Source organism: Sus scrofa, chromosome 6, assembly GCF_000003025.6.
Source record: "Sus scrofa isolate TJ Tabasco breed Duroc chromosome 6, Sscrofa11.1, whole genome shotgun sequence".
Lineage (NCBI taxonomy): Eukaryota > Metazoa > Chordata > Mammalia > Artiodactyla > Suidae > Sus > Sus scrofa.
The window spans coordinates 83,821,184-83,892,456 of NC_010448.4; the positions used below are offsets into that span (position 1 = coordinate 83,821,184).

Here is a 71,273-nt window from a genome sequence, read left to right on the forward strand (position 1 = left end):
TTATTGGTACTGAAACTGTCATCTTGGTCGATATTGAGGGTGCTTTGTGCATTATTTCCACCTTCTTGGATTGGGACTCAGAAGTCACAAGAACAACCATTAAGTTTGCTGTTCAGCCATTTTGTTAGGAGTGAATCTTGAAAGTTCAGTCTTTTTAGCACCTTATTACCATGGATTTTTGTTTCTAGTTAAGGCCTCTTGTCCTTTCCTTGGAAGCTGCCACATTCAAGAGGGGATTAAGGGCTTGGCATGCATAAGAATGGGTTTGCCTGTGCCACTGGCTGGGATGAAAGGATGGGGCCATGGCTTGGGGCATGAGACTCTAATAATACTTTGTCCCTTGCTCCTCAAAGCCCTTTACAAATCTTAATTAATTAACCCCCTGCAGCAACTCGAGGAGGGAAATATGTGGATCTGGGGAAATTGAGGCCAGAGGAGATACACTGACTAGCTATAAACACACATTCACATTTTGGTTTTAGCCTAATGAACATTGTATTTTTAAATACCTAGCTCCCTTTAAGTGAAGGAGGGTCTAAAAAAGACTTGGAGACAAACCAACTATTACAAAGTGCAAGAAAACATTAACAGAATTTTCATACATCACACTAGGGACTTATTACCAAAAGTCAAAGCTGACCACAGATGTTAAAAGTAGCACCTATTTTGTTTAAGTAAATGGTTTTCCTGCAAAATTGAAGTAATTGGCTAGGCAGAAACTAACCTGGATGCAAAGCAGGATGGGTGGAAAAGCTTAATAGACATTCATGGGTGAGTTACTCATTTTAGAGTACTTTAATCATTTCACTCTGTTGAAAGCAACTCATCAGAAAAAATAGGAGACACAGGTAGTGAGCTGGGGGTTGCCACTGCAATATCGTCCTTGCCTTGTTTCCTTGATAAAACTAATCCCAAGTAAAACTACAAGAAGGTTCTTAGGTAAAGTTTGTTTTTTTCCCCCTAATATATATATATTTTTTCCCATATATATATATATTTTTTTTCCCATATATATATATATATATATATATTTTTTTTTTTTTTTTTCTTTTTAGGGCTGCACCAGGGCATATGGAAGTTCACAGGCTAGGGGTCTAATCGGAGCTGCAGCTGCCAGCCTACACCACAGCTACAGCAATATCAGATCCAAGCCGCATCTCCGGCCTATGCATCGGACTGCTGCAACACCAAATCTCTAACCCACTGAGTGAGGCCAGGGATCAAACCAAACTCTTCTTGGATTCTAGTCAGGATGCTTACTGCTGAGCCACACAGGACTCTCCTATAATTCTGAGGAAACCAAACTCCCAATTTCTTTTGTAAGTTAGTACCTCAAACTTCTGCAACCCTTTTCCTTAAAGATTTGGTACAGAATGAATGCCCTTGATTTTTCTGTCAGGGTTAGTCGATGGTCTCTTAGATTTCAGAAGCCATCCTTCCGGCTTTAACCTCTTTTTTTTTTTTTTTTTTTTTTTTTTTTTTGAGTTCTTTGGGGTAGGGCCTGAGAATGCAAATCCAAAAATCTTGAATGCCTTATGTCAGCACAAAATGGATTGGTATTAAATGCCTCTGTGAGACTGGCTAGGGCTAGGAACTTCGCAAATGATTAAATCCACTCAAAAACCGTATAAAACCAGGATTTTTAAGACTTATACCAGAGTTCTAAAGCCAGTTCTGAGAACTTCTGGCTGGCAGGACGCTGCCTTAGCCCTTTTAAATCCAAAACTGCCATCAGTGGCGGAGAAGTCGCTGCCTTTCAGAAACTAGCCCTGTAACCTAACCGGCCGGAAGGTCTACAGACTTCTGGGCTCTCTCAGGTGGTCCGAACCCTGCCTTCCTCAGCCCTGTTCTCAGCACGCGGCCCATAGGAGTGCCCTCCCAGTTCCGTCACGCGAGCGCAACTTTTCCCCTTTGCCCCGCCCCTCCCCGGGAATGTGAACTGCCAGGAACTCTCGCGCCTCTCCTCCTCCGAACGCGCAGGCGCAGGCCAGGGCCCCGCCCGTTAGGTGACCGGAGGGGCGTGTCCCAGCGCCCGTCGATGACGTGTTCTTCCAGCGCCACATCGTGAGAAAGTGTCCGTCCACTAGAGCGATTGGAAGGCGCCGGCGGAACCTGTCAAGGTGCTGTGTTCAAGGGGTGGGCTAGAGGAGAGAGATGACTGGACTGGAGGCAGCTGTGGTAGGGACAAAGAAGGCAGTGGAAGAGACAAGTGAGGGAGTAAGGGAGTAAATAATTGGGAAACCTCTCAGGTAAGAGGGGTAACGGGTGCTACAGCTGAAGGGGTTAGTGACCTGGAGCGCCGAGAGTAGGAAACGGCCTGGGGAGAAGATGAAGAAGGAAGAAGGGGAAAGGATCAGGGTATAGACAACACAATGTGGATGTGGCAGGAAGCAGGCTTACATGTTCACAAAAAGGCAATGCAGACACAGAAAAAAAGGGGATGGGAGCAAAGTCCACCAAGCTCAGAGACACAAGGAAAGGCCTCTGTCCCAAAAGTCCCATTGGCTTATAAACTCTGGGTGGTGAAAGACTAGAGGTTTAGACCAGCATTTTTGGATTCTAATGCTGGCCACTCTATACTGTTCTGGTGAATCTCTGCAAGTCAGCCATGGTTGTTTGCAAGCCATGGAGACGTCTGATTCTCTTTCTTGTTTATACAAGGTGACCTGGTTGGTGTCTAATTGTTCTTTGCTTCTCCAGCTGGCGCAAGAACTATGTCATGGATCAAGGAAGGAGAGCTGTCATTTTGGGAGCGGTTCTGTGCAAATATTATAAAGGTGAGCAATGGCCCACAGCACCATTTGGCTTTCTGGTCAATTGTGTAATCTTATATCAAAACCTGTTGTTAAAATTGAGTAATCCATGATGTTTATGGATTTGTGATAAAATTTAGTAATGGTGTCAAAGTCAGAATTGCAGGTAAGTTCCAGGTCTACCTTTCCGGAAGATCATTGCCCTAGTTCTCACATTTTCAGGAAGGCCGGGACCTCCCAATATCGATGGGTAGCATAGACCTTAACTTGAAATTTGTTTCCTTAGAAATTTGATCTGTTATTCCTAGTAGTATCCTCTGGGTCTAGATAAAATAGTTTTTCCCTGATGTGGCAATAGAGTGTAATGGTTAAGACTTGGGGCTCTGTAGGCAGAGAATGAATGGAAGTCCTGTTCTTTTTTTTTTTTTTTTTTTTTTGTCTTTTGTCCTTTTAGGGCCACACCCGCGGTATATGGAGTTTCCCAGGCAAGGGGTCTAATCGGAGCTACAGCTGCCAGCCTACACCACAGCCGCAGCAATGCTAGATCCGAGCCGCAAAATCATGGTTCCTGGTTGTATTCGTTTCCGCTGTGCCATGACGGGAACTCCCTGTTCTATCATTTATTAACCATGTGGCTTTCTATGGTCGTTTTGAGTTTTAAGGAAACTAATAAAATCAGCACAAGTTCTTAATTATTATTACGGCTGTCTTTCAACCATTTGAAGACTACAGACACTCTGTTTCCTACACTCCCCTGGGTTTTCTAGATCTTCCGTCTGCTTTTTCTCTAGGAATCACAACTGTGTTATATCCTCCGTATATGAAAAGTTTGAAATTGGAGCCAGTCAGCTTGGTTTTATTTTTCAGCCTCAGGCTCTCAAGCAGCAGTAGCAATGAATTTATGAGTCATTAAGCTTTGTATCCACACACATACTTCCACACAAATGCCAAGTGATGTCAGGCAGGCCAGCAAATGAAGAGCAACTTCTCAGGGAACCTCTGTGGTCATGTGTTGGAAAGAAGAAGCTGCATGACTTGACTGGAATTTTTTTTTTTTTCTTTTTACAGCCACACCCACAGCATATGGAAGTTCCTAGGCTAGGGTTGATTCAGAACTGCAGCTGCCAGTCTGTGCCACAGCCATAGCCACACCAGATCTGAGCCACAAATGCAACTTACCTTGCAGCTTGCAGCAATGTTGGATCCTTAACCCCCTGATTAAGGTCAGGGATCCAACCTGCATCCTCATGGATGCTAGCTGGGTACTTAAGTCACTGAGCCACAAGGACTCCTGGATTTTTTTTTTTTAACAGCTATATGTGGGGAACAGAAGTAAGAAATGTTAGAGAGGTGCAGACTATGAAGAACCCCTCCAGTGAGGGAAATAGCTCAAAGAGTGAATTTTTGTTATGACAGACAACAAAAGGCTGCCATAGCGAGATAAGTTTTATTTACCTCTAGAATGTCTTCTTTGTTTTGAAATGGCTCCTGCATGTAAATTTTCATGAAAATCCTGACTGGTTTCTCCTGTAAAGTAAGAAGACCCAATAACATTAGCCCTCCTCCCCCCAATTCCTGTGTGGCAAGACTCAGATAGAACTGAGTCCTTCTGTCTGGAGGATATCTGCTACATTTGACCACACCCATCAATGTCCTTCCTGCGTCTCCCAGTTGGAGGCTAATGATTTCAAGGTGTTGGTTAAGGGCATATGGTTAAGAGATGGACTCTGAAAGCGCATAGACCTCAGTTTGATTCCCCACTTTGTCTCTTCTTGGCCTTTGTGACTTATGCAAGTCACTTGACCTCCCTGAGCCTCAGTTTTTCTTACTAGAAATGAAAATAATAGTATTTGCTTTACATGTTTGTGTGATAAAAAATTAAGCTGAAATGTAAAAAGCCCAGCATAGTACTTGGCATGTGCCAAGTGCTCAGTAGATATGTAAATAGAAATAACTAAAAGGGCCTAACACCTGCGTATTGAGCTAAAGTATGGAATACCCAATTCCCTTCCTTGGGGCTTTTATCACATAGCTCAAGCCTATCAGCTAGGCATATTGTCTTCCTTAATCTCTGAAGAGTACATGATGTGTTTGTCTCCTTACTTCACAGGCAGGCCCAATGCCCAAACATATTGCATTTATAATGGATGGGAACCGTCGCTATGCCAGGAAATGCCAAGTGGAGCGGCAGGAGGGCCACTCACAGGGCTTCAACAAACTGGCTGAGGTGGGTGTGGGTGGCAAAACCCAAGGCGAATGGTCTGTGGGAAATTTTATTATAACTAGAAAACCCAGGCCTTAATTTGCTGTGGTTTGAGAGTGGGTTTTTTGGTTTTGTTTTGTTTGTTTGTTTTGTCTTTTTAGGGCCGTACCCACAGCATATGGAGGTTCCCAGGCTAGGGGTCTAATCAGAGCTACAGCTGCCAGCCGACACCACAGCCACAGCAATGCCAGATCCGAGCTGCATCTTCGACCTACACCACAGTTCAGGGCAACACTGGATCCTTAACTTACTGAGCAAGGCTAGGAATTGAACCCGAAACCTCATTGTTTCTAGTCAGATTCATTTCTACTGCACCACGATGGGAACTTCTGTTTGTTTTTTGTTGCACTTGTGGCATTTGGAAGTTCCCTGGCTAAGGATTGAATTTGAGCTGCAGCTGTGACCTAAACCATAGCTGTGGCAATGTCAGATCCTTAACCCACTGTGCTACAGCAGGAACTCCTGAGAGAGTTTTGGGTTTTGTTTGTTTGTTTGTTTGTTTTTTGTCTTTTTAGGGCTGAACTTGGGGCATATGGAGGTTCCCAGGCTAGGGGTGGAATTAGAGCTGCAGCTGCTGGCCTGCAACACAGCCACAGCAACTTGGGATCCTTAAACCACTGAACGAGGCCAGGGATCGAACCCAGGTCCTCATGGATACTAGTCAGGTTCATTACTGCTGAGCCACAATGGAAGCTCCTGAGAGTGTTTTTTTAAATAGCTGTTTTATGGCTTGCTAGCTGTATGTCTCATATCAACATTAACGAAAAATTAAGTGATTCAGTGAATCATCACAAAATGTTAGCCATAAGAACAAAATTGTCTCCTCTTACCACTTTAATCACAATTTATTTATTTATTTATTTATTTATTTATTTATTTATTTATTTTTGCTTTTTAAGGCCGCACCCACAGCTTACAGACGTTCCCAGGCTAGGGGTCAAATCAGAGCTGTAGCTGCTGGCCTAGGCCACAGCCACAGCAATGCAGGATCTGAGCCTCGTCTGCGACCTATACCACAGCCCATGGCAACACAGGATCCTTAACCACTGAGCGAGGCCAGGGATTGGCCTGCACCCTCATGGATGCTAGTCAGATTCATTAACCACTGAGCCATGATGGGAATTTCAACAATTTATATATTTTTTGTGCCTCATCCCAATCCTTGTAATATGTGTGAGATGACTTAACATTTAGGCAATTACATCTATAACTTTGTTTTTATTTTAATTTATTTATTTATTTTTCTTTTTTGGCCACATCACATGGAGTTCCCAGACCCAGGATCAGATCCGAGCTGCAGTCTCGACCTAAACAGCAGCTGCAGCAACACCGGATCCTTAGCCCACTGTGCTGGGCCAGGGATTGAACCTGTGTCCCAGTGCTTCCAAGTGCTGCCAATCCCATTGCCCCATAGTGGGAACTCCTATAGCTTTGATAACCTTATTTTTATTTGACATTTTGGCAAGTATTTTTCTAGGTTGATATATAGCCTTTCTAACTATACAGTTTAATGACCATAGAACATTTTATCCTGAGGATCTGACATAGTTTTCGTAGCTGCTCCACTATTATTGGACATTATAAATGGCACTAGTTTAGAATAAATTCTTGTAAATGACATTTCCAGAGCAAAATTAGGGGGTGACTACCCATCCTGAGGCTGAGGCGTATCTCAGGCCTGAACTAGGAAAACTGCTGGACAAACTAGGACATCACTCTGAGCAAGAGTCATCCGCATTCTATGCTTTTAAAATGCCTCTTGCAAATTGGGAAACATTAAATTTAACAATAACAATGAAACGTCTGTCTTAGTGAAACTAAGTTTAAAAAGACTGGAATTACAATCTCTACCCCACAGATTTCAGCTTCTTGGCATAAGAACACAGCCTGAAGCCAGAGCATTGATGGTTTTTGCCTTGAATGAGTGGCTGTGGGGTTCTCTCCATCACTCTGTGGAGGTCTGCAGGTTTGTTGATCTCAGTTTCTCTTTTGTGACCAAGAGGCAGTTTTTTTGTTAGCTTGTTTTGTTTTTTTCCCTTTTTTTTTTTTTTTTTTTCTTTTTATGGCCTCACCTACGGCATATGGAAGTTCCCAGGCTAGAGGTCGAATCAGAGCTGCGACTGCCAGCCTCTGCCATAGCCACAGCCAAGCGGGATCCAAGCCGCATCTGTGACCTATACCACAGCTCATGGCAACGCCAGATCCTTAACCCACTGAGTGAGGCCAGGGATCAGATGTGCATCCTCATGAATACTAGTCACATTCGTTTCCACTGAGCCACAACGGGAACTCCTGGTTCATTATTCTGACAGAAATTTTGATATTATCCTAGTTTTACCCAGTCTTGGGAGAAGAAAAGTCTGTCTCTCACTTCCAATGCCAAGTCAGGGCTAAGGTGTCTCCTGTTTCCCTTCCTGCTCTTCCTTAAACCCTAACTCCTTGCTTTCTCCCTTCTCAGACTCTGCGTTGGTGTTTGAACCTGGGCGTCCTAGAGGTGACGGTCTATGCGTTCAGCATTGAGAACTTCAAACGCTCCAAGAGTGAGGTCGACGGGCTAATGGATCTGGCCCGGCAGAAGTTCAGTCGGCTGATGGAAGAACAGTAAGATGGTGTCAGAGGGGAGAGCGTGTTCTTTCACCACCTCCAGCCTTACCCTAACCCTCAACTCTCTTCTCTGAGGCTATTTCGGGAACTCCAGACCCTTCTGCTATTAGACCTCTTCAGTGGCAAATATGGCAAGCTAGTTTTTCTTTTCTTTAAGGGGACATTTATTTGAGGATTTAGAGGTAGTTCACAGAATTCAAGATTATGAAGTCCTGAACAGAGCAAGAAGAAACTTGAGTGGTAGTTTTCCAACAGAGTGCCACAGAACCCCAGAATTCTGAGGAATGGGCCTGCGGAGAACCCAGAGGGAACGGGTATATGGTGCTGGTTTACATTTATCTGTTTTATATATTGGACTTCTGTTTAAGATTTGATTTGAGAAAAGAGTTGCCTGGCTCAAAGAAGTTTGGAAAACCACTGGCCTAGTTCATTTTCATCAGCTGGGAAACTAATCCTGGTGAAGAGAAGAGAAAGGCTTGCCCATAGTCACCCAGCAAGCAGTGGCAGAGCCAGGCTGGGAACCCAGATCTCCTGGCTCCTTGCCAGGGCTTTTGCAGCTCCCTCTCTGTCTGCCTCACTCAGATCATGTACCTGATGAATAGGCATTTTCATGTACTTTATCTCACTCAGCACAAGCCAATGTGGATAGTATGGCAGGTATGCTTATCACTCCAGTTATAAAGTAAAAGGAACTGAGGCTTAGAGAGGCTAAGCGGTTATGCAAGATCAGCTAGTAAGTGGTGGTACTAGGGCTTGATTCTAGATAATCTTGTTCAGATGTTGCCTTGATTTGAGTATATATGTGTCTACTGTAACTCCAGTGGGTTCTCAAAATAAGGGGATTAGATCTTGCTTTTACCCTTGAAGAAATACGCTGGGATTATAGAATGGGCAGGCTCTGGGTGCAGCCTTCAGCTCTGAATCATGGTTCTCCAGGACCTGCCAGATACCCTTGCCCCAAGTGTATTTCTTGTTCTGGAAGCTCCCATTTTCCATACGTTAGCTGTTTACTTTTTCTATAGCATTCCCAGAAAAGCTGGCTGGGTAAGAATGAATTCATGCTCACTGTGCAGAGTTTGGGAATTACTATATGGAGGCAATATAATGTTGTGATTAAAAAGACAGACCCTGGGGAGTTCCCGTCGTGGCTCAGTGGTAACCGAATCCGACTGGGAACCATGAGGTTGAGGGTTTGGTCTCTGGCCTTGCTCAGTGGGTTGAGGATCCGGCGCTGCCGTGAGCTGTGGTGTGGGTTGCAGATGCGGCTTGGATCCCGTATTGCTGTGGCTCTGGCGTAGGCTGGCGGCTACAGCTCCGATTAGACCCCTTGCCTGGGAACCTCCATGTGCTGTGGGAGAGGCCCTAGAAATGGCAAAAAGACCAAAAAAAAAAAAAAGAAAAAACAGACCCTGGGAGTTCCCTTGTGGCTGAGCACGTTGAGGTTCTGGGCTTATCACTGCTGTGGCTCTGTTCACTGCTGTGGCATGGTTTCCATCCCTGAACCAGGAGCTTCTGCATGCTGTGGGTTTGGCCACAAAAAAAAAAGGAAAAGAAAAGAAAAAAAAAAAAAAGACAGACTCTGGAACCAGACCCTAGGTTCGGTTTCTGGCTTTCAACCCACCAGCTATCTAATCTTGAGCAAATTACCTCCCTGTGTCTCGGTTTCCTCATTTGTAGAAGGGGAATTATATTAGTGTCTGCCTCACAGGTGGATGTAAGGATGGAATGCATGTAAAACACTTAGACCAATGTCTGGCACCCTAGTAAACATATAATTAATATTATATTTTCCTATTATCGTATTTCACCAGAAGATACGAAAGTAACTGGCAGTACAACTCTTGCCCTTGATGAGTTTATTCACCTGTCGAAATGGGACAGACATAGCACAGAATACATACACTGCAACTTGTTGGCAAGGACACCTGAAGTGGTGCGAGTTTGGGTTTTCAACTCAGACAGAACTGGGTTTCAGTCCTGACACAGCACTCTGTGTCTTTATGACCTTGGGCAATTCTCGTCGACTGTTCTCTCAGAGCCTCCTTTTCCTGCTGTAAAACAGGGAATGTAGTAAACTCCTTCCAGAGTTGTTGAGTGCATGCAGGGAAATGATATGTGCAAAGCAGTGCTCAAACACAGGAGAGCACTCAAAAACAGGTAGTTGGATATCATCTAAGCACCTTGCTCTCTCCAGCTCAGCAGGGGCTGTGTCCCAGCTCCCAACCCTGCCTCCTTTCCCCCGAATCAGGGAGAAGCTGCAGAAGCATGGGGTCTGTATCCGGGTCCTGGGTGATCTGCATTTGTTGCCCTTGGATCTCCAGGAGCTGATCGCACAGGCTGTACAGGCCACCAAGAACTACAACAGGTAAGTTTTCAGATTTCCCCTTAGGGACCTGTAAGAATCTTTGGCTCCATGCTAGCTTTAGGGGGACATCCTGGGCCTTCCTAGGTCTGTATGTGGTGTGAGAGGCAATGAGGAGGTGGTTTTGGATGCTTAAAGACTTCTCCAGAGTTCCCGTCGTGGAGCAGCAGAAACGAATCTGACCATGAGGTTGTGGGTTTGATCCCTGGCCTTGCTCAGTGGGTTAAGGATCGGGTGTTGCCGTGAGCTGTGGTGTAGGTCACAGACGTGGCTTGGATCCTGAGTTGCTGTGGCTGTGATGTAGGCCGGCAGCAACAGCTCCAATTGGACCCCTAGCCTGGGAATCTCCATATGCCGTGGGTGCGGCCCTAAAAAGGACAAAAAAAAGAGACAAGACTTCTCCCTCCATCTGCAGGGCAGACCAGAGATGGTTCTGCAATATCACGTTCTCTGTGTGTATACTCACACATACAGTGTCTCGTCTTCCTTCCCACCGTGTGTGCGCGTGTGTGTAAGATATATAAATATATGTGTGTGTGTGTTTGTGTGTTATTGATAGAGGATGGGGTGGGAATATAGTAGGCCTTATTCCTGTCTCTGAAGACAGATCCTTCAAGAAATACTTTTCTATCCCACTCCTTCAACCAATGGATGGGATGACCTTGGGAGGGTGCAAATACAGAGGGAACAGAGTTTAATAATCCAGACTGGAGTTCCCGTCTTGGCGAAACAGAAACAAATCCAACTAGGAACCATGAGGTTGCAGGTTCAATCCCTGGCTTCGCTCAGTGGGTTAAGGATCCGGCGTTGCCTTGAGCTGTGGTATAGGTCACAGATGCAGCTTGGATCTGGCGTTGCTGTGGCTGTGGTGTAGGCTGGCAGCTACAACTATGATTGGACCCCTAGCCTGGGAACCTCCATATGCCACGGGTACAGACCTAAAAAGCAAAAAAAAAAAAAATCCAGACTGTATTATGTGCAGCTTTGGAATATAATGTATTTGGCACTGAATTTGTTTCTTATCAAATTTCCTTCCTATTCTTTTTTTGCTTGTGCTAATATCATAGTGATTTCACACCCTCTGAAAGCTAGATGTTAGTAGAAGGGAAGAGGATTAGGATTGTGATATGGATCAGTTAGTGTTTTTCTTATTACAAAGCTAATATGTTTTTTCTAAGGAAACTTGGAAATCTCAAAAAATTCATATCTTGGCACAGTGGATTAAGGATCAAGCATTGCTGCAGCTGTGGCACAGGCCACAATTGCAAGGCAGATTTGATCCAGGGCCCGGAAACATTCTGTGGGCACGGCCAAAGAAAAAGTCATAATCTCACCTTTCAGGGATGTCCATGGTTAACATTTGGTGTGTGTTTGTTCTCCCACAGAAGGGGTACACTGCAGTCAGTGATTCCACTCCTTGGACCTTGCTCCCTTTGGTACCTTATTCTCTTCTTCCCTTCTCAGGTGTTTCCTGAATGTCTGCTTTGCATACACATCTCGTCACGAGATCAGCAATGCTGTGAGAGAGATGGCCTGGGGAGTGGAGCAAGGCCTGCTGGATCCCAGGTATCCGCAGTTGTGGAGCATGGTAACTGATAGGGAAAACAGGCATGCACAGAACCGTAAAATCCCTCCCAAGTCAGCTGCTTGGGCCAGAAGTCCAGTCATGAATGTATGTGGGAAGATTTGGCGGGGTGGTCCCCAACACTTAGCGATTGGGGATGGCTTTAAATAGCCTGCTTCAGAATTTCTTTGTGTTCACCACACACCCAGAAACCCCACAAAAATGGCATAGCATTGGCAGGACTGGCATTCAATAAAAATGATGGAAGTTCCCATTGTGGCTCAGCAGTAACGAGCCCAACTAGTATCCCTGAGGATTTGGGTTCGATCCTTGGCCTCACTCAGTGGTTTAAGAATCCTGCGTTGCCATGATCTGTGGTGTAGGTCACAGACGTGGCTCCGATCCTGCGTTGCTGTGGCTGCAGCGTGGGCTGTCAACTGCAGCTATGATTTGGCCTGGGAACTTCCATATGCCACAAGGTGTGGCCCTAAAAAGAAAAACAGAACAAAACAAGGCCTTTGGCAAGAGTTTTTCTCAGAATGATTTTTTAGGAATGTAGCTCATTGGGGGTATTGTCTTTTAGGCCTCTCGTGTTATAGTTTCATGCAAGATTCAGGTATTTTTCAAAAAGAAAGTTGTTCTCAGAGTTCCTGTTGTGGCTCAGTGGTTAATGAACCCAACTAGTAACCATGAGGTTGCGGGTTTGATTCCCTGGCCTTGCTCAGTTGGGTTAAGGATCTGGCATTGCTATGAGCTGTGGTGTAGATTGCAGACATAGTTCAGATCTGGCATGGCTGTGGCTGTGGCATAGGCCAGCGGCTACAGCTCCAGTTCAACCCCTAGCCTGGGAACTTCCATATGCTGCAGGTGCGGCCCTCAAAAAAAGACAAATACAGGAGTTCCCGTCATGGCGCAGTGGTTAACGAATCCGACTAGGAACCATGAGGTTGCGGGTTCGGTCCCTGCCCTTGCTCAGTGGGTTGGGGATCCAGCGTTGCCGTGAGCTGTGGTGTAGGTTGCAGACACACCGCGTTGCTGTGGCTCTGCGTAGGCCAGTGGCTACAGCTCCGATTCAACCCCTCGCCTGGGAACCTCCATATGCCACAGGAGCGGCCCAAAGAAATAGCAAAAAGACCACAAAAAAAAAAAAAAGACAAATACAAAAAAAAAAAAAAAAAGTTGTTCTCATTAGCAACATGGTGGAATTGTAAGAGCTGGGAGAGACTTTAGAAGCCATCTGTCTACTCGTTCCCTCTCCTGTCATTATTAGTGTAACCTTTGGTAATATTAGTAAATTAACAACAGCAGTAGTAATCCCAGGCAGTGTGTAATGCTCTGTATTTTATTAAATCATTATTTTCTTCTGTAAGAAATTTGAGCCTTTTCTCCACTTTATAGATGAGAAAATTGAGCTCACATTAAAATAACTTTCCCAGGGTCATTCTGCTAGTAAGTGCCAGAGCTGGGACTCATCAAAAGCTGTCTGATTCCAGAGTTTTTGTCTTGACCTTTATTATATAGGACCTTGGCACCTAGGAATTTTTCTGATTCCTAGTTTGATATTCTTGGGAAACTAAATTAAAAATCAAGAAGTTTCTCTGTGAGAATGAAATTAGATAAGAGAAGGAGACAGTTTTTAAGACCTTTTATGAATCCCTCTCTTCTCCAACAGCGGAGTGATTTTTCTGTGCCAGAAGGCTTACTCATTCAATCAATCATTCGACAAAGTTTTTTTTTTCCTTTTTCTGCCGCACCAGAGGCATGTGGAAGTTACCGGGCCAGGAATTGAATCTGAGTTGCATCTGCAACCTACACCACAGCTGCAGTAACATTGGATCCTTAACCTACTGCACTGGGCCAGGGACTGAACCAGCAATGCCAGGGAGATAAGCCAGATCATGAACCCACTGTGCCACAGCGGGAACTCTTTAACAAATATTTTTAAATGCTAACTAGGAGTTCCCGTCGTGGCGCAGTGGTTAACGAATCCGACTAGGAACCATGAGGTTGCGGGTTCGGTCCCTGCCCTTACCTAGTGGGTTAACGATCCGGCGTTGCCGTGAGCTGTGGTGTAGGTTGCAGATGCGGCTCGGATCCCGAGTTGCTGTGGCTCTGGCGTAGGCCGGTGGCTACAGCTCCGATTCAACCCCTAGCCTGGGAACCTCCATATGCCGCGGGAGCAGCCGAAGAAATAGCAACAACAACAACAACAACAACAACAAAAAAAAGACAAAAGACAAAAAAAAATAAAATAAAATAAATAAATGCTAACTAAAGGCCAGGTACATTGCATAGAGGATACAGTGGTAGGAATAAAAAATATATTTACTGCTTTCATGGAGCTCTGGTAAAGAAAGTAAACAATCAAGATTATACAAATTAGCATAAAATTATAATGATGATAAACACAGTAAAGGCTGTGGTGGAGTTTCTCTCGTGGTTCAGCGGTAACGAACCTGACTAGCTAGTGTCCATGAGGATGTAGCTTCCATCCCTGGCCTCACTCAAGTGAGTTAAGGATCCAGCATTGCCAAGAGCTATGGTGTAGATCGAAGACTAGGCTTGGATCCCGCGTTGCTGTGGCTGTGGTGTACAGCAGCTCTGATTCGACCCCCAGCCTGGAAACTTCCATATGCTTTTTAGTGCAGCACTAAAAAGACAAAAAAAAAAAAAAAAAAGGCATTGGTGCATAGTACAGCAAGAATTTATAAAAAGAAGAATGGACTTGGTAGGGAAGGCTTCTGCAAAGAAATGATAGTGACCTGAGAAGGAAGTAGTAGGATAAATAATAACTGGATAAAGAGGCAGTAATATGAGGAGCTTGTTGGTTGCACAAATACTGTTGGAATAATTCAGATAGAGAGTACTTTGAAGGGAGATTAGATTTTGGTGCTGATGGTAGAATAGACTGAATAGGCTACATCAGGAGCTATGAAGCAGGTCAGATGGAGAGGCCCTGATGGACTGATGGTGGGGAAAGGATATGTGATGGGTGACTCCAGGGTTTTTGACTCAGAACAGTGGACGGTGGTGCCCTTCACTGGGTGAAGAAAACTGAGAGGATACAGTTTGAGCGAAAAGGGGAGGAGTTTGGTTTGGGAACTACTGTAGGTGTTGAATATGGATGTCAGGTTGACAGTTGAGAGGAAAAGGTCGGGACTGGAGATAGGAGTGTTGTCACTGAAACAAAGAGAGGGCATGAGGAACCCAAGGAGAATCTAGAGTGAGAAGAGAGGGCCAAGGATGGTGTTTTGAGAATTCATGAGGTTTATTGGCTTGGGTAGAGGAAAATGAACTTTAAGGGGAAAAAATGAAGAACAACCAGAAAGGTAGAAAGAAAACCAGGGCTGCCAGTATTACAGAAGCCACAAAAAGAGGGTGTTTGTTGGTGCAGTTGAGGTGGGGTGTGGGCATTAGTGGGAGCAACAGTGTCAAGTGCTGTAGAGAGGTCAGTTAATATGTGGGTTGAGGAGTCCCCATCGTGGCTCAGTGGAAATGAATCTGACTAGTATCCATGAAGATTCGGGTTTGATCCCTGGGTTAAGGATCAGGCGTTGCCGTGAGCTGTGGTGTAGGTCACAGACGAAGCTCAGATCTGGCATTGCTGTGGCTGTGGAGTAGGCCAGCAGCTACAGCTCCAGTTCGACCCCTAGCCTGAGAAGCTCCATATGACTCGGATGCAGCTGCAACTAGACCAGAAAAAAGAGTGGGTTGAAAATTGGCCGTGGGAGGAAAAATTAAGACACCTGTTAAGTTGGCAGCATGGGGGCTGGGCAGAAAGATGAGATATAAGAAGGTGAAGGATATATGAGTAGATCCAAATTATTGGTAATTTTTTAATTCTTAGCTTAGGAGATGATTTCATCGTTGTTTGTTATATTCTTAGTGCTTTACAAATAGTGTTTTATATAGTTTTGGTATAAATTAAATATATTAAAAAAAATAAGGGGAATTCCCGTCGTGGCACAGCAGAAACCAAATCTGACTAGGAACCATGAGGTTGCGGGTTCGATCCCTGGCCTCGCTCAGTGGGTTAAGGATCGGTTATTGCCGTGAGCTGTGATGTAGGTCACAGACTTGGCTCAGATCTGGCGTTGCTGTGGTTCTGGTGTAGGCCAGCATCAACAGCTCCAGTTAGACACCTAGCCTGGGAACCTCCATATGCCACAAGTGCGGCCCTAAAAAGGCAAAAAGACAAAAAAATAAATAAGGGACAAAAGTTTATGCTAAAAAGAAAAAATACTCTTTAGCAAGCAGATTTAATACTTTGTCTATACCTGGGACTAGAATTCTGATCTTGCCTCTTAGTTGAGTTTTTTTATACTCACACCACTTTGCAGTAGCCACTGACCTCCTCCTTCTTGCCCAGCAAGTTTCCTCATATCCATTTTCTCTGCCCTGCATGGTTTAGTGACTTGGCTGTGTGGAGTTAGTCATGCAGACATGGCGTGGGCTGGGTACTTACCAGGGTAAGGAGGTGACGTCTCGCCCCACAGCTCAGGAAGCTTGATGTTCAGCTCAGACTGGGCTAGTCAGGGCCTGAGGCAGTAGTCTTTTTTTTTTTTTTTTTTTTTTTGTCTTTTTTTGTCTTTTTTTGCTATTTCTTGGGCCGCTCCTGTGGCATATGGAGGTTCCCAGGCTAGGGGTCCAATCGGAGCTATAGCCACCGGCCTACACCAGAGCCACAGCAACGCGGGATCCGAGCCGTGTCTGCAACCTACACCACAGCTAACAGCAACGCTGGATCCTTAACCCACTGAGCAAGGGCAGGGACCGAACCCGCAACCTCATGGTTCCTAGTCGGATTCGTTAACCACTGCGCCACAACGGGAACTCCCAGTAGCCTTTAAATTATTCGGGGTTTTTTTTTTTTTTTCCTTTTTTTTTTAAGGGCCATACCCGCAGCATACGGAAGTTCCCAGGCTAGAAAATGAATCAGAGCTGTAGCCACTGGCCTACGCCACAGCCACAGCAACACCAAATCCTAGCCACATCTGGTCACGGCAACCCCGGATCCTTAACCCACTGAGCGAGGCCAGGGATCGAACCTGCATCTTCATGGATACTAGTCTGGTTTGTTATCGCTGAGCCACAGTGGGAACTCCCAAATTACTCAGTTTCAGACATGTGTTTATAAATCCATATTTATAACAGAATCAGTGAGTTAATTACAGTCAGGCTCTACCTTTCCCATAACTAGAAATTTTCTATTTTCTCATCTCCACTATCCAACTCTTTAGTTTCCTTTTTTTTGTCTTTTGTATTTATAGGGCTGAACCTGCGGCATATGGAGATTCCCAGGCTAGGGGTCTAATCAGAGCTGTAGCTGCCAGCCTACACCACAGCCACAGCAACGCCATATCCAAGCTGAGTCTGTGACCTATGCCACACATGGCAATGCCAGATCCTTAACCCACTGAGTGAGGCCAGGTATTGAACCCCTGCAACCTCATGGTTCCTAGTTGAATTCCTAGTTTCCGCTGTGCCATAGTGGAAAATCCAACTCTTTATTTTCCTTGTTTCCAGGGTATGTATTTTCTTCTAGCAGTCATATTAATATATATATTTTTGAGTCTGGAATTAAAGGAGTTAGGTTGAGTATAAATGATAATTAATAAATTCTTGGGGAGTTCCTATTGTGGCTCAGCGGGTTGAAAACCCGACTAGTATCCATGAGGACGTGGGTTTGATTCCTGGCTTCACTCAGTGGGTTAAGGATCCAGCATTGCTGCGAGCTGTGGTGTAGGTTGCGGATGTGGCTTGGATCTGGTCTGGCTGTGGCATAGGCTGGCAGCTGCATCTCGGATTCGATCCCTCACCTGGGAACCTCCATATGCCATGAGTATGGCCCTAAAAAAAAAAAAAAAAAAAAGATTTCCCCTTTGGAGTTCCCATCGTGGCTCAGTGGTAATAAACCCAACTAATATCCATGAGGATTCAGGTTCAATCCCTGGCCTTCCTCAGTAGGTTAAGGATCTAGTGATCCCATGAGCTGTGGTGTAGGTCGAAGACATGGCTCGGATCCCGAGTTGCTGTAACTGTGGTGTAGGCCAGTAGCTACAGCTCCGATTCGACCTCTAGCTTGGAAACTTCCATATGCCACACCTGGGGCCCTAAAAAAGGAATGAGTAAATAAATAAGTTATCTTGAGTAGGTCTTTGTCCTCTTGTAGGCCTCTTTCTTCCTCTTAAACAATAGTTTTTGTTTTTGTTTTTGGTCTTTTTGCCATTTCTTGGGCCGCTCCCATGGCATATGGAGGTTCCCAGGCTAGAGGTCGAATCAGAGCTGTAGCTGCCAGCCTACGCCAGAGCCACAGCAATGCAGGATCCGAGCTGTGTCTGCAACCTACACCACGGCTCACGGCAGTGCCGGATCCTTAACCCACTGAGCAAGGGCAGGGATCGAACCCGCAACCTCATGGTTCCTAGTCGGATTTGTTAACCACTACGCCACAACGGGAACTCCGAAAACAATAGTGTTAATAGTAATTGCTAATATTTACTAAGCATTTACTCTGTGTGCAACACTTGCTAAGTATTCCACATATATTATTTCATTTAATCCTTAGAACCTTTGAGGTGAATAACTGTTTTTTTTGTCTTTGGGTTTTTTTTTTTCTCCTTCATTTTTGGCTGACCTGTGGCATATAGAGTTCCCAGGCCAGGGATCAGGTCGGAGCCCCAGTTGTGACCTGTGCCACAGCTGTGGCAGCATGGAATCCTTAACCCACTATGCTGGGCCAGAGAATAAATCTGTGACCTGTACTGCAGAGGCACGTTTTATAAGAACAGTTAACTATGGTTTTAAAAGGTTAGGTGAGGAGTTCTCTTGTGACTCAGCAGGTTAAGGATCTAGAATTGTCACTGTTGCCACTTGGGTGGCTGCTGTGGCATAGGTTCAGTCCCTAGCCCAGTAACTCCTGCATGCCCCAGGTGCACCTAAGGCCAAAAATAAAAAATGAATGAATGAATGAATCAGTCAATCAGTGAATAAAAAGGTTAGTTGACCTGCCCAAAGACACGTGAGCTACTAAGTGGAACAGCCTGGACTCCAGCTCAGATTCATCTCCCTCCAAAGCTTATGTTCTTCACCATCTTCTTTATAAAATGAATGCTAGAGAAATGTGCTCTGTTGTTATCACAGGGCACATTTCTGTGTATCTTTGTAGCTTCTAGAAACTGTCTGTCTTTCCAAATGATACTGGGAACACCCTGACAGGTTCTAACTCTCCACTGAAGGCCACTCACTGTCTTGTTGATACTTCTTGCCAGGCCTCCCTTCCCAAAGCTGTTACCATATCTCCATTATAGGTTTTTAATTTTATTTCAGGTTGGCCATTTAGTAAAATAAATAGTTTATAAGGGAAGAGTTGTTATCTTGTTGAATACTTGTACCCATATCCTTCCAGAAAATGTTCTACTTTTTAAAAAAATTATGATAATATTTAACATAAATTTTACAGTTTTAACCGTTTTTTGTTTGTTTGTTTGTTTGTTTCTTTTTAGGGCCACTCCTACAGTACATAGAAGTTCCCAGCCTAGGGGTCGAATCGGAGCTGCAGCTGCCAGCCTTTGCCATAGCCACAGCAGTGCCAAATCCGAGCCACGTCTGCGATCTACACCATAGCTCACGGCAACACTGGATCCTTTAAGCCACTGAGGGAGGCCAGGGATCAAACCCACGTTCTCATGGATATTAGTTGGTTTCCCCTGAGCAACAACAGAAATTCCCTATTTTACGCATTTTATTTATTTATTTATTTTTATTTTTTTTGCTTTTTAGGGCAGCACCCGCAGCATATGGAGGTTCCCAGGCTAGGGGTCAAATAGGAGCTGCAGCTGCCGGCCTCCATCACAGCCACAGCGACTTGAGATCTGAGCCATGTCTTTGACCTATACCACAACTCGCAACAATGCCGAAACGTCAACCCATTGAGTGAGGCCAGGGATTGAACCCACAACCTCATGGTTCCTAGTTAGATTTGTTTCCGATGCACCATGACAGGATCTCCCTTAACCATTTTTAAGTATATAATTAAGTGGCATAAAATACCTTCACAATGTTGTGTAGTCATTACCACTGTGTATTTCCAAACTTTTTCATTATCCCACATAGAAATAATTCTTTAAAAAAGAATACAACCTCCCCCAATACATACACTTTTTTTTTTTTTTTTTTTTTTTTTTTTGGTCTTTTGTCTTTTCTTGAGCCACTCCCACAGCATATGGAGGTTCCCAGGCTAGGGATCTAATGGGACCTGTAGCCACTGGCCTATGCCACAGCCACAGCAAAGTGGTATCCGAGCCACATCTTTGACCCACACCACAGCTCACGACAACCCCGAATCCTTAACCCACTGAGCAAGGCCAGGGATCAAACCCGCCACCTCATGGTTCCTAGTTGGATTGTTTCTGCTGCGCCACGACGCAAACTCCTTTTTTTTGTCTTTCTGTTTTTTGTATTTGTTTCTGAGATCTTTTTTCAGTGGTTCGTTCATTCATTTATCCATACAATTATTGAGTCTATTGAGGACCTGGAAGGTCCTGTGCTGGAAGACCAGGATAAGGGCTTGCTCTCAAGCTGCTCACAGTCTGGTTCGTGCAAGCTAATAAGTAATCCATGGTGCCATGCTCCACATTAATGGATGTGCCATGTAGGGTACAGAGCTGGTGCTGACAGAAGTGGTGATTGGCTGTGGTTGGGATTTCAGCCGGAGTCATCTTTTTAAAACCCAATTCTGGGAGTTCCTGTCGTGGCTCAGTGGTTAACGAATCCGACTAGGAACCATGAGGTTGCAGGTTCGATCCCTGGCCTTGCTCAGTGGGTTAAGGATCCGGCATTGACATGAGCCGTGGTATAGGTCTCAGACACGGCTCTGATCCAGCGTTGCTGTGGCTCTGGCGTAGGCTGGCAGCTACAGCTCCAATTAGAATTAGACCCCTAGCCTGGGAACCTCCATATGCCACAGAAGTGGCCCTAGAAATGGCAAAAAGACAAAAAAGACAAAAAAAAAAAAAAAGGTCTCTATAATAGGAATTCTTGTGTAGCTCAGCAGGTTAAGGATCCAGTTGTCACTGTTGTGGCTTAGGTTGCTGCTGTGGCACAGGTTTGACCTCTGGCCCAGAAACCTCTGCATGCCATGGGTATGTCCAAAAAGAAAAGAAAAAATGTTCTCTATAATAAATTTGAATAATACAGAAGTACATAAAGTAAGAAGAGTTCGTCTTTCCTTCTTATCCAACCTTTCAGAAGTAATCACTGTTAATAGTATAGTGTGTGCCTTTTTAGATTTTGTTCTTTGTTTATATATACATGTATTCACCTGTATGAGTGTTTGAGTGTGTGTGTGTTTTCCATGCTATTTTTTTCTGAAACGGCTTTTTTTCATTTAATATTGCATCTTAGACATCTTTCCAAATCAGTACATTTAGATTTGTCTTTATTAAAAATAGTTGCATAGTGTCTCATCACATTGCAGGGTCCTAGGGTGTATGCATTTTATTATTTATTTATTTATTAGGGTCGCATCTGCGGCATATGGAGGTTCCCAGTCTAGGGGTCGAATTGGAGCTATAGCTGCCAGCCTACACCACAGCCACAGCAAAGCCAGATCTGAGCTATGTCTGCGACCTACACCACAGCTCATGGCAATGCTGGATCCTTAACCCACTGAGCAAGGCCAGGGATTGAATCTGCGTCCTCATAGATGCTAGTCAGGTTCGTTTCCACTGAAGCACAGCGGGAACTCCAGGTGTACACATTTTAAAAATCAAGATGCTTTAAGTGAAGGACAAACATTCTAGTGGGTGCATCTGGTTTTAGACCTGCAACTAAAGGACTCTGGGCAAATTATTTACCTTCTCGAACCTCAGTTTCCTTATTTATAACGTTAAGATAGAAATACCTTATGTAGTTATGAGGATTAAAACGATTCATTAATTTATCAAACATTTTTTGTGGTTCTTCCCTCAGGCAGTATTAACTAATGTATTTGATGGTGTTCTATAAACTGAAAACGTAAGGAACGTAAGGACGTTCACCATGAGAAAAATCTAGAAAGAGATGTGTGCTTATCTTTGTCTCTTCCCCACTCACCTTAGTGATGTCTCTGAGTCTCTGCTCGATAAGTGCCTCTATACCAACCACTCTCCTCATCCTGACATCTTGATACGGACTTCTGGGGAAGTGAGGCTCAGCGACTTCCTTCTGTGGCAGGTAGGTCATTTCCAACCACTGTTCCCTTTGTGTAAAAACTGAAAACGGTGACTGCATCCACAAAACAGATTGGAGGGGGAGCTGAAATCCAGAGAAATGTCTCTAGGCTGTGCCTAGAATGTTTGCTATCCCTTCCTCATCTGTTCCTGGCTTTGTGAGCCCGTGTGCTTCTTGCTCTCTAAAGTGCCCAGAGGGGAAATCAGGGCTATCCACCTGTGGTGAAAGCTTTACCTATGCCTCTGTTCAAGGAACTGGACTTCTGCCTTTTGTCCCTGAGCATAAGCTCCTGCCCTGGTAACCTGCCAGGTAACCTGTCACCTCTGAGCTAGAGCCTTGCTTTACAGTTACTAATTTCTCTCCTTCAAGATAAAGGGCTGCATCTACACAAGCACAGTCCGCATACGGTACCAATTATATGCAGATGCTTTCTTCGGGGCCTGCCATTGCCTCTCAGCTCAGTTATCACAGTTTAGGTAGTTCTCTAAAAGCTTATATCCAAATAAGTTTGTCTTCTTGAATATCTCCATCATCTGGATATCACTTGACTGGGAGAAATCTTGTTTAGGGAGAGCTTGGACAGAGGGAGACTCAGCTTAGAAGTAATTCACATGATAAAGTTCCAGAAATTGTGGGAGTTCCCATTGTGGTGCAGCAGAAATGAATCCAACTAATATCCATGAGGATGTGAGTTCAATCCCTGGCCTTGCTCAGTGGGTCGGGGATCTGGCGTTGCCATGAGCTGTAGTGTAGGTACAGACTTGGCTCAGATCCCACACTGCTTTGACCAGTAGCCTGGGAACTTCCATATGCCTCGGATGGGCCCTTAAAAAGCAAAAAAAAGAAAAAAGGAAGTCTAAGTGAACAAAATTTAACTACTAGAGATACTTTCAGAAGTTCCCAATTGTGGCTCAGTGGTTAACGAATCTGACTAGCATCCATGAGGATGCAGGTTTAATCCCTGCCTTGCTCAGTGTGTTAAGGATCTGGCATTGCTGTGAGCTGTGGTGTAGGTCGCAGATGTGACTCAGATCCCAAGTTGCTGTGGCTGTGGTGTAGGCCAGGAGCTACAGCTCTGATTCAGCCCCTAGCCTGGGAACCTCCATATGCCGCGAGTCTGGCCCTAAAAAACAAAAATAAAAAAAAATTTTAAAATAAAGATACTTGGGGGAAAAACTGTAATTGTAATGTATACATGTAAGGATAACCTGACCCCCTTGCTGTACAGTGGGAAAATTAAAAAAAAATTAAATTAAAAAAAATAAAAAACTAAAGATACTTTCGGTCTTTGGCTACTATGTTGTATTTTGAAAGACATATAATATGCAGCTTATGGTTCTGTGTCTCATGCTGCTAGTCAGATTATATCTGGAGAGTTTTCTTCTGGCCACTGAGTTTTAAGAAACTGTGCTGGTAAACTAGAGGACTTAACAGAAGAGGCCAACCTGAATGGCAAGGAACCTGAAACTCATATCCTAAAACGAATAAGTGAAGGGTAATGGTCTGGAAAAGAGAAGCATGGTGACAGTTCATTCCCTTGGAAAAAAATGTTGAGATCCTCCTTTATGCTGAGAATATGGCAGTGACCACGTTAGCAGTGACCAGTCCCTACTGTCTTAAAACTTATAGTTTGTTGGCAAAGACAAATTGAACAAGGTATTACAACCTTGGGAACAGATAATAGGCAGCTCTAATCTAGCTTTCAAATATTTAAAAGAATGTCATTTTGAGGAAGAAATAAAGTTGTTTGAGAGCAAAACCTGAGACTTCGGTAGAGAAGGTGACATTGGTTTAGCATAACAAGCTATCTGACAATTAAAGTTTTCCCCCTTAAGGCACTGAATTCCTTACCATTAAAGATATCAAGCAGTGACAGGAATGTTTCAGAAGGGCATCTTATACCTGATTATGATTAAAAATCCACCTAGCTCTGTGCTCTGCTTTATGTATGGTATTGTGTTAAATTTTCACAGCACCTTAAAAACTGTTTTGTTTTGTTTTTATTCTTTTTAGGGCTGCACCTGTGGCATATGGAAGTTCCCAGATTAGGGGTCAAATCAGAGCTGCAGCTGCCAACATACACAACAGTCCAAGCTGCATCTGCAACCTATGGCACAGCTTATGGCAACGCCAGATCCTTAACCCACTGCGCAAGGCCAGGGATCGAACCCACATCCTCAAGGACACTGTGTCAAGTTCTTAACCCACTGAACCACAATGGAAACTCCAAAAACTAGGTATTTTTATTGCCCAATTTTTTAGTTGAGGACACTGAGGCCCAGAGAGGTTAAGTAACTTGCCTTGGATCAAATAGATGATAAAAGGTGGAGCCAGAACTCAAAGCTGGGAAGTCTGGCCCCAGAGCCCATTGTGCCATACTCTGCTACTTAAAAATAACAATGGCAGCTACCATTTGTTCATTGCTAACTTTTATCTGGCACTGTGTCTCCCAGATGACCTCTAAGGGCCATTAGCCAATAACATAATCCAGATGTTATTTCATAGTCCTAAAATTGGCTCTTAGAAGAATCCTGGTGGAAATATTGATCTAGTCTCGCTTTAGTTCCATCTTGCCACAGGCAAGTGATCTTAACTGCCTCAGATGACCCTCCCCCTATTAGTGCATAAGGGCTGGTAGCAGCAGCTGCAACTCAGGATGCCTGTGCCACCTCATCTCTGGGTGTGATCAGTTTGCTTCTCCTTTGGAGCCTGACCAGGAAAATGTTCTGGTAACATATTACTAAATCATACTGTCTCCCTTCCCCACCTTTCCCAGACCTCCCACTCCTGCTTGGTGTTCCAGCCCGTTCTGTGGCCAGAATACACGTTTTGGAACCTCTGTGAGGCCATCTTGCAGTTCCAGATGAACCATAGCATGCTTCAGGTAAGAGCTTGGGACTGGCCTGACTGGATGAGATGGAAGGAAAGGTTAGCATTGACTGACCACCTACTACCAAATATGCCAAGCACTTGCTAATCTAATGGGCATGTTAATGGTAATGATGACAGTGGCTACCGTTTACTGAGTGTTGACTGTGTGTCCGACTCTGAACAGTTTATATGCACTATCTAATTTAATGTTCCCAAGAACCTAATGAAGCAGGAATTATTAGCCCCATTCGTGCAAATGAGCAAATCAAAATTATTTAGTTAAGGGCATTTAACAAATAAAAGAACTGGGATTCAAGTTACAAGTCTTCAATCTCTTTACTATGGAAACCTAGGAAAGGCTTCTCAGAGAGATTGGCCATTATTCTCTAAAGGAATTAGCCTAATAAGATTGTAGAAATGGAAGTATACAAAATCCAAGACTCCAAAATAGCACTGTCTTTCTGTTGTATAAAACTATGTTCTGGAGTTCCCATCGTGGCTCAGTGGTTAACGAATCCAACTAGGAACCATGAGGTTGTGGGTTTGATCCCTGGCCTCGCTCAGTGGGTTAAGGATCCGGTGTGGTATAGGTTGGTATAGGTTAAGCTGTGGTATAGGTTGCAGACGCGGCTCGGATCCCATGTTGTTGTGTCTCTGGTGTAGGCCGACAGCTAGAGCTCCAATTAGACCCCTAGCCTGGGAACCTCCATATGTCTCGGGTGTGCCCCTAGAAAAGACCAAAAAAACCTATGTTCTGCCAAGACTTGACATTCTGTTTTTAGGTGTTTTATTTGTTTGTTTTTGTTTTTTCCTTTTTCAGGGCTGCACATGTGGTATATGGAGGTGCCCAGGCTAGGGGTTGAACCGGAGCTGTAGCCACTGGCCTACCCCAGAGCCATGCCAGATACGAGCCACTTCTGCGACCTATACCACAGCTCACGGCAACACGGGATCCTTAACTCACTGAGCGAGGCCAGGGATCGAACCCGCATCCTCATGGTTCCTAGTCGGATTCATTTTTGCTGAGCCACGTCGGGAACTCCCTGCTTTTAGTTTTGATCACCAGATCTTGAAACAGTTTCATTAGGAGTCAGTCACCTGTGTCTGATTAGGACTCTTAATAACAATGGCAGTGTGTGGTGGTGGCACTAACATATTGAGGGTCTGCTAAGACTCTTCGGTGTTTTCATATAAGTTTTCTTATTTAACCCTTCCAACAATCCAGCAGGTTTGGTGTCCTCATTTTTCAGATATGGAAAGGGCAGAGTTACTGTCCCAAGGCCACAGAATTTTTTTTTTCCATTTTTAAAAATTTTTATTTTTATTTATTTTTTATTTTTTTTATTACTCAAATGAATTTATCACATCTAAGGCCACAGAATTTTAAATCCTAAGCTGCTGCTGCTTTTGAGTCTGGAGAGATAATGACCAGGAGGAAATAATGATGTAACTCAGGGCTTCCCAGTCCTCTTGGCATTAGGGACTCCCTAGGGAATTTGCTGAAAGCCGTAGACCATCTCCTTAGAAAAAATGTGAAGCTCACTCTAAAACATGGCATTTTGCATAGAATTGCACTAATCACTGAAACAAACTACTTCTGGGGGTTCACATGATTCCTGGAATCTTTCCATGACTCTGAAGTCCAGAACTCCTGGAATAAGTTGATCAAATCATGATGGTTTGGTCATGTGCTTGATCATTTAGTCTCAGACTATGAGGAAATTGTAAGAGGAAGTTGAGTTCAAGTGAAAAGAAAAACGGCAACATCTCAATTATCCACCATCAGTGAGGAACAAATATCAGATTTTTCCACCTGACCAAATCTCCCTTTAAGAACTAAAACTTTCTTTTTTCTTTTTTTTCCCTATGGCATATGGAAGTTCCTGGGCTAGGGGTCACGTTGGAGCAGCAGCTGCAGGCCTGTGCCACATCACAGCAACACCAGATCTGAGCCACATCTGTGACCTGTGCTGCAGCTCGCAGCAATATCAAATCCTTTAACCCACTGAGTGAGGCCAGGAATCAAACCCTCATCCTCATGGACAATATGTTGGGTTCTTAACCCACTGAGCCACAACAGGAACTCCAAGCACTAAAACTTTTTTTATCCTTTTTTGATAGAAAACTTTCTGGAACATGTCTTAGGCATAATTCATTGACACCTACTGTATGCCAGGCATTTGGTAGTAATGATGATCGGAATACTCATGTTCTAAAGATGCCGATGACGGTAATAGTAACTACCGTTTTGATGTATTGCACCATATAGGACGGCCTTGAAGAGTGGAATTCTTTCTCTAAGCTAGATGTTCCCTAAATACTTGGCTTTGGGATTTCTTATCTGTTTTTCTCTTGTCTTCCCTCTCAGTCCCTCCCATGGTCCATGGCTAATTTTGACAGTATCCCTTCTTCCCTTATCTTCCTGTTTACATTTTTAAAATCAGCTACAGGCAAAGAAACCAGTCAGTCAAGCTTGTTAGAATTGTATCTGTAAAATGACAACGAACTGGCCTTATAAAAAGCCCAGAGGATCTTGGTGCATGAGCTTTGGTATATGGATATTCTTGTCTCTAATTTGGCTGCTCAGAGGCCTTTTAGGAATTTGTTTTCTCAGATACTTTCCCACATGGCTTTCAGAGGAATTACCTCAAATTTCACTCATTCCACAAATATCTATTACTGAGTACCTGGTCTTGGGACAGGCACTCTGTTAGCATTAGGCACAAGGGATTCAAGCAGTTAGTTGGCCAGACAGGATCCCTACCTTCAAGAAACTTATTCTTTTACTTGAGGAGTCAGATAACAAACAAGTAAACTGGGAGTTCCTGTTGTGGCTCAGCAGTTTAGAACCCAACTAGTATCCACGAGGATGCAGGTTAGATCCCTGACCTTGCTCAGTGGGTTAAGGATCCAGCATTGCCGAGAGCTGTGGCATAGGTCACAGATGTGGCTTGGATCTGGCATTGCTGCGGCTGTGGCCTAGGCTGGCAACTGAAGCTCAAATTCAACCCTAGCCTGGGAACTTTCATATGCCACAGTAAAGTAAAAAAACAAAAAAACAGTTTCATTTGGTACCTAAGAATCATAATTTCAAACATTTATTGAGCTCTTACCACGTCAGGCATCTTTTACATAGATTCTATGTTGTGCTACAAGGTAGATACTATTATTTATGGCCCCCAATTTTAGAGTGAGGAAACCTGAACCCTTTTTCAGGAAACCTCATGGGGGTTCTAGCCAGGTTTCCTCCACCCAGGAGCTCTCTAGAGCTCGATGTCTGTTTCTAGACATCGTATCACCTCAGCAGAAGCATTAAGGGTAAATACAGACTAACAACATCCTGACTAGTTTGGCCTCAGACCAAAGAGCTGATCTTCCTAATATTATGTGTTTTGTAGCCTGTCTTCCTTTTATATATCCTGTATCATCACCAAACAGGACTCCTCACAGTGCCTTGTTCGCATAACCATTGGTTTTCTGCCTCCATGTCTGTATTCTTGCCCCTTATCCCAAATTCCCATTGTTAAATTCTGAGCTGCTCTGGCTCAGCCCAGTATGTCCCCATTCCCTGCAGGAAGCCAGGGCAGGGAGCTGGGTTCCTGACCTAGAGAAGTTCACTGGGATGCGGGCAGCTGATGGTTACTAATGGAAGCAGGGACTCAGCTACAAATTCATTGGAGGCTAGACCTTGATATTTGAAGGGACTGTGAAAATCATTAAGTGGTCACTTATCCGTCTTATAGAGAATAGAGGCTGGCAAAGGGAAGAAATCTCAACTATGACATGGTAGGACATGTAGAAAATCAGGGCGGGCAACAGTATGGAGCCACCGATCCTCAGTTACAGACTGCAGGGATGGTAGGTCCATGAGGGGTCATGGACAGAGATGAGGGATAAGTGTTTGGTCCACCTAATCTGTAATGATGTAGAGGGAGAAGATACCTGTTCCCACTACCCTTGCTTTGATGCGTTTGTTGGAGATTAAACACCAGGCTAAATCAATCACCAGGCTAGGTCAATCAACCAAAACTCTCTCTAGTGATCTTTAGGTGGTCACTCTCTTCTCCTCAGCAGAAGTTAAGAACTTTAGCTATTGTCTCAGATAGCCTGACTTTGAATCATGGCGCTGCCTACTAGCTATGTGGCTGACTGGGCAGTTACTTAACCCTTCAGAGGATCATTTTTCTCATCTGTAAAATGAGAGGAGTAATGATAATAATAATACCCGTCTCACAAGTTGGTGATAAGGGTTCAGTAAACTAATTCACTGAAAGCTCCGAGTACAGTGCTGAGTTCATTTTCAGAGAATGGTGGCCGATATCATTCACCATGTGTGTCTCTGGGCTGTTCACCCGACTTCACCTGTCTCCAGGAAAACCACAGACACCCCGCTCATCCCATCCCCAGTACAGTTCCCCTGGCAGGGGGACTCTGGGTGCTTATCGGAACATCATGCTCCCAGCAGGAGGTATTCTGTCTCAAACAACCCTCAGAAATGCATCCCCATACTCCTACCTGGGCATATTGATGGCAGCAGATGGAGACTTATGGGCAGACTTGTTATTAGCGAACGTTTAGAAGCCCAAGACTTGCATCCTCTGTCCATGCCCCAGTGAGGTCAGAGGACCCAAGGATTTATGTACTGGAGGGGCTGTTACATCTTGTTCCCTAATTCTGCTAAGGAGAGAACAAGAACAGAAAGCCCGAATGCCCAGGAGAGGTTTATATTAATAGGTTAGGGCCCCATTTCTCAAAATGAGCTCCATGGAGCCCTTACACCAAGACTGAGAGAGTCTGTACAAGAAGTGTCTAAGGTAATTATTAACACCCTTACCCCTGCTTGGTCATTATACAGGGAGAGTAGACAGTGTGGTCACGAAGAGAGAAATTGACCACTAGGACTTCCATTAGCCTAGGTTTTCAGAGGCTGAGTACCTGAGAAGAACTTAGAACACCTTTTTTTTTTTTTTTTTTGTCTTTTTGTCTTTTTTGTTGTTGTTGCTATTTCTTGGGCTGCTCCCACGGCATATGGAGGTTCCCAGGCTAGGGGTTGAATCGGAGCTGTAGCCACCGGCCTACGCCAGAGCCACAGCAACGTGGGATCCGAGCCGCGTCTGCAACCTACATCACAGCTCACGGCAACGCCGGATCATTAACCCACTGAGCAAGGGCAGGGACCGAACCCGCAACCTCATAGTTCCTAGTCGGATTCGTTAACCACTGCGCCACGACGGGAACTCCTAGAACACCTTTACGATGATGGGGAGGTCGATGCAGAACCACAAGGAGGTTTTACAGAGGTGTTCAGATGCAGGCCACTGACTGTGGGAATAAGCACAGCTTATTCAGAGGCACAGAACATTTCCCACAGATCTTTCAAAGAAGCCTCCTTAGTGGAGAAACCAAGGGAACTTCAACCCACTGTGTGACCTGGGCCAAGTCCCTGCCTGCCTCAGCCTTGGTGTCCTTGTCTGCACAATGAAGAGGCTAGAGCCACTGGTCTTTATGAGCTCTCCTGACTCTGTCTTCCTAACAGTGAATCTCTGATTCCTGGCAAATAGGGGCCAAGCTTTGCCTGGATGCAGCCTCCCTGCCTGGCACTCAGTCTAGAGTGCCATTTCAAAAAAGCCTGAGCCTCATGGAGCAATTTTAACCATCTCCTCACTTCCTCCCTCTGTGGCTGGAGGCCTTTATCCTTTCTGTTCAGCCAGAACTTAGCCTGCTTAGCCCTAGCCACAAGCAGTGGTGACAGAATAGCTTACTGCCTTACTAGCCAGGCACCAGGTTGGGTATACATTATCTCATTTTTCCTCAAACCACCCAGTGAGATGGATACTGTCATCCCCATTTCGCAAATGAAGAAATAGGCTTAAGAAAGTGGGGGAGGAGTTCCCACTGTGGCACAATGGGATCAGCGGTGCCTTGGGAGCACTGGGATGAAGGTTCGATCCTCGGCTGAGCACAGTGGGTTAAGGATCTGGTGTTGAAGCAGCTGCAGCTTAGGTCGCAACTTGCTCGGATCTGATCTGCCGCAGGGTGGCCAAAAAGGAAAAAAGAAAGTGAGGGAGTTCTTTGGACAGGAACTTCTCACACCCCGCGGTTCCAGGCAGACTCACACTAGCCAAATCACTCTTCAGTTTCATGAGTCTTTTTTGTTTGTTTTTAAGTTTTATTGAAGTATAGTTGATTTACAAGGTTGTGATAATTTCTTCTGTACAACAAAGTAATTCAGTCATATGTATACACATAGCCATTCTCTTTCAGATTCTTTTCCCACATGGATTACCACAGAGTATTGGGTAGAGTTGTCTGTGCTATACAGCAGGTCCCTGTTGGCCAGTCATTCCATATACCTCAGTGTGCATATGCTGATCTCAAACTCCTAGTCTCTCCTTCCCACCCCCACCACCTGTCCCCTTTGGTAACCATCCATAAGTTTTCTAAAGTCTGTGAGTCTGTTTCTGTTCTGCAAATAAGTTCATTTGCATCTTTTTTTTTTTTTTTAGATTCCACATATTAGTGCTATCATATGATACTTGTCTTTCACTATCTAACTTCATTTAGTATGTTTCTGGGTCCATCCGTGTTGCTACAACATTATTAATTATTCTTTTTTATGGCTGAGTAATATTCCATTGTATATATATTCCACATCTTCTTTATCCCTTCTTCTGTTGATGGACATTTAGGTTGCTTCCACGTCTTGTCTATTGTAAATAGCATCACAAGAGTCTTTGCTCATTATTCCCCTGCCTGATAGTCTCCTTCCCCTATATACTCCACCTTTATCTGAATATTCCCTATTGGTTAAAGCTCAGCTCAAATTCTGCCTATTCATGAGATTTCACTGCCACTTGACCTCCATCAACCAGTTTCTCTCTTCTGAATTGCATGGCCCGTTCCCTTCCCTCCCTGATGACCACATTCTACCTTGTATTATGGTATTTGTGTACATATCTGTGTCCTACTCAGCCTCTAAGCACATGGATTGCAGTGACTATACCCTGTGCATTTCCATACCCCAAATAAAGTCCTGTATATAGGACCCAGGGTTCTTCCTGACCGAGGCCAGGAAAAAAGCCCTTCCAGTGAGATGTAGACCCTTAGAAGGAACGTCTCAAGCTTGTTTTAGTCTTCGTAGCTCTGCATGTGGGCTTATTATCATAGCAGAAGGGTACCCTTGAATGCTTCAGATCAGTCAAAAACCTAGGAGTGGGGGGGGATTTTCCAGATTTTTCGTTTGTCATCTTTATTCTTGCAGTGAATCTTTATTGCTGAGAGACCTTAGCAAATCACTTCCCTATTCTGAACCTCCATGTCATCTCCAGCAGATAGAAAGTACCTCCCTAGCCCTATTGTGAGGATCAAAGTGAGACACAGATGAAGTGCTTGTGTACGTGAAAGGTATTCTTTAAAGGATGAAAACAGAGCAATCCAGGTGTTTTCATGCTGAGGAGGACACAAACAGGTACCCAGATACCACAGTGCGAGGTAGAATGTCCTAAGGGTCATCAAGGGTATAGGATGCCAAGTTGGCAGCAAAGCAGGAGCTTCTCACACATGGAATAGGTCTGGCAGGAGAACTCTGGTGCAGAAATTCTCTAGCCTGTTAGAGTGGCAGGAGCAGAGAGCATCGGTGAGGCACGGCCAAGCCTTGGTTCTGCTCCAGAGGGATGTTCCCCTCCTGTGCCAGGAGCATCCTCCTTCTCCTCCTGGGATCATATGGTCAGTAGATTGAGTATTTCACATGCACAGGGTGCTCCACGTGCCAGAGAGGAAAGGCCACAGTCTCTGTCCTCTAGGAATTTATGGTTTGTCTAGAGACACACACAAGGTATGATAAGTGCTGCCAAGTAGTATAATCACCTGCCAGATGTCAGAACAGGTTTCAGGAGCCTGAGGCCTCTACTGAGCCTTCAGGGGCTCATTTTCTAACAGAAAGAGTGGACTGTGGACACTAATGCCTATCCTAGAGGCAGAATGCAGTGAATGGCTTAAGAAAAGCTGAATCTGCTTCTCAGAATGTTCACAGGAGGGTCATTTTCTGGGCGAGTCAGGCTGGTCTCCATGTGGAAAGCAGTTCTGGAGCCAAACTCTAAAAAATAACTTAGGGAGTTGGGAAGATGGCACCCTTCGAGTAACCTGGGAAACCAAAGGAAATGAACCAATGGGTGTGCCCCAGGCAGGAATAGGACCTTCCTTGCATCAGAGAATAGGCAGGTAATAACTTGTAAGATCGCTGTTTTTCTTTGACAGCCTGCTAATATGCTAGAGGAGTTTTGCATATATTACCTCTAATCCTTAAAACCACTCTTCAAGGTAGGCACAACCCCCACTTTACAAATGAAGAAATGAGGTTAGGAGAGGATTTGCCCAAAGCCACAAAGCTAGGTGGTGGGGAAACCAGAAGTCAGACCCACATTGGTTCCCTTCCAAGTGCAAACCTGAGAAGAATTTCAAGAATCATAGATGCTTGGAGTTCCCATTGTGGCTCAGCAGTAATGAACCCGACTAGTATCCATGAGGATGTGGGTTCAAGCCCTGGACCCACTCAGTGGTTTAAGGACCCGGTGTTGCCGTGAGCTGTGGTGTAGGTGGCAGACGTGGCTCAGATCTGGCATTGCTCTGGCTGTGGCCTAGGCCATCAGCTACAGCTACTATTCAACCACTAGCCTGGGAACTTCCATATGCCATGGGTGTGGCCCTAAAAAAACAACAAAAAAAGAAATATAGATGCTTCCACCCAAAACAAGCCAAGATGGACCCAGAACTGCCACTGCCCTGCCTATACAACATGAGCACTGCCCATCACCTCCTAAACCTTTCCAACTCTGGTACAGACTCCCCATGTTCCACTTACCTTGGCCTCTCCTGTGCCCCACCCCCTACCTCTTCTATCCCAATTCCACCCACACCTAAAAATGATCTCCCCACCCCAATCCCCACTTTTCTCTAGCAGAAGGCCCGAGACATGTATGCAGAGGAGCGGAAGAGGCAGCAGCTGGAGAGAGACCAGGCTGCAGTGACAGAGCAGCTGCTGCAAGAGGGGCTCCAGGCCAGTGGAGACACCCAGCTCCGACGGACACGCTTGCACAAACTCCTAGCCAGAAGGGAAGAGCGAGTCCAAGTCTTCCTGCAGGCCTTGGAACTCAAGCGGGCTGACTGGCTGGCACGTCTGGGCACCGCATCAGCCTGAGTGAGGCTGGCCTCCTGCCACTTCGCCCTGCCCTCTGCCTCCAGGGCCCCACTCCCCTTTCTTGGTGAAAGGCACCTCCCTCCTGAAGATGAATTGTGTTTCCTTTGCTTGGCCAGGGAGCCCTAGAGGCCAGGTCTGCGTGCCATAGATACATACCTTGGGGCTGCCTGGGACAGTGCCCTTGGGGAAGGTTGAGGGTGAGAGTCTCCCACAAGTACGCTAAACCCAGCTCTGTTCACCAGTAGGTTTGGTGAGTAGGGGGCCATAGCCCTTCTGCTGCCTGCTTCTTCCACTTTTGCCACCTCTACCTGTGCTTCTCACTGTACTTTCTTTTTCCACCAGCAATCCTTCAAGGAAAGAGGTCTCCCCCAAACCCTGGTCCTTTACCCATCCATCTTAGTCTTCACAAAAGATGTGGCTCCACCTTGAATCTGCTGGTAAATAGCTAATAGGCAGCCAGCGTTATTTAGGCAAGGAAGTGGAGAGACAGAAAGAAAATTTGCCCATCTGCTGCTCCTCCCCCTTGGCTCTCCACCTGGGATTTGCTATTGACTCTCTACCCCCTCCCACCACGCAGTGCTGATTGCTCACTGAAAGGCTCAGCGCCCCCAATGGCGCTCGGAAGCCAGGCGGGTGATTACAATCCAATTACCTATTGTCGACTCAGCCCACACAAGCTTTTCTCCTCCTCTTGCGGGGCATGGGGCCAGGCTCCACTCCCCAGTGAGACTGGCCCCCTCCATGGCTACAGGGTAACAGAAGGGCCTTTAGGCCCTGGCGAATCTAACCCAGCACAGGCCTCCTTCCCTGGAACACGTCAAGACCAAGAGCACAGAAACAAGCACTTCTCCCAACTGACTGCCTCCTGCCCTCTGCATCTCAACTCTGCTTCCCACCTCCTTACTCTTTGAGGCTTCTGTCCGTGTTTGACCTGGGCCCCTAAGTAGGCCCATGAGACAATATATTTTCAGCATGGCAGTCTCAGCTTGTGAGGCCAAGGCTGCCCAGCAGGGAGAAGAGGGCCAAGTGAAAGGCTGTGTCCTTTCCCTTACCTCTCCCTCCCAGGCCTCACTGAGGAGCTGCTGAGAGGATTAGTGCCTTTGAAGAGCTGTCGGCCTGAGCAACTCTATGCTTCAGGTGCCCCAGAGCAGCAAGCACCAGCTGGTAATACCACCCAAGAGCTACTCTGTTTAGTCTTCACATTTTACTCTCTGCAAACCGATTCCCCAGCACCCCCCTCTAGGGGTGAGGTGGGGCCTTGCAAGCAGTACTAAGAGCAGACTCTTTAAAACCCCTAACTTGACTATACTCCAGTCTGCTCCTCCCCTTCCTATGCCTGGATACCTGGCACAAGAGACTCCTTGGCCATCATCCCTGCTCCCAGAATCAAGCATAATGCCAGACACTGCGATTGAGAAGCCAATCAATGTACCCTTTGGCAAGTCCCCCACACACACCTGGCACTCCCCACTACCAATCCCTGGCACAGGGTTCCCAGAGAGCAGGTGCTGTACATTTTCCAGTTTTACAATGGGGCTGTTGACAGCCTTAATTAGGGAGGCATGAATTATGTGGCTGTTATGCAGAGCCCTACAATTAAGGCGGGAAAGAGGGGCTGGAGGCAGCAAACGGAATCTGCCCTGTGAGCATGATTGTTGAGTCCTGTCTCCTTTCTGGGTCTGACTTTCTCCAGTGTAGATTGGGGTACAGCAGAAGTGATTAATCAGGCTGGTATCTCTTTGGCCTGAGGTCCTGTGTTCTGGGAAAGGTACACAGTGGGGTGTGGTGAGGAGGGGCTGCCTCAGGAGGCACTGAAGGGGTGGGGAGGAGAAGAGGCTGAGGACCACTGCTGTACAGGCACAGCGACTGCAAATAGTTGACATGAACTCCTTGTGGGTGCTTTCTACTGGTGTGATTTGTACAAACCAGCTCAACTCTTGCCTCAAGAAACTAGGTGGGACCTATTTAAATGTCCTCCCACCTGTGAGCCAAGCCCCAACTTGAGGATATTTATCGTATTGTATTCTCTTGGGTGTCAAACAGAATTTTAAAAATTCTTAGATGTAAAACTTGTTTGCGAACAGTACAAGAGTAGACTGTGTTTTGCTGCAGCAATTGTCTACCTCCCTCAAGGTGCACTTGGCTACTTCCAAGATCCCTAGCTTTGGGGGCGGAGGAGGGGGAGCCACTGGAAAAGCCCTTTTGCCATCTCAACACCTGTTCCTCTACTTGTTTCCTAATCCCCCGGACGCGTTCCTCCACTGTCCTTTTCCTCGCGCAAGTGAAAGGAAGCCAGTCTGCCAGTGTGGAAGGAGGGATTTCGCCAGCTGCGTTTGCAGCGCCCAGGCTTGGTGACCGCGTCGGGTGGGGGCAGCTGAGCTTGATGTCTCCGAAGCGGGAGGAGCTTAGGGGGAGGGGAGTGCTAGTAAGCCTTCTTGGCGGCCACTCTCCGTCATTCTGTGGCGGGGTTCTGAGATGTGGGAATACAAGGACCTAAGGGAGGCACTCGACAAGCTTTGGGGGGCTTCGTTGATACTTGGGGAGGCAGCTGAGCAACGGGTGCTGAAAGGACAGCTCCTACCTGCCCCACTGCACCCGAAATGTACCTCTGCTTGTAAAGTGCCCCCCTCGAACCCCTACCCACCTCGAGTGGACCGCTTTCCAGGTGAGGTGCATGAAAAGCTTCCTCCGAGTGGAGGTTTGGAAGGATGCACGTCCAGCTGCGCCAAGCTGGCTTCTCCACTCTTTTCCCACTTCGGCGTCAGCCTTGGCCCTGGGAACTGCAACCAGTGCCTCGAAGCCGCGCGCTTCTTCCCGCCTCCGGCAAAGGACATTGCGGCCAGGCTGAGCAAACCTTTCTTCTGGGGCCCCCAGCGGGAACAGGAAGGAAAGCGGCTGAGATGCGCCCTAAGTGTCGCACGGCTTGGAGAAGTGGATAGCTCGGTTGCATAAGGTGGAAGGAACTTGGTAGTTTGCAAAAGCCAGCTCTTGGCGGGAGCCGAAACCCACAGCCCGCCGACTCGCAGCCCCCTCTCAACTATAGCCTTCGATGTGCGCCTCCCCCACTGCGCCCCCACCCCTAGGCGCGCCGCCGTCTCGCGCGCCCTCCCCCCCATACCCCCCTCCTCACTCCCTCCAGAGGAGGTGAGTTTAAACCCCGCCCACGTGACCCCAGCTGGGCCAATGAGCGGCGGCGGGAGGTGAAATCCGGTTCTAACCGGTCCGGGGCTCCCAGCGCTATAAAAACTTTATAAACCCCCCGGAGCCCGAGCAGTGTGAAGAAGAGGCGAGAGCGACCCCTGGACCGACCAAAGCTCGCGCGCCACTGCATCCCCGTGTCCAGCGCCTACGTCCCGCCGCCGTCACCATGCCCAAGAGAAAGGTACGTGGCGCGAGGGCCCCAGGCTCTGGGCCGCCGCCGTGATCACCAATGCTGCCGCCGCCGCTTCCTCGGCTTTGGGGCGCGAGAATCGGCGCCGAGCTGAAGCAGGCTCGGCTGCCCGGCGCGGTGGCTCGAGGCGGTGTCAGGCGGCCCCGGGGTAACCCTGCGCGGCTCGGCTGCCCGCGGGCGCCAGAGGCCATATTGGAGGAGCGGCGGCCGCGGCGGGAGGAGCCATGTTGGCGGCTGTTTATCCCGCTCCCCTGGGCTCGACGTGCCCGCCTCGCGCCCCCTCCCCCCCATCCCCAGGCCCCCTCCCCTCCCCGCGGGCGGGCAATTCAAACCCGAAAGGGCGGGAAGGCGGCGTTCGGGGTTGGCGGGCGGGGGAACGCGCTGCCGCCAAAAAACTGCCGCCGTGAGGGGGCGGGGCCCTCCCCCTGAGGGCGGGACTTCTCGGGTTGGCCCCTCCTCCACTCGCGCGCCGCCCACGGACCCAGCGCACGAGACTCGCGCTGGTGCGCGCCGCTGCCGCCCACGAGTTCCCCCGGCTGCGTGCGCCTCCGTCTCCCGCCCTCGACGGCTGCCATGGCAACGGCTCTCCAGCCCCGCCTCCGAGGGGTTTGTTAGCTCCTTCTGCAGCTGTTGCTTCTGCCTGGCGCGGCGGCGCGGGCTGCGCTTTGCGCGCCTTGCTCCAGCTTTGCGCGGGCTTCCCGGGGCCGCTGGGTTTCGGACACCCAGCGTCCCTGCGTGCTTTGGGCCAGATCCGGCGTGAAGCAGACGCATAAGAGCACCCCTGGAGCTTTCTGAGCACTTCAGGGATTTGCATAGGAGCTGGGGATGCTACAAACCCCATTTGTATGTCCTAGAAATACTGTGTACCAGATTCTCTTCGATTTCTTTTTTCTCCCCTTAGGACTTTGCTAAGCTTAGTGAACCGTTAAGAATTGCTTCAGAAGCTGCAACTTTCTTCGGTTTTGTTTTTTATAGGCTGAAGGGGATGCTAAAGGGGATAAAGCCAAGGTGAAGGACGAAGTAAGTCTTACTTTCACTTCTTTTGGGTCAAAAAGCCTTGGGCTCCTTTGGCAGTAATTAACCGTGTCCTTAGTCTTGCCTGAGTAAGCTGTCTATACTTCCTATAGTCTTGAACACATTGGCCCCAAAGATTTTAAGTGGCTCACCTGTCCTGTGTGTAACTTTACTTATTTGTTTTTTTAAATAGCCACAGAGAAGATCTGCGAGGTTATCTGCTGTAAGTGTGTCTACTTTTAACTTTTCATACTATTCCCTGAAACTAAAAAGCATTGAAAACAATTCCCTTTGCTTCCCAAGAATTATGGTCAGTGGCTGGTATTGAATGACTTACTCTGCTGTGGACTCTTGCCCATTTGGAATTTGCTGGTTCTGAAATTGTGATGGCTGTAGCCAAAATGGGACACTACCAAGTGTTACTTGAATGGGTTTCTGAAGATAGGAAGTTCTAATGGAAAGCCTGCCACAAACTTTACAAAGTAGGAGAACTTCTGTGCCAGTGGTACTGTGGTTTGGTTGTGGGTTGGGTTTTTTTGGTCCACTGTACTAATGTTCTGTGCTTTCCTTCTCTCCCCCAAATAAAAGAAACCTGCTCCTCCAAAGCCAGAGCCCAAGCCTAAAAAGGCCCCTGCAAAGGTGAGCAGGATGGTGAGACGAACATGCCTCTAGAAGTTATGTGAAAGCCTGAGCGGTTTCCCGTGTTGCTGACAGGGAGACTTGGTGTATAACAGCTTCATTGCTTGAAACACTATGACAAATAGGACTGCTTCTTAACCAAGAACTCTGATGTCAATTTACAGAAAACTCTGCATTGCATTTGGGTATTAAACACCCAAGTTTTTAAGATGTCTTGTTCTATATTATTTATACTCAGATAAAAGTTTTTGTATATTGAAGACCACAGCAGATTATAGAGAATTTGGCTTGTCAGTGGGGCAGGATGTATGGTGTCTTAACCTTTGATAAACAGTCCTACCTTGTGCAGAGCTTTGCAAACTATATTCTGGTTATATGAAATAAAGTTTTTTTTTTTTTTTTTTTTTTTTTCCCTCTCCCCTACCCTCTTTGTAGAAGGGAGAGAAGGTACCCAAAGGGAAAAAGGGGAAAGCCGATGCTGGCAAGGATGGGAATAACCCTGCAGAAAATGGAGATGCCAAAACAGACCAGGTACAGCAGCTGTTTGCACTTTTTGTTACATCTGTTCAATCAATCCGTTACTGATCACGGAATCTTTTATTGCTTTTTTCTTGCATCTGTATCACTCCAAGTGTGTCTTTTAGTCCTGAGCCTCTTTAAGTCTCTGCCATCTGATAAAGGGAGTTGTGGTACAGATTCCTTGTCCTGTCCTTAAGTATCACACTCAGGCTATGTACACCATAGTTTTCAAGCTGGGATAACCTAAGATCTTGTAATGCTGGTGTGTCCTCTTCTGAATTTTACAGTGAGGTGCAGAGGGGAAGTGACTTGGCAAAATGACCTACCAGGACGTTTTCAAAAGAATTACTGAGTTTCACTGTCAAAGTACCTAAAACCTAAACTTTGACATGGGAGCAAAGTAATGCTATAAATGAAATATGGACAGAGATGCTTTCTAAATCTTCATCTTGTATTAATCTGTCTGTTTTTCTTTTAGGCACAGAAAGCTGAAGGTGCTGGAGATGCCAAGTGAAGTGTGTGCATTTTTGATAACTGTGTACTTCTGGTGACTGTACAGTTTGAAATACTATTTTTTATCAAGTTTTATAAAAATGCAGAATTTTGTTTTACTTTTTTTTTTTTAAGCTATGTTGTTAGCACACAGAACACTTCATTGTTGCTTTGGGGAAAGGGCACATGTCACTAATAGAATGTCTCTGAAGCTGGATTGACATGGGGAAAAAACACCTTTCCCATCTAGTTTTGAGACTTCTTGGTTCCCAGGAAGGAGGGATTCCTTGATGTTGACACACATTAGCCATCTTGGCACAAATGCCTTGTGGTGTGGAAAACTAAAATTAGTTTTTTATGCCCTCTTCTCCCTCTCCACCTTGAGCATAGACTTGACTCCCTTAATCCCAGAGAGACCTACTGGGACCTGATCCCACAAAATTGGTTATCAGAATTGTCAGGCAATTTGGACCTTCCGGTGTCACCATTAAGATGGCATCTCTCAAAAGAGCAGTGGTTCCTTTTTTAGATTGTGGATCTTCAAATTGATAATTCTGCCATTTTCATTTCCATTTCCTGAAAGTCAGGGTCGGCTTGTGAAAAGTTGTTAAACAACATGCTAAATGTGAAATGTCAACCCTCACTCTAAACTTTCCCTGTTCAGAGCATCACATGAAGACTTCATGGGTTTTATAGTGGCTTTCTGATTTTGGTAGTCCATTGAAAAAGGGAGTTTGAAAGTTGTTGTATACTGTTAACGATTGTCTGCCCATGTCCTGCCTGAAATACCATGATTGTTTATGAAAAGTATCTTTAATAAAGCTGGATACAGTTTGGCTTGGAATGCTGCCTCTAATCTTTTCCCAGGAGTATGGGAACCTGATTTCTCCAGGTCTCTTGGGGCAGGATGCATTCTGGTGTAGAGGTTCCATGGACAGTCAGTCTTTACAGTCCATCTGCAGAACACAGTGTTACGTGGAGTTGGGAAAGATCGCAGGAGTGGACTGATGAGAGGCTGGGAGCAGAGAAGTGGTTTCTGTATTTGGTCATGCAACACTGCCTGAAGTGTGTTTTTAAAAGCAGATAAATTTGGTAGGTCTGAGATTTCGGCCTGGTAGCTGATAATAAAAGAGCCTTTCCATTTCATTCACATTTAAGATTTCTGTAAAATAAGGAAATTAATAGATGCATTAATAGCTGTATAACCCCTTTAGTGAGGAGAGAGGGATTCTGTGTCCACATTTGGCCATCAGATGTATAAGGCAGATGGCACCCTGCTCTTAAGCAGACCTGCAAGTCTTCTGTGAATTGTTTAAATTCTTGTACTAGCTCCAAAAATAAAAATGTTAGTGGGGACTTTTGCTTTAGTTAGGAGACTATGCAAAAGAAACCTTTTCCTCTAGGGAAATAGTAAAAAGTTAGCTGTTAGGAAATAGAATCTGTAATAAGTTGATACTTGTAATTTGAATTTGCTTTCATGGGTCACCTCTGTTTGAGGGGAATAAAGTAAATTGGAGACTATTAAAAACACCTTTCATTGCTTTGTTTATCCCTTTAGTCAAAAGGTAGCTTTCATATCAGTTCTTTGTTGACAAGTTTTCTGTGTATTCTCTCTGATCATCAGTTTTGAGACAATTGTGTAATGCAAGTGTTAGAGATGAGGAAACGGCTCAGATGAAGAAATTGGTTCAAGGTTATGTGGACATCTAAAGAGAAGTGGGTATGTGTACATCTCAGTCCTCAACTTCATAGTCAGAAGTAGTTACCAACTTTGACTTCTGCCAGGGGACACTTTTTGGATAAAGTTTGCGCACTTGGGCATTCTCCCCAGCATTTGCCTCCGCTAGTGCCAAAACAGTTCTTGGCTGTAGGTTGTTAATTTTATTCAAGGATGGTGTCAGCTTCCAGAGTGAGCCCATTACAGCTGTCACAAGTAGGGGTGTGGCAGCTTGTTGACTTGCACAAGAGTTGCAGGATTTGAGAAAACCCCAGTTGGAGTTACTTTATCAGTATTTGTTAGAATTCAGGTTGTTGACACATGTCGAGCCGTGGATGGCGCTAGGAGTTTGGTGACATGCTCTCCTTTACTCTCTGGGGCAATCCTGGGTAGGTGTTAACCCCTATTTTACGGAAACAGACTCAAATATGAAGTGACTTGCTGAAGTTGTTCTCAGAAGTACCCATCTTTTTCTGTTATCTAGAAATTAGTGTGAGGAGGGTAAGCTTGGACTCTTTCCTTCCTGGAAAATACTGGTTTGACTGACTGTGGACTATGAGAGTACCTGGCCTTAAAAGTCAAGAAACCAGATGTGGAAACCCCATAAGGACCTTGGAGGCAGCCCTCATAGTATTATCAGTGGCAGTCCTGACCAGAACTAAAAATAATCACAGTGAGAAAATAAAAAAGTGGGAGTTCCTGTCGTGGCACAGTGGTTAACGAATCCGACTAGGAACCATGAGGTTGCGGGTTTGGTCCCTGGCCTTGCTCAGTGGGTTAATGATCTGGCGTTGCCGTGAGCTGTGGTGTAGGTAGCAGATGCTGCTTGGATCCCGAGTCACTGTGGCTCTGGCGTAGGCCAGCGGCTACAGCTCCAATTCCACCCCTAGCCTGGGAACCTCCATATGCCGAGGGAGCGGCCCAAAGAAATAGCAAAAAGACAAAAAAAAAAAATAGAAAAGTGGTTTCTTTCTCTTCCCCCTATCTTAGCCCGTTTGGGAAGAGTCTCCAATAACCTGCCTTGGGCTGCTTTGACTTTGTTTTCCTTTTCTGGCCCACCCCTAGCATATGGAATTCCCAGGCCAGGAATCAGATCTGAGCCACAGTTAAGGTCTACATTGCAGCTGTGCCAACGCCAGATCTATTACTCCACTGTTGTGCTGGACTGCAGTGATCCTGTTGTGCCACAGTGGGAACTCCTGCCTTGGCTTAAACAGGATGTGTCTGCATAAGAGAAGTCCTGAGGTAGAGGAGGTTCTAAGGACCTAGGTGGCCCTTTCCAACTGCTGCTCTGCTGCCTTTGGAATGTTGTCCAACCACCTCACCCTCCAAGTCAGCTGCTCCAGACCTCAACTTGACACCACTGTCCAGAGGCAGAAGACCTGGGGTTTTTTCCCCTTCAGTATAATGAATTCTTTACCGGAAGCACCTCAGTGGTTTATATCTAACTGGGCAGGAGTAGGTCACCTGCCCATCCTTAAACCAACTGTGGGAAGAGGGATGGAACCACAGGATTCAGCCAGAATTATTGGAATTGAATAGAGGGAAAGAAGGACTATGAGTAGACCCTCATCCTGTGGGGCCTCCAGGCTTCACCTTGCCTAACTTGACTAACATTTGACCCTGCTAGACACAAGCCCCCACTTTTGAGCAATAACATCCATAAAATTGACTGTTTTAATGTGTATAGTCGAGTGGTTTTTAGAAGAGTCACAAGGCTGCGCAGCAGTCACCACTATCTAGTTCGAGGATATCTTCAGCATTCCAAAAAGAAACCCCAGGAATTCCCATTGTGGGAAATCTGACTAGTGATTCCTGGCTTCCCTCAGTGGGTTAAGGATCCGGCATTGCCGTGAGCTGTGATGTAGGTCACAGATGCACCTCAGATCTGGAGTGGCTGTGGCTGTAGCCAGCAGCTGCAGCTCCCATTCGACCCCTGGACTGGGAACTTCCATATGCGGCCTAAAAAAAGACCAAAAAAAATCCATTGCCAAATCCGAGGTCATAAAGATTTATACCTATATTTTCTAAGAGTTAAATAATTTTAGTCTTCAACATTAGGTCTTTGGAGTTCTCATGGCTCAGTGGTTAACGAATCCAAGTAGGAACCATGAGGTTGTGGTTCGATCCCTGGTCTCGCTCAGTGGGTTAAGGATCCGTCGTTGCTGTGATCTGTGGTGTAGGTCGCAGACACTGCTTGGGTTTGGCGTTGCTCCGATTAGACCCCTAGCCTGGGAACCTCCATATGCCGTGGGTGCGGCCCTAGAAAAGACCAAAAAGCAAAAACAAAAAAAAACTAGGTCTTTGAAGCACACTGAGTTAATTCTTGTATATGATGTGAGTCCAAGCATTCCCTCTTTTAAAACTGTTCTAGACTTTTTTTCTGGGCTTTCTATTTTCTAAGACATTGTTAAAAAGAAAAACCAAAGGTCTAGGAGTTGCTTTGTGGTGCAGCAGGTTAAGGATTCGACTTTGTCACTGCAGCAGCTCTGGTTGCTGCTGTGGCATAGGTTCGATCCTTGGCCTGGGAGCTTCCACGTGTCATGGGCACAGCCAAAAGAAAACCCCCAAAGGTCTTGGTCTTTGCTCTGTGACCATTCAGACCCCTTTGAGATCCCCTTCTCAGTGACTCACATTTTCATCTCCCACCCACATCTCATCTCAAGTAACACCCCCATGTACCTGTCACAGCTTCAGTGATGATTAACTGGTTGCCAGTCTTGTTTTGCTTAATACTACTGTCTACTTAACTCCTCTTACCATAGCCTGACATTAATTTATCCATATGTAATATTTCATTATATATCTTCAAAGACTATGGACTTTTTACAGTACATGATCATAGTACCATTTACACATCAAAAACACTAATTCCTTAATGTTATCAAATACTCAAGTTCTCAAATTTAAATTCTAATCATCTAGGTGTCTTTTTTTTTTTTTTCTAAGAACTTTGAGAATCCAAACAGGGTCTCATTGCAGTTGATTGGCATATCTCTTGAAATCTCTTTGAGCCTACTGGTTCCTCTCCCTCCCTTTCCAAGTCTGGATTTTGCTCTTATCTCAGGTGTCATTTAATAGGTTTCTCTGTTCTTTGTATTTTCTGTTAATTAGGGTAGATCTAGAGATGTGAGTGGATTCAGATTTAGTGGCAAGAAAAACTCATACATAGTGTTGTAGGTGTTTGCCAGGAGACATGTGTTGCAGTCATTGAAGCTTAATGCCTAGACCCATTAATTCATCCAAGGTTGCAAAATGGTGATATTTTTGTTCTACTGTTGCTTCTCCTAATAATACCTGAATCCTGCTATAAAGAGAAACCCATCCTGGCTCAGTGGTTAGTGAATCTGACTAGGAACCATGAGGTTGTGGATTCAATCCCTGGCCTCGCTCAGTGGGTTAAGGATCTGGCATTGCCATGAGCTATGGTGTAGGCCGTAGATGCAGCTCGGATCTGGCGTAGCTGTGGCTCTGGCATAGGCCAGTGGCTACAGCTCTGATTCGACCCCTAGCCTGGGAACCTCCATATGCTGCAGGTGGGGCCCTAGAAAAGACAAAAAGAAACAAACAAAAAAAAACCGCAAAAAACTTGTCTGCTGTTTGGTTACCCAGAGTTACAGCTCATACTGGAAAAAGAAGATAAATGTTCATCTCTTATCAGTTTTAAAAAGGAGTTAGTTTACTAGCACCCTCCAAAAGTAACCATTAGGTTTTTTGTATTTTTTTAGTATCATGGTTAATTAATTAAACTTATTTTACGTGTTTTAGTTCATTGTGGTCCTTATATTGTCCTTGATTTTGTCCAGTGGAGGCCTCTGCAAGTTGGCTCCCAAGTCCTTTTGCTAACAACTTTTTTTTTGTTGTTGTTGTTGTTGTTGTTGTTGCTATTTCTTGGGCCGCTCCCGCGGCATATGGAGATTCCCAGGCTAGGGGTTGAATCGGAGCTGTAGCCACCGGCCTACGCCAGAGCCACAGCAACGCGGGATCCGAGCCGCGTCTGCAGCCTACACCACAGCTCACGGCAACGCCGGATCGTTAACCCACTGAGCAAGGGCAGGGACCGAACCCGCAACCTCATAGTTCCTAGTTGGATTCGCTAACCACTGCGCCACAACGGGAACTCCAACAACTTATTTTTTAATGGCCTCACCAATGGGATATGGAAGTTCCTGGGCCAGGGATTGAATTTGAGCCCTTAACACACTGTGCCAGGCTGGGAATCAAACCTGTACCTCCACAGTGACCCAAACAGCTGCAGTCCGGTTCTTAACCCACTGTGCCACAGCAGGAACTCCAATGCAACTCTTTTGATAGTGATGTTTAGTGACTTACTTGCTATTTAAGATGTTCCAGACTTACCTTGTCCATTTTCTGCTCCAGACCTGGAATCAGCTGTTTTTAGGAGAGGGGTCGGTGGGGATAAAACAAAATCCCTCATTCTTTTCAGTGATGAATGGTGGTATATCTAGGCTCTGGAATGGAATGCCCATTGCTGCTCTGTTGGTCATTGTTTCCAGGTCTTTTTGGTATGCAAAGGTAGAACACATGTTAAGATAAAACACATCGGAGTTCCCATTGTGGCTCAGCGGGTTAAGAATCTGACTGGTATCCATGAGGATGCAGGTTCTACCCCTGGCCTTGCCCAGTGGGTTAAGGATCCAGCACTGCTGCAAGCTGCAGCAGAAGTCACAGATGTGGCTTGGGTCTGGCGTTGCTGTGGTAGGCCAGCAGCTGCAGCTCCAGTTCAGCCCCTAGCTTGGGAACTTCCATATGCAGTGGGTGAGGCTCTAAAAAGATAAAAATAAAACACATTGGTAACTTTCAATTCAAATTCAAGACTTAAGGGTTTTTTTCTTAACTCTTCTATTTACATCTACATGTATTTTTTTTTCTAACACTGAAAATCCCAGTTCTCTTTGTATCCTGAATTATAAAATTAGAATATTGAAGAGTTCCCTTTGTGAATCAGTGGGTTAAGAACCTGACTAGTATCCATGAGGATGCAGATTTGACCCCTGGCCTTGCTCACTGGGTTAAAGGATCTGGTGTTTCTGTGGCTATGGTGTAGGTCAGCAGCTGCAAGCATCCATATGCCGCAGGTGTGACCCTAAAAAGAAAAATACTATTACAGTTACTCAGTTATTTTATTTCATTACCCAACAGTATCAGAATAACAAAAGTCAAAAGTTCTGGAGTTCCCCCCATGGTGCAGTGAAAACATATCCGACTAGGAACCATGAGGTTGTGGGTTTGATCCCTGGCCTTGCTAAGTGGGTTAAGGATCCGGCGTTGCAGTGAGCTGTGGTGTAGGTTGCAGACGTGGCTCAGATCTGGCGTTGCTGTGGTTGTGGTGTAGGCAGGCAGCTGTAGCTCTGATTAGATCCCTAGCCTGGGAACCTCCATATGCTACGGGTGCGGCCCTAAAAGACAAAAAAAAAAACAAAACCAAAAAAACTCTGCCTCATCTCCTTTCTCTTTTCTTAGGTGTCCACAACCAGTATTCTGACTTTAAGTACCACCTACGTGACAGTGGCTCAAATTTTTTTTTTTTTTTTTGTCTTTGTTGTTGTTGTTGTTGTTGTTATTGTTGCTATTTCTTGGGCCGCTCCCGCGGCATATGGAGGTTCCCAGGCTAGGGGTTGAATCGGAGCTGTAGCCACCGGCCTACGCCAGAGCCACAGCAACACGGGATCCAAGCCGCATCTGCAACCTACACCACAGCTCACGGCAACGCCAGATCGTTAACCCACTGAGCAAGGGCAGGGACCGAACCCGCAACCTCATGGTTCCTAGTCGGATTCGTTAACCACTGCGCCACGACGGGAACTCCTGTATCTTTTTTTTAAGATTCACATGTAAGTGAAATGTTTGTCTGTTACTGTCTAACTTTACTTAGTATGATGATCTCTAGGTCCATCCATGTTGCTGTGTTATTTCACTCTTCTTATGGCTAAGTAATATTCCACTAACAATGCCAAGGGTTTCTCCATTTTCCTAACAAAGTAACCTTCCCTCAAGCTTTTTCCAAGTAAATGGCACTGTCATCCACCAAAACCTTAATTTCTCTTCGAGTCCATCAATGCATTGATGATCAATCCGTCAGTGCATCCTTTTGACTCAGTTTTTAGAGTCTGTTTTGGACCAGCCAGTTTGCATTGTCCTACCTGCTTTGGCACAGACTCTTTAAGATCCCTCAGATTCATCCAGTTGCCTATTCAGCTCTCATTTGGTTCTTACCAGCACCAAGTCTCCCCTCCACTTCAGATTTGGATGAAAGCACTCTTGGGCTCTGAGACCTGGCTACCAGAACTGTGGAGACCTTAGCTCCCCAGGACAGACATTGAGATAAAAGGGGAGGGAACTGGGCTGACAACCACGTCTCTCTCCCTCCACGGTTCCTCCTCTCAGCCTTCCCAGAAAAGTCTCTTGTGTCAAGTAAATACACCTGGTGAATGGCCTGCTGTGTCTCTGCAGCTTGGTGGGAAGCAGTAGCCAGCGTGTAATGCATCCTATCTCTTCCCTTCCTCGTCCTCCTCACCCTGGGTGTGCCCCTCCTGAGTAAAGTATCAAAGCTGGAATCCTTTCTTCAGCCTCTTCATTCTCCGGGAACAAGGTTAATGCCCAAGTGAGACACATCCAGTCCAAGCCACCATTAACTCTGAGCTGATGCCTCAGGATACTTGTCAACTTTGAGCAGTGCAGCTCTGGAGTCCTACCCCAGACCCACAGAGAAATGTTGGAGAAGGGGCTCAGGACTCTGATTTTAAAAGCTTTTAGGTGATCCTTGTGCCTACTGAAGTTTCAGAACAATTTTCTAGAGGAGAAAAATTTGTTGCCCCCTCTTACTCCCTGCTTGGGTGTATTTTATGAGGGCATGAATCTTGGAGGTGTTGTCAATACACAGATGACAGCAGAACGCCTGGGCCACCACTGAGCTGCCGAGATCATTTTAGAACTACCAAATCCCAGATACTTCTGTGAGATAATGAAAGACCTTTGTTTTTGTCAGGTGATCTCTTATTCCCTGATTCCATAGATTGTTTCATTTTATCCTCACAGGAGTGAGAAGTGGGAATCTATTTCTCCATTTTACAGGTGAAGAAACTGGTTCCTGGAGAGGCGGAGGCCTTACAAGTTCACATGTGCTATAGAGGCGTAGCCAGGAGTCCGGCACAAGCCCATCTGGCTCCAGAGCCCCTGTTCCCCAACCATGGCTCTGTTCTGCACACTGGCTCGGATAGCATTTAACCTGCTGTGTGAAGGAATGAATTGGGCTTGGAAATGTGAATGTGAACTATCAGCCTGGACCGAGCTCCAAAGAGGAGAGTTGAAGTATTATTGACCGACCACGCAGAAATGTCCCCTTTATTATTTTCCCACAAAAATGCAGGGCATAGAGAATGTTTTTCTCAGTTATTCAGAAGTTATGTCATTTCTCAGGGCCACGGGTAGAACTGAACCGGAGGGATGGGTCTTAAATCGCCTTTTAAGAAGTCTGGGTCACAAGTTTGAAAGATGACTTTTGTGGCGACAGTGTGCAGCAGTGTGATGTGGGATCTCAGTTCGCAGACCAGATCAAACTCAGGTTGCAGTCCACTAGACCATCAAAGAACTCCCCAAAATATGATGGATTTTTTTTTTTTTTTAAGGGCCTCATCTGGCACATGGAGGTTCCCAGGCTAGGGGTTGAATCGGAACTGTAGCCACCAGCCTACGCCAGAGCCACAGCAATGCAGGATCTGAGCTGCGTCTGCAAACTACACCACAGCTCACCACAACGCCAGCTCCTTAACCCACTGAGCGAGGCCAGGGATTGAACCTGCGTCCTCATGGATGCTAGTCAGGTTTGTTAACCACTGAGCCATGGTGGGAACTCCCATGATGGCTTTTAAAACCTGTCACTCGTAGTGATGCAGACAGGAAATATCAGTGATTCTGCACCCTTACTGAGACCTCGCTCTAAGCCTGAAACTCTTCTAAATGCTTTAGTTGAATTATATAATTCTCACAACAACCTAGTAACATCATTGTTCCCATTTTACAGAGGGGAGAATTGAGGCATAGAGAGTTAAGTAACTTCCCCCAAATCACGTGGTTGGCAAGTGACTAAACCTGACTTGTACTCGGGTGGTCTGAGCCTGAAGTCTGCATTAGAAACCTCCGCACTATTCTGGGTCCCCAGGAGCACTCCCTGGGCCACGATGACCACAGAGTGAAGATTGGAATCCATACCAGCCTCCTCTGGCCTGGCCCCCATGATACGCCTCAGCCCTCATGCTGCCTACTCCCACCCACCACCCACTGTTTCTGTCTTCGGAGGTATCCAGCTTCCCTGCTGGTACCCCCACCCCACACAGACTCCAGTAACTCTGCTGCTCCCAGACAAAATTGACCCTTAGGACTCCATCTCCCACCCTCCGTGTTTAACAGAAAAAAACTTCATCCCCTTTTACCTCTTTCACCAGGGCTAGAGGTGTAGCTGAGCAAAGACTAATTCCTGGAATGTTTTTCTTCTTTTTTTAAAATTGGCAGTTTTATTTATTGACATATAGTTTAAAATGTGTTCATTTCAGGGAGTTCCCATAGTGGCTCGGCATTAATGAAACTGACTAGTATCCATGAGGACAAGTGTTTGATCCGTGGCCTTGCTTAGTGGCTTAAGGATCCAGTGATGCTGTGACCTGTGGTGTAGTTCGAAGATGCAACTCAGATCCCAAGTTGCTGTGGCTGTGGTGTAGGCCGGCAGCTACTGTTCCAATTCAACCCCTAGCCTGGGAATTTCCATATGCTGCAGGTGTGGCCCTAAAAAGACCAAAAGAATCTGGCTGCAGCGGCTTGGGTTGCCGTGGAGGCACAGGTTCAATCCCTGGCCCAGCACAATGGGCTAAAGGATCTGTCATCGCTACAGCGGCAGCGTAGGTCACAGCTGGGGCTCGGATACAATCCCTGGTCTGGGACTATCCATATGCTGTGGGTGCGACCATATGAATAAATAAAACGTGTTTCAAGTGTACAGCAAAATGATTCAGTTACTTTTCATATTCTTTTCCATTATAGGTTATTTCAAGATATTGAGAGGGAAGAAGAAAAAAAGATACTGAGTGTAGTTCCCTGTGCTATACAGTAGATCCTTGCTGCTTACCTCTTTTATGTATAGTAATTTATCTCTCTCCCCCGACTAACCATAAATTTATGTTCTATGTCTGTGAGTCTATTTATGTTTTGTAAATAAGTTCATTTATATCATTTTTTAATTTTTACTTTTTTTATTTTTTATTACTCAAATGAATTTATCACATCTGTAGTTGTACAATGATCATCACAATCCAATTTCACAGGATTTCCATCCCACAACCCAAGCACATCCCCCCACCCCCCAAACTGTCTCCTCCAGAGACCATAAGTTTTTCAATGACTGTGAGTCAGCATCTGTTCTGCAAAAAAGTTCAGTCTGTCATTTTTTCAGATTCCACATGTCAGTGAAAGCATTTGATGTTGGTGTCTCATTGTATGGCTGGTTTCACTTAGCATGATAATTTCTAGGTCCATCCATGTTGCTAAAAATGCTAGTATTTCATTCCTTTTAATGGCTGAGTTATATCACTTTTTAGTGATATATAAGTAATATCATATGGTATTTGTCTTTCTCTTTCTGACTTACTTTGCTTAGTATGATAATCTCTAGCTCTATCCATGTTGCTGCAGATGGCATTATTTGATTCTTTTTTATGGCTGAGTAGTATTCCATTGTGTATATGTACTGCATTTTCTTTTCTCGGTCATCTGTCAAGGACATTTAGGTTGCCTCAATGTCTTGGCCCTTGTAAACAGTGCTGCTATGAACATAAGGGTGCATGTATCTTTTTGAATTATAGTTTTGTGTGGATATATGCCCAGGAGTGGGACTGCTGGATTATATGGTAACTCTGTTTTTAGTTTTTCATATTGATTGTACCAATTTATATTCCCACCAGCAAGGTAGGAGGGTTCTTTTTTCTCCACACCCTCTGTAGCATGTATTATTTGTAGACTTTGTAGATTTAATATTGTAGATTTCACTGGTATGAAGCATACCTCATTATAGTTTTGATTTGCATTTCTCTAATAATTAGGGATATTGGACATCTTTGCATTGTGCCCTTTAGCCATCTGTTTGTCTTCTTTGGAGAAACATCTGTTTAGGTCTTCTGCCCATTTTTTGATTGGGTTGTTTGTTTTTTTATATTAAGCTGTATGAGCTCTTTGTATATTTTGGAAGGAATGTTTTTATTCTTACTAAGATCGCTTTGTGCTAAATGTATGACATATATTATCTCATTTAACCCACACAACAATATTTTACAAACAAAACTCTGAAGCCCAGAATGATTTAGTAACTTGCAGTTAGTAAATTGTCCAAACTCCTGACCTCCATGGCGGGAGAAGCTAGTGTCCACACTGCCATGGGCAGGCATTGTTCCCATGCTCCCAGCACAGTCCCAGTTGAGCCCATATGTACCTGGGCCCACAGCACGTGCCGTGCCATGCCAAAGCGAGGGCCCCAATTTCTGCTCCTAGCACAGAGGCCAAAACCTTTCATAGCCCCTGGGTCCTAAAGGAACCTTTTTGGCTGCTCTGACCTCTGGCTGCTCTGACCTCTGGCTGCTCTGGAGCTGGGCAGAGTGGTAGGGCCCTATCAGGGTCTGCATGCAGGGGACCAGTCAGAGGCTGGATGCTTCCCCAGAGTTTTAGCAGCAGTTAAGGACAGGGTGGTCACTGCTGGGCAGTGAGTCAGTCATGACTTGTTTCTTATCACTTGCCTGCCCATTATGTTTTAAATTGCCGCACTGCCCATGTATTCCTTGAATGAGCTGGGAAGGAGGTGCAGGGGGACTTTGCCTTCTGAACATAATGTATTGCCTGCTCTCTGTGAAAATAGCCTTTGAAATAATTAAAGGATTACAGGCAAAGCAATTGGGAAAATCCCCGTCACATCTCCAAACCCACTGTCCTCCCCGAGGCAGCCAGCACGGTGTTGGTGTGGACCCATCAGGCTGTTTTCTGGGTATTTACAAACACAGAGGAGCGCGTGTCTTCTGAGGTCCCCTTTGTCTCTGGGATGTAGCTGAGAGCGGCTCAGACCTCCACCTCCAAGGACCATGGGAAGACAAAAGTCACCTCCAGATTTCTTCGAGCCCCAAGAAAGGCGTGGGAGAAAAGAGGTGGGCCCAAATGTGTCGGTGCTACCCTTGCCGTCTCTCTTTTCTGCGCCAGGTGAAAAGCTCAGCTGCTTTCTTGATTCTGCCCTGAAACTTGTGTACACAGAGCATTGGTCAGCTGAGTAGACTCCACAGAGGGTTTGGAGTTTCCTTGGGGGGTTCACATTGCACCCCATGCAGCAAGCAATTTTAAGCCCCCTCTCTGTGGATGGTTTTAACAATCTTTTCAGCCACCCCTGCCCATGAGAGGTGCCCCCATTCATTTCACTGTCTTGCCCCTCGCCCAGGCTTCCCCGATGTGGGAAATTCAAATTCTCCTCCCTCCTTTACCCAAGCAGTTCAGCTCCCCAGCAGCTCACGGAGCCAACACAAAGGCCCTCCACTGTGGCAGGCCCACCCGCCTCAGAAGGCATATGTGGTTGTACAGTTCATTTTTTTGTGCTGCTCTCATGGATTAGGATTGGAGCTCTCATAGGAGGCTTCTGCTTACATCTGGGTTACATATTTAACACACATAAATAGTTTGGGGTAGGGGTTTTCTTTGTTTGCACAAGTGAAATTATGTGGTACCCACTGCTCAGTGACTGGCTGGTTTTGCTCAACCTAAAGCACAGACATCTTCCAGATCACCAGTGAAAAGGTTGATTTTCCCTACGAACTTAGCTTCTGCTGGCACTTTATACCTGTGCTGCCCCAGCCTGGTAGCCACTAACCATGTGTGGTTATTCAACCCTTGAAACATAGCTGGTGCTGCTGAGGAACTAAATTTTAAATTTTATTTAAAAAAAAAAATTGGAGTTCCCCTTGTGGCTCAGCAGTAATGAACCTGGCTAGTGTCCATAAGGAGGCAGGTTCAATCCCTGGCCTCGCTCACTGGGTTTAGTATCTGGCATTGTCGTGAGCTATGGTATAGGTCGCAGATGTGGCTCAGATTCACTGTTGCTGTGGCTGCAGCTCTGATTAGACCCTTAGCCTGGGAACTCCCATATGCCACACATGTGACCCTAAAAAGCAAAAAAGGAGGGGTGCCGCACCCACAGCATGTGAAAATTCTTGGGCCAAGGATTGAACCTGCACGATGGCAGCAATGCAAGCTGCTGCAGTGATATCAGATCCTAAATTTGTTGTGCCACAGTAGAACTCCAAGTTTTATTTAATTTTAACTAAATTTAAAAATAAAAATATTTGCTGGAGTTCCTGCTGTGGCACAGTGGGATTGGAGCAGTCTCTGGAGCACCTGAACTCGGTTCAATCCCCAGCCCAGCACAGTGGGTTAAGGATCCAGTGTTGCTACAGTGTGGCTGCAGTTCAGTTCTGATCCCCAGCCCAGGAGCTCCATATGCTGTGGGGTGGCCAAAAAAGAAAAATAAATAAAAATAAAAATATTTGCTAAATACAACTTTTTTTGGTAGGACTATCATTTACTTTATTATATTGCTATAAAATATTACTACATTGTTGTAGAGTGGAAGTGTGCTATTGGTATAAAATACCATATTTTGAAGAATTAGTAGGAGAAAAAGAATGGAAAATAATCTCATTAATAATTTTTATATCGACTTCAGGGTACAGTGATATTTTGGATATATTATGTTAAAAAAATATTTTTAAAATTCTGTTTCTTCTTACTTTTTTAACATGGCTACTAGACATCTTAAAATAATAAGCATATGTGGTTTGTATTATATTTCTGTTGGACAGCACTGCCTTATATATATTACCTCATTATCCCACAGATTTGTTCGCCAAATATTTACTGAATAGCTTCCTTGTGCCAGGCAGTAGGCTTGGCACTGGGGACACAGCAATGAATAAAACCTGCCCTTATAGAGTAAAATCCTGCCTTTAGAACTTCCATTCTAGATTGCTTTTTTTTTTTTTCACAATAGCTATACCAGGTAGATACTATTGTTATTCTCATTTTATAGATGAGGAAACTGAGGCACAGAAAAGTAACTAATTTCCCCAGAGTGACAAAGCTAATGAATTCAAGCTTTCTCAGACCATTGAGGTTAAGTTTGTAACTGCTGTGCAGCCATGGATTATCAGTATTGGATAACATTAATGTATTATCATTTATCAACCGGGCCTCTACTGTTGGATGCTATGCAGACCCAAACAATAAATGTTATGAGAACAGTAAACTGTGGCTGAGAGCAAATATAGATGTTGAAAAGAGACAAGCTTTGGTCCTGAGGTCATAAGCAGGGCCAGAAATGAGACACTGAGGGACGTGTTCAGAAGCCTGGCAGCATCCAGGAGACGGTGAATGGGGGCTGGGGAGGGCAGCAGTGCCTGCAGGCTGAGGACCCATGCAGGATGGACAGAGGAACTGGAGAGGAGGCTACACTGAAGGGGCAGCACAAGGTAGGGCTAGGTACCAAGAGCGGTTCCTCAGAAGCTGCCATTCCTGAGCCAGGCCCTGGGTAACAAACCTTTCATGTGCATTTTAGTCAGTCTGTCAGTCATCAGCAAATACGTGCTGGGTACCTGCTGGCACCAACCTCAGGGCAACAACCTCACAAGAGCCCTAAGAAGAGCTTAGCTTTTTTTTTTTTTTTTTTTTTTTTTGTCTTTTTGCCATTTCTAGGACCGCACCTGCAGCATATGGAGGTTCCCAGGCCAGGGGTTGAGTCGGAGCTGTAGCCACTGGCCTACACCACAGCCACAGCAACACGGGATCTGAGCCTCGTCTGCAGCCTACACCACAGCTCACGGCAACGCTGGATCCTTAACCCACTGAGCAAGGCCAGGGATCGAACCTGCAACCTCATGGTTCCTAGTCGGATTCGTTAACCACTGGGCCACATGGGAACTCCTAGGCTACCCTGTAAATGGAGGTGGTGATAGGAAAGAAGAAGAAGAGATTGGAAGCCCTTTCGGGATCAGAATTGTTAGGGCCCTAGGTCCCTTCCCCAGTCCTGGCAGAAAACTGGAGGTTTACTCTCTAGAGAGAATGAAACAATCCTGGAATGGGAAACGGCAGGTACAGCGGAGGCCGGGGGTATCCGGCCACGAAGGGACCACACACACCGGGAGGCTGATGCTCCCCCAACATGTTTCCCAACTTGCCTCCCAGAAACCTGGCAGCTATGGCTTTGCTGTCTAGGCAAGGGGATCAGAAAAAATGTTCTCAGAGCTCATCTGACCAGGCCAAGAGGAAGGACCTGTGGTTAGAGCTTCAGAGCAATAAGAGAGCATATTGCATCCAGGGTTCAAGAACAGGATTTTTTTTTTTTTTTTTTCTTTTTGGCCATGCATGCAGAAGTTCCAGGGCCAGGGATTAACCTGAGCCACAGCAGTGACAATGCCAGATCTTTACCCCACTGTGCTACTAGGGGAACTCCTGGATGTGATTTTCAAAAGAAAGAAAAAAAAGAAAAAATCAACAAAAAGCCCTTGCAAATTAAAAATTCGAGGAAATTTTGAAAAATTTGAGGAAATCTTCCAGAAAGTAAAACAAAAAGAGGTAAAAAAGCTGAGTGAAAAAGTAAACGGGGAGTTCCCATCATGGCTCAGTGGTTAACGAATCTGACTAGGAACCATGAGGTTTCGGGTTTGATCCCTGCCCTTGCTCAGTGGGTTAAGGATCCGGCGTTGCCATGAGCTGTGGTGTAGTTTGCAGACATGGCTTGGATCCTGCGTTGCTGTGGCTCTGGCGTAGGCTGGCGGCTACAGCTCCGATTGGACCCCTAGCCTGGGAATTTCCATATGCCGCAGGAGTGGCCCAAGAAATGGAAAAAAGACCAAAAAAAAAAAAAAGGGAAATAGAGGAAATTAGATTACCAGTCTGGGACACTTGAGATCCAAATAATAGAAATTACAAAAAGAGCAGAAAAAAGAGAGGAGGAGGAGCCAATTAAAAACAGAGGAAAGGGGAGTTCCCATTCTGGTCCAGCAGAAACGAATCTGACTAGTATCCATGAGGATGCAGGTTCAATCCCTGGCCTTGCTCAGTGGGTTAAGGATCCAGCATTGCCGTGAGCTGTGGTGTAGGTCTCAGGCACGGCTTGGATCTGGTGTTGCTGTGGCTGTGGTGTAGGCCTGCAGATGCAGCTCTGATTAGATCCCTAGCCTGGGAACCTCCATATGCCGTGGGTGTGGCCCTAAACAGACAAAAAACAAACAAAATATTTAAAAAAATTCCTAGAACTGAAGGATATATGGTTTGACATTGAAAGGTGTCTCCAAGAACTCAGGGCCATGGATGGAAAGAGACCTGTTGCAAAGGCACCATCGTGAGATGTCAGAATGAGGCGGATGGTGGAGGGAGAGAAGACCCCGCGGCTTCCAAAGTAGAAAAGAGATTCCACACAAAGCACCAGGAATCAGGATGCCTGTGGACTTTTTTTTTTTTTTTTTTGGCACCCCATGGCATATGGAGCTCCTGGACCAGGGATCAGATCCAAGCCACAGTTGCAACCTGTTGCAGCTACAGCAATGCTGGATCCTTTAACCCACTGTGCCAGACTGGGAATCAAACTTGTGTGCTGGGAGTTCCCATCGTGGCCCAGTGGTAACGAACCCAACTAGCATCCATGAGGACTTGGGTTCCACCCCTGGCCTTGCTCAGTAGCTTAAGGATCTGGCGTTGCTGTGAGCTGTGGTATAGGTTGCAGACTTGGCTTGGCTGTGGCGTAGGCCAGCAGTTGCAGCTCTGATTCGACCCCTAGCCTGGGAACTTCCAAATGCTGTGTGTGTGGCCCTAAAAGGACAAAAAACAAAACAAAACAAAAAAATCCAACCCCCCAAAAATGGGTGTGTGTGTGAAGGTAGAATGAAGATAATGGCAAATCTTCAATGTCTCAAAAATGTCATCTCCCATATCCTCCTTCCCAAGAAATTGTTGGAATAGGTGCTCCACCAAAGGGAGGGAGTAATGGAAGCAGCAGTCCCAGGGAAATCTAACACCCGGTGAAGGATGCTTGTAAAGAAGGTCCCAGGATCAGAGGCAGGATCACCTAGAAGCCCAAGCTTCAGGCTCCTGCACTTTCCCTGGGGCTGCTGGGAGTGATGGGACCTGTAGGGGGCTCTCTAGGTGATGGGAGAAGCCAGTCAGAAAGCATTTCTGCCATAGTTCCCATTGTGGCGCAGAGGAAACAAATCCGACTAGTATCCATGAGGATGCAGGTTCAATCCCTGGCCTTGCTCAGTGGGTTAAGGATCTGGTGTTGCTGTGGCTGTGGCATAGGCCGGCAGCTGTAGCTCTTACTCGACCCCTAGCCTGCAAACCTCCGTATGCTGCAGGTATGGCCATAAAAAAAAAGCAAAAAAAAAAAAAAAAGCAAAAAAAGAAAACATTTCTGCTGAGACCTCAGAGGAAAAGGTCCTGAGTCCACAAGGGATCTCAAGCTCCAGGGATTTATTGACTTATCAATCCAAATAAATTATATCTAATTTTGTACTCCTTTGTCTTAAGGGCCCTCAGATTATATAAACTTTAAACCCTACAGATCTGGATCTTTCCCTGCCCAGAATGATATCTGTTCATCAGATAAAAAAGGCAAATACTCCAGATTCGACCAGAAGAAAGACTCGGAGTTTCTTCAAAAAGATGGAACTGACAGAGGTGTTCCCATCGTGGCTCAGGGGTTAACAAATCCAGCTAGCATCCCTGAGGGTTTGATCCCTGGCCTTGCTCAGTGGGTTAAGGATCCTGTGTTGCTGTGGTGTAGGTCAGCAGCTGTAGCTCTGATTTGACCCCCAGCCAGGGAACTTCCATATGCTGTGGGTGCGGCCCTAAAGAGACAAATGCCAAAAAAACAGAAAAGCTGGAACTGACAGAATACATGATGTGGTTGGTGGTCATGGAGACCACCTTGAAGAAAGAGCCTGCGGCCAGGAGTGGGGAGTCTGGACAGCAGACCACCTCCAGCTGTCAGCTCCTTTAGGGCCGGTCTCCAATGCAGAGAGCTGCCTCGCCCAAGATCAGGTCCTTCCTGGGGCAGCCCATGGAAGGGACGGAGCCAGTCAGGGTATAAGGGACTGAGCCAGGCAGGGTATAAAGGCCTGGCCATTTCAGCGGGGCTCAGGACACTCTGGAAACGGGCAATACTTTCTCCAGGATTCCCTGCCAGGTGGGCAGAGGCTTTTCAGGCCTCCGTGCCGTTCCTCTCCCTCTGCCCAAACCCGCTTCCGCCCACTTTCTTTTATAGGTGTCATCTCTCTGTCTCCATCTCCACGTCCAGAGACACCAACCTGTGGCACCAGATGTGCAGGAACCTCTGAAGAAGAGATTTCAATAACTGGTGGAGAGTGGAATACACACAAGCCGAGTAAGCGACAAATCGGGACAATTATTGACTCGGGGGAATACAGAAAGTTGTACAAGAAAGGAAAAGTAATCAGAGCTTACATATTATAATGCAAACAATACTACTGAACTAACCAAAATGATGCTGGCAATTTGGGAAAGTGGGGATTACGTGTACTGTGGGGCAGGTAGTAGGGAAAGACAAAATTTTATCTTCCACAGCAGAAAATCAAGAGCTGGTATTTAAAACGGAAACATCTAGAGGTAGTTACTTAGAGATAATGGCGATAAATCGAAAATACAGTCAGCTAAACGAGTTGAAAATAGATGCCTCTGGGAAAGTGGAAATTGGGAAAGGGTCGTGTTTTCGTAGAAAACCTTATAATAACTTGTTATTTTTGCCTGTGGCATGCAGAAGTTCCCAGGCCACGGATTCAGTGCATGCCACAGCAGTGACCTGAATCACGGCATTGACAATGCCAGATTCCTAACCTGATGAGCCACCAGGGAACTCCCCTAACTTTGTTTTTATTTATTTATTTATTTTATTATTATTTTTTTTTTTGGTCTTTTCTGGGGCCGCACCCACGGCATATGGAGGTTCCCAGGCTAGGGGTCTGATTGGAGCTGCAGCTGCCAACCTACACTAGAGCCACAGCAACACGGTATCTAAGCTGCATCTGTGACCTACACCACAGCTCACGGCAACGCCGGATCCTTAACCCACTGAGCAAGGCCAGGGTTCGAACCCGCAACCTCATGGTTCCTGGTTGGATTCGTTAACCACTGAGCCATGACGGGAACTCCCTAACTTTTGTTTTTAAAAGAATATAAGCTTTCTGGGAGTTACCGTCGTGGCGCAGTGGTTAGCGAATCCAACTAGGAACTATGAGGTTGCGGGTTCGATCCCTGCCCTTGTTCAGTGGGTTAACGATCTGGCGTTGCCGTGAGCTGTGGTATAGGTTGCAGACTCGGCTCAGATCCCGCGTTGCTGTGGCTCTGGCATAGGCCAGTGGCTACAGCTCCGATTCGACCCCTGGCCTGGGAACCTCCATATGCTGCAGGAGCGGCCCAAGAAATAGCAAAAAGACCAAAAAATAAATAAATAAATAAATAAAGGAATATAAGCTTCCTGATGGTAGGGACCATAAGAGTCTTGTTCTATAAAATCCCCAGTGCTCTCCATGAAGTGTTCAAAAAGTATTTGTTATCTGAGTAATTGAATGGAAGTCACTCTACTTGAAACTCTAAATGGCTCCTCAGGAGACCCCTACCCTGGGAATCTCCATATGCCAAGGGAATGGCCCTAGAAAAGGCAAAAAGACAATAAATAAATAAATGGCTCCACATAAGGCACACCATTAAGATCACAGGGCTTGTGAGGCCTCCAGGAACTACATGAAGGGTCTGGTCCCTGCAAACTCCTCTCCATGACTCTTCCTTTCATGCTTCTTTCAGGTGTCCACACACATTGTTCCTTCCAGCCTGAGGAACTTTGCACATACTGTTTCTTCTAAGTAAAATGCTCTTCATGGAATTCCCTGGTGGAAGCAGGTTAAAGATGGGCATCACTGCTATGGCTCGGATTCGATCCCTGGCCCAGGCATGCTTTGGGCATGGCAAAAAAAAAAAAAAAAAAAAATGCTGGTAGGTCTGGGGCTCAGAGAATTACGAACAGCAGCAATCCACTTTCTAGGGACATAGGTGACTCTTGCTTAACAAACAATAGTCTCTTCCTACCTCCCCAGGGTACCTCCAATAATTCTCTATGGTAGCAATTTCCAGAATGAAACATGGCTAGCACTGGGGGCTCTAGGGATCATTTTAGTGGCATTGACCAAATATTTTTCAAAGGTTGATATATTTATTTCAACTGGTATTCAAAAAATAAAACTTGCATATTAAACCCATGATTCATGGCTATTATTTCTTAGGAAAAATGTCGTGAGGTTGATATTTAATTGACTAAAATTTGGGGACTCTTGCTCAAGTCAAACTGGCCAAGTACCCTGAAAATCCTTCCACATCTTGCTCTCTACAACTCTCCTGCCTGAAATGTCCTTCCCACCTCCCCTGCTTTGAAAATTCTACACATCCTTCAAAGTCCCAGTTGAATCTCCCTTCAGGAGAGTGGCCTAGTGGTTAAAAGCCAAGGCTTATCAAACGTAAAAGTTGGGAGTTCCCGTCGTGGCGCAGTGGTTAACAAATCTGACTAAGAACCATGAGATTGCAGGTTCGATCCCTGGCCTTGCTCAGTGAGTAAAGGATCTGGAGCTGTGGTGTGGGTCACAGACGCGACTTGGATCTGACATTGCTGTGGCTGTGGTGCAGGCCAGTGGCTACAGGTCTGATTAGACCCCTAGCCTGGGAATCTCCATATGCCGAGGGAGTGGTTCAAGAAAAGGCAAAAAGACACGCCCCCCCCCCAAAAAAAGATCAAATATAAAGTTTGGACTTTGGGTGCTAATGATATATCCAAACAAATGCACCACTCTGGTGTGTGATGTTGACAAGCTGTATGCTGGACCAGGAGGCATATGGAAATGCTGCATCTTTGCTCAATTTTGCTGTGAACTTAAAAAAAAAAATGCTCTTTAATGCCACTGGTACGGCCCTAGAAAAGACAAAAAACAAACAAACAAAAAAAAACTTCTTTAAAAAAAGTCTATCAAGGAGTTCCAGTTGTGTCTCAGCAGGTTAAGAACCCGACCAGTACCCATGAGGATGAAGATTTGATCCCTGGCCTCACTCAGTGGGTTAAGGATCCTGCATTGCTGAAAGCTGCAGCGTAGGTCATAGATGTGGCTCGCATCTGGTGTTGCTGTGGCAATAGGCTGGCAGCTGCAGCTTAGATTCCACCCCTAGCCTGGGAAATTCCATATGCCACAGGTGTGGTCCTAAAAAAATAAATAAATAAATAGTCTACTAAAAAAAAAAAAAAAAAAAAAGCTAAGTCTTATCAATTCCATCCTTAGAGCTGTGTGATTTTGGGAAAGTTACTTAACCCACTGAAACTAAATTTCCTCATCTGCTGGATAGGAGTGATAGTGCTTTACCCTTAGTGAACTGCAAGTTCCCAGGCCAGGGATGGAACCCACAACACAGCAGCGACACAGGCTGCTGCAGTGACAACGCCAGATACTTAACCCACTGCACCACAAGGGAACTCCAAAAGTTACGTTATTTTCATGAGAATGGAGAACTATGAACATGAGAGGGCTTTCCCTACTTAATTATTCATCTTTATTAATCTCTCACATAGTAGATGCTTAGGAAAAGCTGGTTGATTGTTGGAGGACTTGCTGCCTTTGAGAGGGATCATTTTCATCCACAACTTGTATTCAGTAAGCAGGATGCTGGCGGATGCTGGGTGTCCACAAGAGTCCCAGACAGCTGAGCAGGATTGACAGCGACTGGATGAAGGCCTGGTGACCACTCCAACGCCACCACGGCAACCTCAATCCCATTCCTGGAACCTAACTTGGGAGGAAGAGAGCCTCTAAAGCCGGTATCCCCGAGGGATAGATAGCTGCCAGGACCTGGTCCCACGCCCCAGCCCTGTGGAGTCTCCAGGTGCCAGACAGGCGCTGCTCCTTGCGGCCACACGGTGGCAGTTTAGAGCCAAGCTCCGCGCCCTACCTAGGAGGTGCTACGGAGGCAGAGCCCCAACACCACACTCTTGCCAGGACTAGTCACGGCATTCAGGCAGAGAGAGCCATTGGACCTAATTTCACCACAGTCCCTCTGGCTGGACCCTCGATTCCCGATCCTAGGCCGGGGACTTACAGCTCACTTGACTAGTCCTCCGCCCCCCAATTGCTCCCGGGACCACCCCGCCCCGCCGCATGTCCCGCGCAGCACACCTGGCGGGTACTGGGACAGCCCTTGCTCAGATTCAGGCTCCGAGCCCTCCCGACCCAGACCGAGCGTCTAGTCCCACTCCCAAGAGTGCCCGCCGGGAGGGAAGGAGGTGGGCGTGGGCTCGATCTCTGTGGTCCTCGCTGCCCCGACGTCCGGCCTTCTCCAACCCTCTGCTTCCGCTTCCGGGCCTGCATCGCTTCTGAACTTCTCAGAACGCCGCGAACCCCCCCTCCCAATCCTTCAAAGGCAGATCCCAGGGGTTGATAGTAAGGCCAGGGACTGACTTCCAAGGGGTCACCTTGGGAGCTCTGAGAGGCTATCGGTCCCGCGCGGGCACGTGCCAGGGTGGGGCTTTAGGGCGGGGCCTAGGACGGGCGGAGTCTCCGGGCTTCGGTTCCCGCGGGCCAAGGAGGTACCCGAGGCGCGCGCGGGGTGCCGGGAGCACGAACTATGCGGAAATGGGGCGGGGTGGGGGAGGCTCAGAACAAGGAGTTTGGGGGCGCACCGGCGGTGGTTTGAGCGAGCGCGGGGCCAACTAGTGTTGGGAGATGAATGGGCTGGTCCTGGAGTTGGGCGGGGATTTGGGGCCTAAAAGCGAGAAGGGCCCAAGGGGGGAGGGGAGGAGGAGGCGGCAGGAACCCCGCCCACTTTCTGGGCTGGGTTCTTGGAACTGGCCAGGAAATCTTGGGACTCAATCTGGGGGCTAGATCTGTAGGCGATGGTTTTTATAGAGACGGCTGATGGGGGGCCCCCAGCCGGTTGTTATAGAGATAGCCATGGCACTCGTTTCCCCCACCTTCCAGGAACTGCTCACTTGTCCCCCAAGTGGTTGGGGGCTCAGCAGCTCCCTCCACTCGCTGCGGGGCGGCCCCACCCGGAGAACCTCAGCAAAGCCCTGCAGTGCCTGCAGAGCCCGCCCTCATCTTCAGTTTTAACAAGACTGGGGGAGAGAGGTGGTTTGGGGGCCTCAGGCCACAAACATCTAGAAAGAGCTCCAGGCCCGAGGGCCTTTTACCCCCTGCCCCTTACTTGGCTCCTGCAAACCTTACTCTACTTGCAGAGGTATTGGAAGTGTCCCCATGCATAGAAAAGAGGAGCAATTTGAACTGCCTCCTTTCCGTTGTAGTCTGCAAAAGAGTACCTAGGCACAGGAGGGCAGCCCAAACCGCTGAAGACAGGGTGCCCAGTTAGCCCTTCCTGCCCACCGGAGTAGTTGGTAGGAGCTCAAACGGTTTAACATAGGACTGAGGTTCACAGAATCAGAGTCCTTTGCTTTCTGATGCTGTTATGCCGTGGGCCCGGGAAACAAATGGGAACCACCCCACCCCACCCTCGCCACCGCTTTTCCCCTCTTCAGTGTTTTTCTTTTCTTTCTTTCCTCTTCAGTGTTTTTCTTTTCTTTCTTTCTTTCTTTCTTTCTTTCTTTCTTTCTTTCTTTCTTTCTTTCTTTCCTTTCTTTCTTCCTTTCTTCCTTTCTTTCTTCCTTTCTTTCTTCCTTTCTTCCTTCCTTTCTGCCTTTCTTCCTTTCTTCCTTCCTTTCTTTCTTCCTTCCTTTCTTCCTTTCTTCCTTCCTTTCTTTCCTTTCTTTCTTCCTTTCTTCCTTCCTTTCTTCCTTCCTTTCTTCCTTTCTTTCTTCCTTTCTTCCTTCCTTTCTTCCTTTCTTTCTTCCTTTCTTTCTTCCTTTCTTTCTTTCTTTCTTCCTTTCTTTCTTTCTTCCTTCCTTTCTTCCTTTCTTCCTTTCTTCCTTTCTTCCTTCCTTCCTTCCTTCCTTTCTTCCTTTCTTCCTTTCTTCCTTTCTTCCTTCCTTCCTTCCTTCCTTTCCTTTCCTTTCCTTTCCTTTCCTTTCCTTTCCTTTCTTTCCTTTCTTTCCTTTCTTCTCGGCCCCAACTGTGGCATATGGAGGTTCCCAGGCTAGGGGGTCAAATCGGAGTTGTAGCTGCCGGCCTACAGCACAGCCACAGCAACGCGGGGTCCATTCAGTGTTGTTTTTCTTTATGTGAAAGTAATTCATCTATCTCATTTATGTTCTTTTTGGGGGGGGGGTCACACCTACGACATGTGGAAGTTCCCTGGCCAGGGATTGAACCTCCACCACAGCAGCAACACAAGCCTTTGCAGTGACAACGCTGGGTACTTCATCAGCTGAAGCAACATGGGAACGCCTCATGTGTCTTATTTTTTTTAAATGTAAAACTTACAAAATTATGGATTTGGAGTTCTCGTCGTGGCTCAGTGGTTAAGGAACGTGACTATCCATGAGGAAGGGGTTCGATCCCTGGCCTTGCTCAGTGTGTTAAGGATCTGGCGTTGCCACTGACTGTGGTAGAGTTCAAGGATGTGGTGGACCCATAGCCTGGGAACTTCCATATTTGCGGGTGTGGCCCTAAAAAGACAAAAAAAAAAAAAGTATATATATATATATATATAGAGAGAGAGAGAGAGAGATTTGAAAGTTGAAAAACATTCACCTTCACCATTGAGATAGCTGTGGTTTTTCTCATTTATTTGTAACACTTACATATATAAGAATATATACATATATGTGTGTATGTATATATATGGGTCACACTACACATACTGTCTTGCAACTTGCTATATACTGTGGACATTTTTTTGGATTCCTCATTTTTAAAGAGTCCATGATATTCCAGAACATGGGTACCACATAATCCATTTAGTATTTTACTGATGAACATTTAATTTTACGCTTATGTTTATAACGATCTTTATGTTGTTTTTATTTTAAATTACAAATAGGTGCTTATTGTAAAAAATTTTTAAATAAAATATTGATAGGAGTTCCCGTCGTGGCTCACCAGAAACGAATCTGACTAGCATCCGTGAGGATGCAGCATCAATCCCTGGCCTTGCTCAGTGGGTTAATGATCTGGCATTCCTGTGAGCTGTGGTGTAGGTCGCATATGTGGCTCGGATCCCATGTTGCTGTGGCTGTGGTGTAGGCAGGCAGTTACAGCTCCGATTTGACCCCTCGCCTGTGAATCACCATATGCCATGGGTGTGGCCCTAAAAAGACGAGATAGAGAGATAGGGGCAAAAAAAATGGATAAAGACAGAATAAACTTCACCGTATTCCTACCAGTTACGGATAACTCCTTTATTTAGTAAGCTATAATTTATGGAATGCTTTCTATATGCCAGATACCATGCTAGGTCTTTCACAGAACAGCCATCTGAGGTTTGGAGAAATACCTCCAGTGAGGCTTGCCCAAGGTCACACAGGTAGAAAGTGGCACAGGCAGGACCTGGGCCCAACCTTATCTGATTCTAAGGCTTTGCTGGCATCTTACTGTTAACATTCAGGTGTATTTCCTTTCAATATATTTTCCCCCTCCTATGCAGCAGGACAAAGACAAATGTAAATTAAATATGGACTGCTTTTCCTTCTTCCCAGGCTTAGTTGTAAGGAGCCTTTGTAGGGAGGGCAGAAGGAGAGGAATAGACCTAAGCCAAAGAGTGGGGTGACCTGGAGGGATTTCCTCCCAGCCACACTCAGGAAAAGCTATTACTGAGACAAGGGCGGGGAGTGAGCTGGCAGTTTGGTTAGCCATTTGGGAAAGAGAATGGAGAGGTTTGGGGAGCTATTGCAATATTGAGGAACTTTGAGATTTAGGAGGATTCTGAAAGGATGTCTTGCCCTGAGCCATGCTGGGTAATCCCTTTGCAGAGTCCTCCAGAGACCTTTGCTAAAGACTTTTATTTCCTGGCAGTGCTTTTTGGCGGTAGATCGATTTCTTTCGGGCAAGGCGGGAGCAAAAACAACAACAACAACAACAACAACACCAGCTTTATTCAAGTTCACATGCATTTTGTATACTTTTTTCTCTTATGAAAATGAAGTTGCCCTGCCCTCCTGCACTTGGTCCCCCCCCCCCCCCCCCCCCGCGCCCTTAGAAGGCTTTGCCTTTCCCTTATCGCTCTTCATTTCCTTCGTCGTTGAAGATCCACCTCTCTCCACCTCTTTCCTCTCCCTCTGCTGTTTCCAGCTCTTAGCAAGTCCCTCATTACAGCCCAGGTGGTGACAGACGGCTGGCCCCCCCATCGGGAAACCGTATTTAGTAGGAATTTCACCACCACCTGAATCTCTTTGATTGCAAGAAACTGTGCTGGTTTGTTGGCTTTAGAAATCTCTTGGTACTTTTGGCAGAGTATACTTGCACCAGTTATCAATCCCAGGGGAGGATTCTAAACACGTCTACCCATTTCCTCTTGGTATCTGAGTAGTCAAGAAAGACACAATGCAGTCAAGGACAGGATAGAACAATGCTTTACTCACATTGAGAAGAGACGGGAGCAAGGTCAGCTTCAGTAGTGGGCGTTGGTCCCTCTTTGCCTGGGGATCTCTCCCAGTGATCAACACAAGGCATTTCACCTCTGCTCACCCTTCCTGTGCCACAGTGAAGGACCTTGTCCCTTCCTAGAGGATGACAGATACAGCAGGAGGGTTGGCTTGACAGACACTCTTTAAGCAGACAGAAGAGTACTCATGGCACCTGAAACAAGGAAGATACTTCCATGCACAGTGATAAATCCAGCACAGGCCATGTGAGCTCTTTATCTCTTGGTTAGGAAGTGTTCCAGGCCCAGGCCCATTCTTATGTGATTGAGTAAGAGTCCAAAAACTGCAAGCATGAGAGTGTCTTTCTCAACATTTGACCAACATGATTCTTGTTTCCCTCTTTGCTTTGGCTGCTAAGAAGCTCAAAACTTTTCTATTTCTGGATCTGTATATTCACTTTGTCCCTTTTTTTTTCTTTCTTTTTTGGCCACACTCATGGCATGTGGAGTTCCTGGGCCAGGAACAGAGCCCAAGCCACAGCAGCAACCCTAGCTGCTACAGTGACAATGCCAGATCCTTAATCCACTGAGCCACAAGAGAACTCCCAAGGTTTCTTAATTATTTGCTTTTAGCCTTTAAAAAAATCTTTTTTTATTATGGAATATATGCATACCTACCTAAAAGTAGAAATGTAGGAGTTCCCGTTGTGGCTCAGTGGTTAACAAATCTGACTAGGAACCATGAGGTTACGGGTTCCATCCCTGGCCTTGCTCAGTGGGTTAAAGATCCGTCATTGCCGTGAGCTGTGGTGTAGGTTGCAGACATGGTTTGGATCCTGCGTTGCTGTGACTCTGGTGTAGACTGGTGGCTACAGCTCCGATTCGACCCCTAGCCTGGGAACCTCCATATGCCGCGGGAGCGGCCCAAGAAATGGCAAAAAGACCAAAAAAAAAAAAAAAAGTAGAAATGTAATAAATTGTCATTTAGTTATCATCCATTCTCAATAATTATCAACATTTTACCAATTTTGCTTTATCTGACTCCCTACTTTTCCTTCTCTCTGGAGTGTTATAAGGCAAATCTTGGGCATCATATCATCTCATTGGAATTATTTCAGTATATAAAGTTAGCAGGGCTTTTTCAAACATAACTGCAATGCCACTGTCATACCTAACAAAATTAATACAACTTCCCTAAAAACATTTAATACCTAGTTCACGTTCAAATTTCTTTCTTATTTTTTTTTGTTGTTGTTGTTTGAGGACCGCACCCGCAGCATATGGAGGTTCCCAGGCTAGGGCTCTAATTGGAGCTGCAGCTGCAGGCCTACGCCTGAGCCACAGCAACGCCAGATCCGAGCCATGTCTGTGACCTACACCACAGATCACAGCAATGCCGAATCCTTAACCCACTGAGCGAGGCCAGGAATTGAATCTGCAACCTCATGGTTCCTAGTCAGATTGGTTTCTGCTGTGCCACAACGGGAGCTCCTCAAATTTCTTTAATCGTTGGTTTGTTCCAGTCAGGATTGAAATAAGGCCCACACATTTCATTTGGTTGATATGTCTTGAAACTTTTCCTCTGTAACAATTCCACTTTTTGGGAGTTCCTGTCGTGGTGCAGCAGAAATGAATCTGACTAGTAACCATGAAGTTGCGGGTTTGACCCCTGGCCTTGCTCAGTGGGTTAAGGATCCGACATTGCCGTGAGCTGTGGTGTAGGTCGAAGACTCGGCTCAGATCTGGTGTTGCTGTGGCTGTGGTGTAGGCCAGTAGCTACAGCTCTGATTAGATCCATAGCCTGGGAACCTCCACATGCTGTGGGTGCAACCCTAAAAAGCAAAAAAAAAAAAAAAAACAAACACCAAAACCAATTCCACTTTTCTTTCCCAACCCCCCTTTTTTTAAATGCCTTTTTTTTTTTGCTTTTTAGGGTCGTACCTACAGCATATGGAGGTTCCCAGGCTAGGGGTCCATGGAAGCTACAGCTGCCGGCTCAACCACAGCTCATGGCAACACCAGATCCTTAACCCACTGAGCAAGGCCAGGGATCGAACTTGCAACCTCATGGTTCCTAGTTGGATTTGTTTCCTCTGTGCCATGATGGGAACTCCTTAATGCCCTTTATTTGTAAAAGAAACCAGAGCATTTGTCCTGTGAAGGTTCCCACATCCAAGAAGATTTGGCTGATAGCTTCCTGATGGTGTAGCTTAACTTGTTCTTCTGTCTCTTGTGTTTTCAGTAAACTGAAAGTTAGATCTAGAGCTTGATTAGATTCAGGTTTAGTGTCTCTGGCAAGAATATCTTATTGCCGATGATCTCTCTACTTATTATTACATCTAGCAGCACATAATATTTAGTTGAAATGATTTTACTGATTGATCCGTGGTTTCAGGCTCTGGGCCTACTCTCTTCATTATAGAATTCCCCATCAACCTTTTATCTGCATCCACTGATGATCTGTTCTTTCATTAGGTGTTATAAAACGGTGCCTTTTGAATTCTATCATTCTTTTTGCATTCATTAACTGGAATTCTTCCATAAAGAATAACTTTTCCTTGGAGTTCCCGTTGTGGCGCAGTGGTTAATGAATCCGACTAGGAACCATGAGGTTGCTGGTTCGATCACTGGCCTTGCTCAGTGGGTTAAAGATCCGTCATTGCCGTGAGCTGTGGTGTAGGTTGCAGACATGGTTTGGATCCTGCGTTGCTGTGACTCTGGTGTAGACTGGTGGCTACAGCTCCGATTCGACCCCTAGCCTGGGAACCTCCATATGCCAAGGGAGCTGCCCTAGAAAAGGCAAAAAAAGACAAAAAAAGACAAGAAAAAAAAAAAAAAAAAAGAATCCGACTGCAGTGGCTAGGGTCACTGTAGAGGTGCAGCTTGGATCCCCAGCACAGTGCAGTGGATTAAAGGATCCAGCATCTCAGCTGTGACTTGGATTCAATACCTGGTGCAAAACTTCCATATGCGGTGGGTGTGGCCATAAAATTTAAAAAAAAAAGAAAAAAAAGAATAACTTTTCCTCATTCATTATTTGATTTTTCTGAAATAGTTTGTATAAGAAAGACAGGATAGATGCTTGTTTCCTTTTTTGCTGGCCACACTTGCAGCATGCGGAAGTCCCTGTCGTGGACTGAAAGCTTACCCCTTGCCCTCTCAGTAACCAGAACCACTGCAGTGACAACACCAGATCTTTAACCCACTGAGCCACAGGGGAACTCCAATGCTTGATGCATTTATTTCTACAAATTACCTGAACTCCACTGTAGAACAAAGTGTTAAAAAAGGGGGAGAGGGGCTGGTTTCTGTTGTGGCTCAACAGGTTCCTAACCCGACTAGGATTCATGAGGACATGGGTTTGATCTCTGGCCTTGCTTAGGGGGTTAAGGATCCAGTGTTGCCGTGAGCTGTGGTGTAGGTCACAGGCTCAGCTTGGATGCGGTGTTGCTGTGGCTGTGGTGTAGGCCGGCAGCTGCAGCTCCAATTCGACCAACCCCTAGCCTGGGAACCTCCATATGCCGCCGGTGCAGCCCTAAAAAGCAAAAATAAATGAATAAATAAAAGCAGGCAGAGTAGTGGAACGAAAGGAGCACAGGCCTTGGACTTGGACAGAATTCTGACTTCCTCACTTTTTACCTGTGTGACCTTGGATCACCCTTCTGAGCCTCAGTTTCCTCTTCCCACGGCATATGGAGGTTCCCAGGCTAGGGGTTGAATCGGAGCTGTAGCCACCGGCCTACACCACAGCCACAGCAACGCCAGATCCAAGCCGCATCTGCAATCTAAACCACAGCTCATGGCAACACTGGATCTTTAACCCACTGAGAGAGGCCAGGGATCAAACCCGAATCCTCATGGATGCTAGTCAGGTTCGTTAACTGCTGAGCCATGAAGGGAACTCCTGGAAAACTGTATTTTTGATTTTAAAAGAAAGTGGTGGCAAGTTTTTTGAGATATTTAGCAACCTGTACGGACTAAACAAAACAAAATGTAGAGTCAAGCTCCAAAGTAAGAAAATTCATGTACCGGCTTTACCACTTACTAACTGTATGTTCTTGAGCAAAT

At 46.0% G+C, this 71,273-nt stretch overlaps 2 protein-coding genes across 3 annotated transcripts; both read left to right on the forward strand.

Annotated features, from left to right (window-relative positions):
* DHDDS (dehydrodolichyl diphosphate synthase subunit) lies at positions 2,079-33,918 on the forward strand (the record flags this gene model as incomplete). Its single annotated transcript, NM_001244123.1, is given in 9 exon segments — positions 2,079-2,120; positions 2,701-2,777; positions 4,864-4,980; positions 7,475-7,617; positions 9,869-9,985; positions 11,447-11,548; positions 21,647-21,761; positions 24,535-24,642; positions 33,589-33,918. Coding segments are annotated over 8 exon segments (1,002 nt in total). The 3' UTR covers positions 33,826-33,918.
* HMGN2 (high mobility group nucleosomal binding domain 2) lies at positions 35,931-40,724 on the forward strand. Of its 2 annotated transcripts, NM_001244114.1 has the most exons (7): positions 35,931-35,942; positions 37,110-37,207; positions 38,192-38,236; positions 38,424-38,453; positions 38,819-38,869; positions 39,305-39,400; positions 39,867-40,724. In NM_001244114.1, exons 2-7 carry the CDS (start codon positions 37,193-37,195, stop codon positions 39,900-39,902), a joined length of 273 nt encoding a protein of 90 aa, NP_001231043.1. In that variant the 5' UTR covers positions 35,931-35,942; positions 37,110-37,192; the 3' UTR covers positions 39,903-40,724. The 2 variants fall into 2 exon arrangements, with proteins under 2 accessions (NP_001231043.1, NP_001231041.1); NM_001244112.1 differs by lacking the exon at positions 35,931-35,942 and having other exon boundaries at positions 36,990-37,207.

Excerpts from the sequence above, each read along its gene's own strand:
- HMGN2 (NM_001244114.1), top strand. Across the intron at positions 38,454-38,818 it reads GATCTGCGAGGTTATCTGCT|AAACCTGCTCCTCCAAAGCC; the intron begins GTAAGTGTGTCT and ends CCCAAATAAAAG. Across the intron at positions 39,401-39,866 it reads GAGATGCCAAAACAGACCAG|GCACAGAAAGCTGAAGGTGC; the intron begins GTACAGCAGCTG and ends TTTTTCTTTTAG.